We start from the raw sequence: 72,089 nt of genomic DNA on the forward strand, positions 1-72,089 counted from the left end.
AGACTTTCTTAAGAATTTTTATGTCATCTTCCCAGGACAATTGGGCTGCCTTGCTGCCGTGGGCTGAGTTTGCACATAATGCTTCCTACCACTCGTCAACTAACCAAACGCCATTTCAGGTTGTATATTGCCTTCATCCTCGTGTTCCCGAATTTCGAAGCCTGCCTGTTTTCGATGTTCCGGCCATGGAGGACACGGTGCGGAATTTTGCTGCCATCTGGACTCAAGTACGGTCTGATTTGTTGAAGGCATCCTATCGCTATAAGACCCAGGCCGATAAGAAGCGTAGAATAGTTCCACGCATGCAAGTTGGAAGCCAGGTCTGGTTATCCACCCGGAATCTTCGTCTGAGGGTTCCTTCTATGAAATTTGCACCACGCTTCATCGGTCCCTTCTCCATAACAGAAGTCATTAATCCAGTGGCCTATCGTCTACAGTTACCCCCATACCTAAAAATCCCTAATTCCTTCCATATTTCCTTATTGAAGCCCCTGGTCCTGAATAAATTCCATAGTGCTCTACCTGCTTCTCCTCGAGTCCAGACGGAGAGAGGAGTTGAGTTTGAGGTCGCCCAGATCTTGGACTCTCATCTACGCAGAGGTCATCTACAGTATTTGCTGGACTGGAAAGGTTACGGTCCAGAGGAATGTTGCTGGACCGATGCTCGTGATGTCCACACTCCCACGCTCATCAGGAGATTCCATTCTGCCCATCCGGAGAAGCCTGGTGAGTGTCCTGAGGCCACCCCAAAAGGGGGGGTACTGTCACGGCCAGGGTATTTCAGCATGGCCCTAGGCGAGTGTTACCTGTGAGGTCATTGTGGCGCGGGCTGTCTGGTGGCGGAGCTGGTGTCTGGCAGGAGGCTTTGGCTGCGCGCGTTGTTGTGCGGGCCTGTTGTCACTCTGCGCTGGTAAGGCCTGGCGGCGTCTCCGTTCCATTTGGCATGGGCGCCGCCATCTTGCCTTCTGGCCATGTGATGCGGCTGACCAATCCTGGTGAGTCACATGTTCCCTCCGGCCAGTAACAGCACGGCATGGGGTATTTAGGAAGGGTCAGTGCCTTCCTTCTTTGCCAGTGCAACGTGTATCTCAGCCTAGCTGAGAGGGAGTTCTCTGTGCTTTCCTGTTCCTGTGAATTCGCTGTCTGCCAGTCTGCCTGTCAGCTCCTAGCTCCCACTGGACTACCCCGCTTCCTCCATCACCCTTGCCCATACCTGAGTGCCTGAGCCTGCCGACATCCTGCGCTTCAGTTCACTACCTGCAAACCTGGCTTGTTTATTTTCAGTTCACTATCTGCAAACCTGGCTTGATTATTTTCAGTTTCACTACCTGCACACCTGGACAGCTCTAATTGTTTCTACTTGGACATTAACCCTTTTGCTCCCACCACAGAACTCTTGTGCACATTTATATATTCCTGGACTTTTATTTACTGCCACATTATATGTCTACTCAAGCACTTATTAAAGATCCTAGTTTTATTTTCAAATCTGCTTCTGTGATCGCTCCTGCTACCACCCCGGGTCCACAAACAACCCAGAACATAACAGCTTTAAGTTAGGTTCTTGAGGAACCTGTGTTTGGCCGGGTTCAGAAAGGCTGGTGTCTTGATGGAGTTTTCCTGTAGTATCCCTGGGATGTGACTCTTACCCTGGCGAAGGTTAGGCATGGACACCAGAGGGAAGGGCACCACCTTTGCCGGGGTTTGGAGTCACATCTCAAGTTGGAGCCGATGGCGGCTTTCCCCGCAGGAGGGGGGGGGACTTTGGCCTTTACTCCTGCGAGTTGTCTGACAGAGAGGTTGGGTGAGTAGCTTTCCTCCTTGTCAGTGCTTTAATGTTCTTTGTATATACATTATGTTATTTGCAAGTATTTAGCTTGTTATGCTATCCCGTTCTTTACCCGCAGCATACATTAGATTTAAAATGAGTGCTAAATAGGAATAGAGTAATAAGATTTCTCCACTCTATTAAAAAGCTGTTCCGGTTTCACCTGCATTTCCTGTTGTCAGTGGGCCTACTGACCGCAATCCTGCGTACGCACGCAGTTCAACTGCGATAGCAAGCCAAACTACTGCGATTGCAATGGAATTTCAGCACCACATAAGGACGCCGACTTTACCATACGCACATCCATAATGCTTAGCAGAATAGCAAAACTATCGGTACAGTCGAGTACCATCGGACCCATACGCACACTTGCACAAGCCCTGACCTTACTCAGGAATTCAGGCCTCAGGCTGTGCATGGTATTGCAGTGGATAATTTATGCACGCCCCTGCAACGGCGTGCGAACGCACAGGCACGCCTGCATTCGGCGACCACCACCCCGTTAATTCCTGTCAATCATTCTACCATGGGTTTTGCATAGCCTCCGCGATCGCTGTCCCGATCACAATAGCTATTTTGCGCACTGCGATGCATGCATAGAACGCAACAATCGGTTGATTGCATGCGTATTAGCAACTGCGATCCAAGCTGAATCAGGCACCGTGTGTTTATTTTATTCAGTAAGTTACTGTAAGTTGGTGTGTGTGGGTACGGAGTGTTTTCGGCCGATAGAGAGTTTAATGCTTCTGTATGCAGGATAGAAGTAGAGAGATGAAATTAAGACTTTGCTGTAGAATAGATTTTGCAGAGTCACCTAGACACCCTGTAAAACCATATTTTGGCATTAGCAAGGCCTTTAGATTCATATTTAAAAACTCAGTCAAATATGATTTTAGCATAGGCTTCTAGTCTGACTAAATAATATTACATGGTCAAATAGTGGCTTATTCTAAGCTGGGAGCAAAGTAAAGAAAAAAGCAAATTAGTGTGCATCAGGAACAAACCATTCTGCAATGCAATGAGTGCAAATCATACTCGCCTACCCCCCCCCCGATTCGGCCGGGAACCTCCCGGCCCCCGCCAACCCCCCCCGCGATTACAATATGAACCTTGCAGCGTGGGGGGCGGTGATGCGATTCCCACTGAACCGAGTCATCTCGGCACTGTGATGAGGGGGCGGGGCCCCGATGACGCGATCACACTATCGCACCCCATGCTCTGCCCCCAATGATGAGTCATTGCCGCATCATGCCCCCTTTTGCCACAACACACCCCCCTGCCGTGAAAGCCCGACAGCTCCCTCCCGGAAGGAGGGAACTAAAAGTCGGTAAGTATGGTGCAAATACATGGTAAATACTAGAGATGTGCGCGCACCCCTGTGTTTTGATTTTGGCGCCGGATTCATCTTCATGTTTTGGTTTTGCAATACCACCCTCAGGTGTTTTGGTTTTGGATTCGGATAAAAAAATCAATAAAAACAGCTAAAATGTCCGAATCCAAAACCTTAGGGCAGCTTTATTATTAGGGAAAGATTCCTGGACTGCACACCCTGAATATATATATAATGGGAGGTGCTACCTGATGAGACTAATTACAGGCACAGGATCAGACAAATCACAGGTGCACAACTCCAAATTACTGATTATATATAAATGCAATTACATTTTGCAATCAATAGAGGTTTTTAGCATAATCATGGCCATATATTATTAATAACTTGGAGTTGTGCACCTGAGATTTGTCTGTTTCTGTGCCTGTAGTTAGTCTCATCAGGTAGCACCTCCCATTATATATATTCAGGGTGTGCTGTCCAGGAATCTTTCCTATACGCTCCATTTAATGTGCTTTATTGCACACCTGAGGGAAAGGAGACGCCCTCAGTCTGGATTAGCACCCTTCCTTATTGGTTTAAAAGCATGGAGTCTTGTAATGTATATGCACACTGGTATTAGGCACAATTCTAGGTAAGTCCTACAAGTTATATACTGTAGTGCAACTTTGGTTCATTTTTGGGGCGTGGGTCCCCCTGGATTGCTTTGGTTGATCTGTTTCAGGGCACCGCATTATAACACACTATTCTTTTATAACACATTTTAACCCTTCACTGTTTGTTTATTATACATGTAGTTCACTTTATTATTTTCATTCTTTATATGCAGCTGTGGCTGCTTTTAACTATCTCTTTTACACTGCACTTTTCTTACTGTGGCGGTGCCCTGGGCAACTTCACTGGGCCATTTTGGGGGGGTCCTGTGCTCTGGATTTGAACCCTAGTATGTTAGGGCCTACCCTAAAGAGGTTACCTGGATATGGTGGGTAGGCCCATAACCTTGGCCATGATTATGCTAAAAACCTCTATTGATTGCAAAATTTTATTGCAGCTTTATTATTACGCTGCAATATAGATTGAATTTGGACACCTCCCTCCCACATCTAACTCCCTCTGCATCTCTCTTTTATATCTGCCCCCAGCAGCGCAACATTGGTTTGTGTTGGAGATGATGTGTGTACAGGTGTAGATATTGCAGAGTTATATAGGGACACACCAGCGGAAGACTCACACTATTGTAATGTGGTGGAGCATGAGCAAAGCAGGGTTTTACGCAGCTCACCAGCTGCTGAGTGTATGCTACAAACAGGTAGCAGTGCAGGGATGCTTGAACAGCTTTAAATGTAAGTGTAAAGGTGGGTACTCACCTGACAGATATATCTGTAGATGATGGTGGTTCATACACACTGAACGACCATCATCTATCCAGTAGCCGCGGGTCCCGCTGGCCAGGGGGTGGGTCAGGGGTGGGTCTGCCCCCCTCCTCGGGGCTGCCACTGCATGTGTATGGGTGGTCTGCAGACATGTCCGTCCATTGGCTGTGCAACACAGCCAATACAATATGTCTGTGAACGACATCATTCACAGACATATCGTCAGTACATACTGGCCGACAGGCAGCAGATATATTGGTCAATCAATTGATCGGCCAATATATCGGCCAGTGTGTACCCAGCATTAACCAGGTTCTGTTTAGGAGCTAAGTAGGAGACTTCTGTCTTCCATCATTTCACTCTTACACAGTAAAAAAAAACATGGCCCCCTTCACACGTTTGCAGGTCCGTATGGAGGGGGCGTGGCTAAATGGATTTTTTTGCAACAACGGGGAACCGCCATGGGTTTGAATATGGCCCCAACGTATGCTAATTTATATATGCAAAGTTATGAGATAAAACATATATTGGCACATCCATTATCCAAACACATTTTGTTTTATATTTCTTTTATTGATGACCTGTTTGTGGTGTGGACTGGAGGTGAAGTGGACCTCCTAAAGTTTTTTAATGACTTGAATTCCATCAAGAGTACCATCAGATTAACCCTGAATTTTAGTTCATCAATGATACACTATTTAGATGTGATGATAAATATTGAAGATGGTCATTTTGACACTTTGGTTTACAATAAAGCCACAGACAAAAATACATTACTTGCAGCAGATAGTTTTCACCCCCTCCCATTAATGAAAGGACTTCCTTATTCTCAGCTCGTACGGGTAGCCAGGATAACATCGGATCAAACCAAATTGAAAGGTGAATTGAAAAAAAATGGGTGACATATTTGTCCAGAGGGGTTAGGCTTTGACAGAGGTACAAGAGGCAATTAAGAGATGTTTGGAAGTAGATCGATCTACGCTATTGAGATCTGACATTAGAGAAAAATCTGAAAGCATCAAATTCCCAACCACATATTCAATCAGTTCCACTATTTTAAAATGTGCAATATTACGCCATTTGCACATAATGCGAGCTGACCCAATTCTGGGGGACTCATGTAAAGAACCTCCATTGTTTTGCTATAGACATAGTAACAATTTGAAGTATTTAATTACCAGATCCGATGTAAGTTTGAGAAATCCCACAAATTGGTCGACAACAAAAAAAATTGAGTATTTCGTTGTCCAGGGTGCATCAATTGTAGGTTTTTGATCACAGGTGATGCCTTTGAAGATCCTGTGACAAAGAGAGTGTATAAAATCAAGCACCAACTCACATGTGAGAGCAAATTAGTTGTTTATGCGATTAAATGTCTATGCAATGACATATATATTGGTAAAACTATCAGAATGCTTAAAGAGCGGATGGCATTACACCGCTCTTCGATTAAGAAAGCGTTTATGAACCTGGATGGCAATACTCTCCCAGTGGTGAAACACTTTGTCGAGATGAAACATAACCCGATGGATTTTAAGGTTATGCCTATAGATCATATTCCACCGATGAAAAGAGGGGGTGATCGTAATAGAAATTTGCTGCAATGTGAAAGTAGATGGATCTACAATTTAAAATCTACATCTCCGATTGGTTTAAATTAGGAGATTAGTTTGTCTAGTTTCTTATAACCAGTGATATGTCATGTGTGGGTTTTCTTTTTCTTTTGTTTGTTTCTTTTCATTAGTGTACAATATGTATATGTTATACGATGCCTGTTCACCTAGCTACCTCCCTTTTCTCCTATGACATCATGCGCTCTAACTGTGTTATGTATAGCGATTGCCTTATAGGTGACCAATACTTAAAGTAGGACCTACAGTATACGAATTGTCCTTTTAGCAATGCAAGGTTTGGCTTGCGCTCACTAGCTTGATGTTGCTTAGCAACACTGGGTGTGGCTTGCGTTCCAGTCTAGAGAGGAAGTCCGGGAGCATGTCACTTCTGGTTTCGGAGTGTGGATGCGATGCAGCCTGTATTAGGCTCCCCTTGCTTGATTGCATTCTTCACAGGTGAACGCATGTTGGAGGAATGTTGAGGGAGGAGACAGGTGGCCAGGTAAGTATATTAGGTTGTGAGGGCTTATTGTTCAGCATGCTGCCCCAGGAAGAAGGTGCCTGTGTGCACCGATAGGCCATCGGGCATTGGGCTGTCTAAGGGCCTGATTCAGAGCCGGTCACTCTGACAGAGCGCTTGCTCTGAATCAGGGCCGGTCTTTTTATTTTTAAGAACGGCCTCCTGGCCGCTCGCATAGCTGTGGGTGACCACCCACAGCTATAGCGAGCGGCCATGTTGATGGTCGCGATGGTCAAGACCATCAACCATCGTTGAGACCCTTGTGGTAGGGTCTCATTGCCACAAGCCCCAGAGAGCTTTCGGCTCTCACAGAGCCACTGACATTACTTGTGATGTCAGTGGGGCTGGCCCCAGATGGTAGGCGTTCTTATGGGAATGCCTCCATTTGGGTAGCCACCCCCTGGCCCACCCACCAAAGGGGGCGTGCTGTCACTCAACATCGACAGCACGCCCCCTTTGGTGCGAGACCGGGGGCTACGGATTGCCCGTCGCTATCCAGGTCTCACGCATGCGCACGACGGAGCCGGCTCCGTCGTGCGCATGTGCTCTGGGCCACCATCGACCCGGTTGCAAGCGCCCAGCGCTTGCGATCGGGTCTGAATCAGGCTCTAACCCCGATCTTTGTTCCTGTCATTGAGTCATAGAGTGCTGAGTATTATGTCCCTGATTACAATATGAAGAATCTTTTTTGAAATTGCACTTTATGCAGTATTTGCACTTTTGTGGAACTGATTGTGGTACATATGCCTTGTACAATATGTAACCCTCTCTCCCGTACCTTATAAAGAGACCCTAGGTTACCAGATAGTATACTTTATAATATATGTGCCTCCACCTAGGCTGGGGTTATAGGGCTAGCCTAGGAATGCCCTGCCTGAGTTATATGGTGTAATATGATGAATTTAATGTGACATGTAATTCATACAATACTGGTGCGTTAACACTTTACTACAATGAATTGACCACCTGTTACTTTTCTCCACAGGCTTCCCTCAATGACGCTCCTCCAATTCCTAGAGGTAAGTATTGCACACTGCTTATAGTAGGTTAACACTTTTAGGGGTATTCAATGTGGGTGCGATAACCTCGTTTTTTGCGTTAATATCGCACTTTTTAACTTTTTTGCGTTAATATCACTGGTTTTAGTTTTACACCGTATTCAATTTCAAAGACTTATCGCAGTTTTGAAAAGTCTTTGATAAAAAACGGGGATAACTTTTCACCATTGAATAGGTGTCGAAAAAAAGTGCAGAATTGGGGTTTAGGGGTGCAGGCTTAAAAACAATAGCCTGCAACCCTGAGATTGACATATGAAAAAGACGTGTCAAAAAAAGTTTTTTAAAAAAATAGGGACACCCCAAAAAATTTATGTAAAAATTGGGGTGCAAAAAAAAAAATGGGAAAAAATTGTTAAACAATAGGGAAATAGGTTCAGGGCTATTCTGCAAGTATGCGGCACGTGTTTTCTAGAATAGAATTATAACGGCAGGTGCACAAATGCAGAATTTTTAAAAACTGACTTTAGGGACATCAAAATATGCTAGTACCCATTTTCATGTACCCCAAATTTGATGGGACCACTTAAAAAAATTAAAAAAATAACCTAAGTGCTCTTCTGCAACACTTCTTCAATGTTGTAAAAAAAACACAACTGCTGCGGCTATTTAAATCCCCGACTTTCAATTAAAGGCTAAGACGGGGGTACCCATAGTGTTCCCCCATGTTTTTACAACTTTAGGGGGTTCTTACAATTATTTTAAGGAAAAATTCGTAACTTTACGCAAATCCAACTTCGGAGTTTCCCGTTTTCGTTAATTTTATTTTTAATACGGGGATAAGCGGGAGCGCGCACCATACCTTTACGCAGAAAAAAACTCTGATATGAAACGTTAACTTCGCCAGGGAAGTTAACCTTTCATATTGAATACCCCTCTTTGTATTTACATATGTCATAAATTCAGAGGACAAACATATTGATACAAGATTCACTACATATATATAACACCAATTTTACTTCCATATGCAAATGGAATACCTTTTACACTAATATAAACTATTATGAAGTTTAATACCTTTACACATAAAATGTTGAGCATAAATCCTAGTATCACTTGGCAGCACAAAAGGAAGTTCAAAGTCCATTAAAGTTCAACACGGTCTTCCTTTGGTCATATTGCTGCAAATGTATATCCACATACACTGACAAATTTAGAAGAATGACATATAAGCCAGTACGGGTAAGGCCAGCGCTGTTTATACAGGTATATTATACTGTCTTTCTTATATAAGCTGGCTCAGAGCCAAAAGCATTCCTGAAGTGATTCTTCCTCACACTACCTCCCCCCCAAATCCTTTATAAATGATAATGTAAGACCAATAATTAGCTTCTGTCTCCATACAACAACTGCATTGGTCTTATAGTCTCATCCTTTCCTTCTCAGTATGGGTGTCAGCTTCTATACTATATATATTTCTCTCTGAGTTCAGAGCAATTAGTGGACTACTGTGGCTACTTAATGCTGTTTGCAGGGCAGTGTACTTTTCTTTATCTACTCACTCGCTCCGTCCTGCGCTGCGACTCAGCTGATCATGAAGGGTGGGCTAGGGCTGTAACTGCCTGTAACTGCCACTCTGTTACACTACAGGGAGACCGAATGGAGGCCGCGCCCACTGCCTCTGTAGCTGCCAGTCACAGCTCTCCGCCTCTAACTGCCTGTCAGGCGACTCTCCGCTTCTTCACCCTTCTGATACGGCAGCCTGCTTACGACCAGCATGCGGATCTTCCGGAATAGCCGCCGCCCCTTTTCACTGCCGCACTTCTGCAGATACAAAGTCTGAGACCCGCCGGAGCTCAGCAGGTTGTGCGGTGACTTCTCCCAGCTCACGGTAAGAGCCCTCACTGGCTTCAGTGCCGTAGGCTCTCCGGCGCCACCACCAACCGTCGCTAATAGCCAAGCGATAGCAGAGAGCATATCTGACCTGAGCGCTCAAGGGGGAACTGCAGACCAACTTATCTGTCACCCCAGCGCCTATATCCCCACCCTACAGCCGTGCGACCAGTCCCTAACTGTCACCCCAGCACCTATATATCCCCACCCTACAGCCGTGCGACCAGTCCCTAACTGTTACCCCAGTGCCTATATCCCCACCATACAGCCGTGCGACCAGTCCCTAACTGCCAGCAGCACAGACCCTTCTCTCCTGTCCCTGCATTACTAATAGACTACCCAGCTGCTCATGCCATTTCTAGCACTTGCCTAGGTAGTCTCATGCCACTGCTACCGGCTCTACCTCCAGAACCCAATATGCTTATAGTGTTATTATACACAATACATATAATGCCTTCCATTACATAGATTTTATCTTATGCAGTTATATATTCTTATATATTCAATATATATATTTCCTACCTACATTACAGTGACAATCCTTTCTGAATAAATAACATCTTAACACAAGAGTTTATCCATCTATACCTAAAGTATACACCAAACATACAGATATTTTCACATACACTTCCCTAAATATAAGCCATATATGAAATATGGCTACAAATATATCTATTCTTTTGACATTATATACATTAATAATACATAGTTGCCATAGTGACAGTAGAATGGGTTAGGTGTTTAAACATTTTACTGTCCCTTGTCATTTTTTTCCTTGGAAAATGTCTCTATTTTGAAAAACACTTGGAGAATGTTACAGCACTGTCATCCTGTACAGAATACTGTATCTTGGTGCCGGCTCTTACTCATGTCTATGGCTTTTGTAATTAAATATCAACTAAATATAAATGGGAAGTAATGAGACGCTAACTTTCAGGCATTGTCAGGATGGAGTTTGTAGTCCACAATGGTCATTATAGCTTTAATTGTGCATAACACACTGAGGTGAATCTGCTTAGCAGCAATGTGACCCTGGAAAGTATTTGCTAATGTTGGTAACTATAAATAATTAGTAAGCCATACCCTCCAACCGCAGGCAGAGGGGGCGTGACCTGCTGGGAAAGAGGTGTGGTTTCACTGAACAACGCTTTCTGATCCCAGGGCACGGGGGGGAACCTCTACTGGGGCCTACTACTGGGGGGGGCTACTACTGGGGCCACTGCATCGAGGGCGGACCACTACTGGGTAGGGGGCACTACTTGGGGGGACTACTACACACATCGCCGCCACGATGTGTGTGTAAATATACCAGCCTGAACCCGCCTCCCACCCTCCACCTGGCGCTATTGGGTAAGCGCTCAGGGGGAGGGAAGGGGCTCGGCTGTGCAGCACAGGACCGGCGCTGGGCGGAGGAAAACCTAGTGCCGGTCCTGAGTAAATGTGTAGTGCTGACCGCACTTACTGCGGTCGGCACTACACTGGCTAACTAGGACTTGCCGGTACTGTGGCCGGCGGCACCCCCCACGTGCCGCCGGTCCCACGGCGCCCAGGGCACGAGCACTGGCGGCCCTGCCCTAGTTACCCCACTGCCCCTGGTTACAGGACCTTTAGCAGTTTAGGTGAATATTATACTGTTACCTTTTTTTCATAGCACTGTTCTGGTTTTCCTTAGAAGGGCTGCAAGATATGGGCATGGCATGGACATATTGGGGGGGGTATTCAATTAGGCGCGAGAATAGCAAAAATCCCGCACCTGTGTGGTTTTTCCTGCAGGGCTGGCATTTTTACAATTGAATCAGGTGCAGGGTCTTGATGTTTTTGAGTGACTGGAGGCTCTTTTTTGAGCACTTCCAGAGCACGACCAATTATTCCTAAATTCCATATTTTCATGAAAATGGTCGGGAAATGTCCTGGCACCCTGGCGGCGCTTCCAATTAGCTTAATTAATCATGAATTACTTCACCTTCCGAAGTGGTGTCTTCTTCCTCCAGAGTCAGGAGCCAGGTCTTCTGCAGCAGGGTGAGTATCGGTGAGTGTTTGTAAGTGTGTATGAGTGAGTGTGAATGTGTCCATGAGTTTGTGTGTGAGTGCCCCCCGGTGTGTGTGACCCTCCCTTGTGTGTGTGTTTCCCCCCCCCCTTTAGCCGGCGCTGGGAGAACTACATCTCACAGAAGCCCTTTCGTCTCCCTGCAGCCCCCGGAGCCTCCCAGCAGCCCCCTTCCCAGTGACAAGATGGAGGGGAGGCCACCGGGAGCTGTGGAGACCCCCGGACAGGTGAGTTTTCTGGGGGGGTTTTACACACCAAAGTGTTTTCAGCTCTGAAAACCATGCAACCACTTTTTTCTTATTGGATACCGCAGGTATCGGTAGCGCGCATACCTGCGGTAATCCAAAATTGGGAGCGAGAGGTGCGAGGTTTTTTAACCTCGCTAAACCTTGCCCCCAATTATATATGCCTCATTGGGGAGTGGTTGGGTAGAAGCCTGGCCTCATTTGTTCCTTTCTCACAATCTGAGTACTGGAAGGTATATACACACATCTTCCGTCAGACATAGGCCCCATAGGATTACCAAGGCCCAAAGTCACCCTTTTGTTAAGAAGAAATCTGCCATGTGGGGTAGATAACTGTGAACCCTAATCATAACCAGTGAAGACTTCTTAAAGAAGCATAATGCTCTACAAGTTTGCATCAACCTCCATTAGGAAAATGTACAGTAGTCTCCTCCAACAACAAATCTTTTTAGCATCATTTGTTGTAAAAATAAAGTTATAGCAACATATAGATGTATCTCGTGCCTCATGCGAACCTCGTCTTCCGTGTCCACTCTGTAGGTTCACATAACATAATAAGCTGCTTTATCCATAATGCATATTACTGTACATTATAGTTACACAGACACTGCTGAATATTCTTTTGTGTGTAAAAAGTCTGAAATCCCCATATGAGGTTTTGACTGAGAGGCAGTTCTTACAGTGTATGAGATTTCGGCTTCCGCCAGGGGGTTTTCTATAAATGAGTTTTGTTGTAGGCTGAAAGCCACTTCCTTTTCTGAAATGTCACAGGAGACGTGGTGGGCTGCTCATCAGTGTTATACTCATGTCACACATAAGATGTTATCTGTCATTCTGGAAAAAAGTCCTCGGCAGACTCTGGGTATGAGTTAGTTACATGAGATTTTCTCATTCATGTCTCAAACTTTAGCGAACAAACAGCTTTATCCCTCAAACCACATGTAGTCTCAATGATGCTCAAACCACATGTAGACTCAATGATGCTCAAACCACATGTAGACTCAATGATACTCAAACCAAATGTGGACTGAATGAAGCTCAAACCACAGGCAATATTTATATCCATGTGTTCTCCTTTCAGGACACCTATATCTCACACTCGTAGCTTTTTAATTTTTTTAACTCTTTGGTTTATTCTTTCTTCCTAACCATTCACACATATCCATGTAAGTAGAGTCCAGAGACTTCAGTAGAGTTAGGCAGCTGGCCACATATGGGTCAACGCTACTGTCCGGCCCATACGTTTAACCTCTAAGAGGACTCCTAGCATAGCCCAGTTGAAAATAGGCCTGAGAGCATACAGTTGCTTCAACCATGACCCCTGATAGCATCACTGCCTCTCTCACAAACAGTACAGTAGCTCTTCTTCTGCCGTTCTCTATCCAAGAAGGCCAGAACCAGATAACTCTTCCTCCTGGCATCTCTGCCACAGACGTGTGCTGATGGCTCAGAGAGGAACCAGCCACTTCTGGGGAATGAGGAATCGGGGTGCTGAGAAATCAATTTGAGATGAAGTAAATTGCAGGTCTCCCTTTCTCCAGCAAAGGCACTGGGGGGCTAAAAATAAGTTGCCAGAGTGACAATATTTTGGTCTTTGCAGCATTTGCTGTGTCTGGTTTCATGTTACGTGTTGCGTCCTCTGGACCCTGGAGATTATATTTTCCATGTTATTCATTCTGTCCCTATCACCAGAAACCTCTACAATCTGGCGGAACCGATCTACAATAGGTAGCACTTATCCTGAAGTCACATTCCTATCTCCCTATAGTGTGTGTCTGTTATCAACTAGTCTCCTTCATTTACTGTTTTGTTCCAAAGTGTAAAAACTAGAGATGTGCGCCGACCCCCGTGTTTTGGTTTTGGATCTGGGGCGGATTGGAATGGAAAACCAGCCCGGGAAATTTCTGGAAGCAGCCCTTCTGGGGGCGGGTCTGTTGAGGGGGCAGAGTCTGTGGCTGAGACACCTAGGGGCTGGGGGAATGAGGCTGACACTTACACATTGGGGCTGTGGCACATGGACTGAGACACCTAGGGGCTGAGGGAAATGAGGCTGACACTTACACATTGGGGCTGGAGCACATGGGTTGAGACTCTCAGTCCATGTGCCCCACCCCCAATGTGTGAGTCTCAGCCTCATTCCCACCAGCCCCTGTGTTTGTCTCAACCTCGCCTCCCCATCCGGCCCCCCCATGCAGCCGCCACCACTTACTTGCAGATCCTCAGTTTGTCTGCCTGCTGCTTGTCTCTCTAGGCCGCGGCATCACTTTGCAGGCTGGCTGCTGTCCTGGAGGTGGGGAGTCATGCCGGCTGCAGAGGGGCTGGACAGAGGCGGTGCTGTCAGTGGTGACTGACAGGCTCCTCAAAGGCTTGTGGGAAGAGCTGGTGCAGCGTTTGCACATGCGCATCTGAAATTGTGGAGATGCCCGATCGGGGCTCAGCTCCGATTGTGGCAGTGGGGGTGGGAAAGTGCGGGCCAGCCACCAGCCACTGAGGGGACCGGCCCAGCGGGAAACGGCCCGGTTTCACGACAGCCCAATCTGCCCCTGGATCTGGGTCTCCCCTGGTTTTGGATCTGGATTGGTTTTGCCAAAACCTCACCCCCATGTTTTGTTTTTCGGTTTTGGTTTTGGATCTGGATTTTTTCTTAAAAATATCATAGAAACAGCTAAAATCACATACAATGGGCCTGTTTTTGTTCCTACAGTATTATTAACCTCAATAACATTTATTTCCACTCGTTTCCAGTCAATTTGACCACCTCACAGCTCACAATATTGTTTTCATCCAGTTTAGGCCCAAAATTTGCACCAAGCTAGCTGGCTAACTAAGCTGAGCGGCAGTAGTGGGCGGCACAAACAAGTGGAAGTTCAACGTCCAACATAGCACATCAGGAAGCAAATGTTTTTATCATTCAAGAGAGGCCTGAGGGAGTTGGAGTATGTATGTAGTTGAAGGCAGGGCAGGTACAGTGTCCTTATGATGCTCCAGACCGGCTGTACAGATTGCATGGTGTCTATCTAGAGCATCTAAAGGACGCTCCACCGGCACCGCAGCAGTGATCCCGGCTGCAGGGGTGCCATTCAACGGCAATGTTGGGAGGCTCTCTGTGGGTAGCACCGGTCCCACGTCCCTAGTTGTGGCCCTAACTTGGATCGTTATTAGTAAATACAGTTAGGAAAATAATGTTAGCTTGATTGTCTCCTGAATATTGATGCGCTGTTTTCATTTCCTATCCCGGCCCTCTAAAAATAGATTTCCTAGAAGTCTGCATCCGGACACGAGAATGTCGACATGTTGTGAATGTCGACAGTCAGAATATCTACAGTACATTTTAGTGTTATACTTAGGGTTACGGTTAGGATTACTTATTTTAAAAAATGGTATGTCGACATTCTGGCTGTTATAAACATATGAAATTTGAGAATGTCAACAGTTTTTAAATGTTGAAATTTTGAACATGTAGACATTCTGACTGTTGACAAATCATACCGCACCCTGTATTTCATGTATTACATATTTGATGCTATTTCTTATCAATAATTTCAAATCAATCATTTTAAATAATTTTAATAATTTAAAATAGGATTCAGTTTTCTTTATTTACTGTTATTATTGAGTATTTCAGGCTGCTCTAACTATCAGTTCATCTGCTGGACCCGTAGAGTACAACTCCACCCTTTAGAATGTAAGCTCTCACGAGCAGGACCCTCTTCCCTCATGTGCTCCTCTTTACACTTTCTTCTACTCCTTACTTCCCATTAGGGCACCTAACACGGGACTGCCAACTCCCGGCAGCTTATTGTGAGTGTTTAATCGCTATTGCAGCAATGTATATAAATCGTGTCCTTGTCCTGCACTGTAATGTACTGTAAGTTACTTGTTTCTTGTTCATCTATTAGTTCTATGTACTATGTAAGGCGCTGCGGAACACTTGTGGTGCCATATAAATAAAGGATAATAATAATAATAACTGGCACTGCTGTTACCATCTCAGGACTTCCATCGATGATGTTACCGTCAGCAGCTCCCACCGCACGGGAAGCAAGTGCCCTGGCTCTGCTCTGCGTCCAGCAATGAGACACATATATAGACCAGGGGCACAGCTACCCCCAGGTGACGGATAACCACACAAGAGGTAGGAGAAGAGAGGGAGGTTCTGTCGAAAAATATGGTGAAGGAAATTCATGGCTATAAGCACCTGAAGTGTCTTGACATTTCTACATTGTTAAATTCCGGCTACTGGCGTATCTAACATGGGCCCCCGAGTCATGGGGGCCACACTGCCCATCCCTGCGCCCAGAATGGTATGTCTGTAGCACCCTTACCCTCTCCTTACTATATGCAGCTGTAGCTGCTCTTATCTATCTAACACCTTACACTTCACCTTTCCTCATTAGAGTGATGCCCTGGGGTGGCTCAGCTGGGCCTGTTTGGGGGTGTCCTGCGCTCTGGATTTCAACCCCAGTATATTAGGGACCTAACCTCAGAGGTTACCTGGGTGCGGTGGGTAGGCCCATAACCATTGCCATGATTATGCCGAAACCTCAATTTATTTATTGTAAATTCTATTGTAAAATGTATTATATATAATTAGTAATGTTGGAGTTGTGCACTTGTAATTCTTCTTTTTATGTCTGTAGCACCCCTCAATATTAACCTTTACACGTTTCCTGCTGGTGTAATCTTCCTAACAATATATTCAGAATTAATTGTTTCCCATTCTGCAGACACACCTGGCTAGTCTATAATTATCTGGATACTGGATATTGCAGACATTTCTAACATTGTAGAATATTTATCTACACTACTACTGGGTGATAAATCGGCAATCTATGCCATATATAACAATAGTTTCAGCTTCAAGGTTTTCCTTTATAGAGTTTTACTTACAGTATTATAACAATAAAGTGCCTTATGTCTTACCCAGGGTATCTGAATAAGATTACTTCTACAAATGCCAGCGCGTCTCACAGAAGAGATAGCAGGAGCTGTATGGGATATCATTAGTGACGCACAGAGGCTTTGTACTGCGGAGCAGGAATTTTCACTCAAGTAAAAGCAATTTTACATTTTATTCCAAAGAACGAAAGAAGAAGGCAGCTCTTACGCTAAAGCTTTTCCTTTGAAGTGAAAGAATGAAAATCTGGGATCCAAGGTCACATTTCATTTTTTAAAACACATTATTTTAAAAAGTTTGCTTCCATTTTTTTATTTTTGAAACAAAATTTTGCTGACTGAAACCCGAATAGTAAAAATTGTAACTTGTGCAGGTAGCTTCTATGTATATAACACAGTATACTGTATAAAGTGAGATCACAAAGATAGGAATAACATTTGTATTGTGTATATATATATATATATATATATATATATATATATATATAAAGCACTAATCCACGGCACTCACCATTCCTAGATTTGGGGTGCAACATGGTATGTGACCACATTGTTTAAATAGAAATCACAGGGGCTCTGCACTCACCATAATAACTAACAATAATAATAATAAACATAATAAACAGTGGGGTTTTGGTTCATGAATTGATCAATGCATTTAAGCTTGCAGCCCATCGTCACGGGACCCCACTTTACTGCAAGTCCCTACTCTATTGCTCAGAATTATAACATGGACATCACATTAGTGTTAAACTAGTTATCTAACTTGTGTCAGCTGTTTTCCTAGGTGCTTTGCAACAGGTGTGCTTGGTGACTGTCTCACATTTAAAAGCAAAGTTGCTGTGAGTTTAAACCTTGATAGCATACCCTGAGTATAACACTAATGTGATGGCTATGTCCATGTTATAATTCTGAGCACTAGAGTAGGGACTTGCAGTAAAGTGGGGTCCTGTGATGAGGGCTGCAAGCTTAAATGCATCGATCAATTCATGAACCAAAACCCCACTGTTTATTATGTTTATTATTATTATTATTATTATTATTATTATTATTATTATTAGTTATTATGGTGACTGCAGAGCCCCTGTGATTTCTCTCTCTCTCTCTCTCTCTCTCTCTCTCTCTCTCTCTCTCTCTCTATATATATATATATATATTATTACCCTGTTTTGTTCTATAAATGTTTCCAATTGTAAAGCGCAACGGAATATACTGCGCTATGTAAGAAACTGTTAAGAAATAAATATTACTGAAAGTTACAGATCACTGAAAATGTGGGGAAGGTGTGCACATATGAACTTTTTGTGGGGTAACAGGAGATTTTACAGAGGCACAAACTACCTGTAATATAGGCGTAGAATATTTTGCTCATGTTCCAATCAGGGTCATACCGCTCCTTACTTTTATTATATTAGCAGTTGAATATAAAGCCAACATAGATGGTCAATTCAGTATAAATTGGCAAACATGTAAACAGTCTATGGCCAAATGTGTAATCAGGCAAATATTTTGTTGGACCATATTCAAAAAAATTTCAGTCATCTCCTTCTAAAATTAGTTTTTTTTAATAGAAATACTTTTGTTTGCAGAATACCAGTGCAGCCAGATACCTGGCTTTGTGCTCTGTCTTTCCATGCCTAGTGATTTATAACTCACAGAACTGCATTCCTCTTTGCTGGGAAATAACACACCGACTGCTAGGTGGACAAGTCGTGCGGAGTGGTCATTTATTACAATGCAGTCTCGCCCTGTGCGCCAGCCCTTACTTGCAGAAGTAGTTACCTGCTAGCCCAGATTTATGTATTCTTCTACCCCACACCAACCTTCAGAGTTCTCCACGGTTTCCCCCTTTACAATTAATTCAGCTGTAATCGAGCATTTTGTCTATGGAGATGTCAGTATTATTTAGCATTGAGAGAGTAAAATATATATTAAATAATATAAATTATATCAGTGGTTTACAAACTTGGGCCCTCATTCAGACCCACTCGCAAGCGGACGCACGTACGTTAGGCGTACGTACAAAAATATTTAAATTCAATGGCTCGCTCGTATTTTCGTTCGCATCTAAAATTCCTCCCTAAACTCTGACGACCCCTCCTCTAACTAACGAGCGTATGAAATAGCGAGCGTACATCCCCGAAATGGCTTGAAAGGAACGCACGCACAAGTATAAACAGGAAGTGGCCTTGTCAGATGTCGATTACCTGCTCCTTTATTCTGCCTACCTCCCTCAATCGTATCATGCCAATCAATGTATCAATTAGCTTAATTGTTTTTTTTTTTTCAACACAATGCAAGAAACTTTACTCTTGTCCGTGTTTGTGTTTACCCGCAGAATACGTACGGATGAAACATTCGCTTTTATTGTTCAAAAAACATGTGAACCACAATTAAACAATTGTTCTATTGCTGTGGATCCCCGCATATTTCCCTGGGTTCATTTCTTTATTTAAATTTGCTTACGCATGTCACTGCATCAAGCCTATCATAACTCTCCAGAGATTTCTGGCCCTGTCGAACACATGACTCATACACTAACCAATAAAATTGCTCCTGTTAATTTCCAAAATACATTAGCCAATCAGAAAATTTTTACACACTTTATCAAAAATGATTTTTAAGAAAAACACCATTGCCATCATGAGAGCCTCCGCATTCACCAGGCGTGAGCTGCTGGTGCTTACGGAGGTCATGGATCGCCGGATCACCAGCCAACCTCAACCCATCACCAACCGGCAGAAGCGCTCCGCGTATGCGGAGGCACGGTCCCGCCTGCGGTCCTTCGGCTCACGCCGCAACATCGGGCAGCTGGAGCGCAGGTGGTCCGACCTGCAACGGCGAACGCCCCGCTTGCTGGCATGCTTTCGCATGCAGATCCTGGAAAGTAAGTGTTATGTATTGTGGTTTTAATGTTTGTGTTTGTGGGGCAAACTGCGTGTGCATGTTTTCCTGTCTGTCCTATTTATTATTTGTACTCATATCTGCGTGTGCATGTTTTCCTGTCTGTCCTATTTATTATTTGTACTCATATCTGCGTGTGCATGTTTTCCCTCTATTTCTGATTTATTCATTCTACTCCTATTTGGCTTATTTTTTGGGTTTTTTTTTTTTTTTAGTATTGGTCCCCGGATTTGTCCATAAACTAACCGCAATTTCTTTGACATATTTTAGGGGGACAGCCAAGACTCCGCCGTCACCGTCCGTCCAGACGGCGTTCCCGGCCACTATCCCCAACCCCCAGCCAACACTCCACCCCAAATCTTTCCCCTATTCCCCACTCCTCCCCATCCTTCCCAGACCCTCTCCCGGAAATGTCGGGCCTCCTTCCCCTCCGTCCCACTTCCCCCTCTCCTCCACCCACCCCTCTTCCAATTACCCCCTCCCCGGAGTCCATCATAACTCCTCCCCATTCTTTGGGGAATGACGGAGCCTCCGAGGAGGATCATGGAGGCATTTCCGGAGCTCCCGTTTTGGCTCCCGGTATGTTTTTATTTTGTTTTTTTTTAAAGCACAAACTGTTTGTATGTACTCATGTGTCGTGCCTTTCTTTGTGTTTTTGTGGCTTGACTTTTGGTGATTTTGCAGTTTGCCTTTACCTCTTCCTGGTGATTTCAACATACACATATCACACCTGTGGGAATTTGTACATAGGCCTTGTATTTTTGGCAGCACCCCCTTTTTTTTTTTTTTTTTAGGTTTAGGAGTGATTTCGTTGTGTTTTTGTTTTTTTAATGTGGATTCCCTATTGTTGTATTAACCCACACACTTTTCTCACCCACAGAGGAACAGAGGCGTCGGCAAGAGGTGGCGGATTGTGTTGGCCAGATGCGCCAACATGTAATTGGCATTCTGGTGGCCCTCGACCGGCTGTCTGGCCTCCTTCGCCAGTAGTTTTTTTTTTTTTGTTAACGTTTCAAAATAAATTTATTCAGACAAATATACGTTCTGGCTCATTTTTTAAATCCAAAACCAAGATAGTTTAGCATGACATAAGTAGACTGTTCCTGCAAGGATTTCCCTTTTTTAAAAGTTAGATTGTGTTTTGTCTTTGTATGTCAAACAGACACAAGAAACACATAACAGTAACAATGTCATTTCCCTTTTTGGGTGTAGTGTCAATTACATATTTCTACATTTTACAGGTTCCTAGTTGGTGCGCAAGCTGCTTAGGCCAATCTTACAAATCCCAAGGTTGGGCCAGGCTTCCTTTTGGTGTGGGTTGGGAAGCTAAAATCATATTTCAGTTTAGCTCAACTGGCGTCAGTACTGGATTACCCCTTAGTCAAATGTAACTTGTGTTAACCTGGTTACACTTGCTGTTAACGTCCCAAAAAAGGAAGACCATTTCACTCTCCAAACATTTATTCACCACATAACAGAGAAAACAAAGTGGTCACTCCCAAAAAAAGAACACAGTGATAAATTCAAATACAACACATACCAAGAAATAATTAAATAAAAACAAAAAATCAAGAACTGGTTGACGAAGGACCATGCCAACATGATTCCACAAACATGGCGTTGCGATATGGGTTCCAGAATATATGCCCAAAAGGACCAGATCCAGGTTTGGTAAGGGTAGCAGGAAGTAGTGAGCGTTGGAGTGCCAAAGATTATGTGAACAAACAGAAGATGGTGAGAAAAAAAACACAAAATTAGATGTTCGCAAACAAACACAAACACATTAGGTATAAACACTGTAGTTTTGTTACAACTTACCTAAAAAATCTGGCCACCACATCATCGCGTATGGCCCCCCCACATACTGACCTCCGACCAACCTCGGGGGGGCCATCCTCAGGTAAGGCATCCTCTGGCTGCATTGGGACACCACTCCTTATGGCAATGTTGTGAAATATCCCACACAGGACCACAATTTTAGACACCATATCTGGCACATACATGAGCTCGCCACCAGAGCGGTGGAGGCATCTGAATCGGCCTTTTAAAAGGCCGATACAGCGCTCCACCACTTGCCTGGTGGCTGTAAGTGCGGAATTATACGCACTTTGTGGCCCTGGTGTGGGAGCCAAATAAGGAGTGAGCAGCCAGGACATGCAAGGGTATCCACTGTCTCCTGTGAAAAAAAATAGACAACATCAGGAACACTGTGTATGAAGCTTAACATTGTTATGTACTAAAGGTCTCCACTTATCCAGAAGCCACGCATCACCAGCTTGTAGGTTGGTTAATTTCTGCCATATCCCTGATTGCCGGATGACGAAGGAGTCATGAGCACTTCCTGGTAATTTAGCATTCAGGGACAGGATCTGGAGGGAGGCATCACATACCACCATTACATTCAGGGAGTGATAGTGTTTACGGTTTCTAAATATTGCCTCCAGCCGTGCTGGAGGCTGAAGTGGTATGTGATTACCATCCACAACCCCTATGATGTGTGGGAAGCCAGCTATTTGGTAAAAATTGGCCTTGGCCACACTAAGGGCACCCATATCCAAAGGCATTTTAATAAAATGATGGAGGTGCTTGAAAAGTGCCTCCATCACTGCCCTCAGGATCCGGGAAAAGGAGGATTGGGAGATGCCCGCCACTATTCCCACCGTTGTTTGAAACGATCCTGAGGCACAGAAATGTAACACAGTGGTGGTATTGCTGTTGGACTGTCAATTTGCCGCTCAAGATCACTTTCTATTAATGAGAGAGTGTCTATGATGATTTTGGGAGGTAGACGGTAGCGTCTTAAAACCTCATCATCGGGCATTCCAAAAAGGGTGACACGTGTTTGAAATATCTGGGGCCTTGCATGCCTACGATGCCTACGCCTGGGACGAGTTTGAGGTTGGTCGTCTTCCGGGAGCAGGGCCAGAACAATTCGCCCCAGATCTACCTGAAATTCCAAGTTTACAATGTAAGGCTTTTGAGCCACCCCAAAAGTAACATAAAACAACTTAGCTTTATGATACCATCCATAGCTGCTTACATGCCGGGGTATTGTCATGAAACGTATAAACTGTAAAAAAGCCAAAAATGAGACATCAAAAATTTAGAGGGTGATTTTATGTTTGTCAAATTGGTGCAAGCCAACACATAAAATAGGCGAAACACACATTTGGCCATCGATGAAAACGACATTGCACACCGTACGTCAAATAGGGGTCAAATGGACCCCAAAAATGGAAAAGGGAAAAGCAAAACTGGTTTACATGATGAATAAGCCTCGAAAAATGCGTTAATTATTTCGCAAATGCAAGTCACTACACCAACAGTCAAAAATGCGTTAATTAGTTCGCAAATGCAAGTCACTACACCAACAGTCAAAAATGCGTTAATTAGTTCGCAAATGCAAGTCACTACACCAACAGTCAAAAATGCGTTAATTATTTTGCAAATGCAAGTCACTACACCAACAGTCAAAAATGCGTTAATTAGTTCGCAAATGCAAGTCACTACACCAACAGTCAAAAATGCGTTAATTAGTTCGCAAATGCAAGTCACTACACCAACAGTCAAAAATGCGTTAATTAGTTCGCAAATGCAAGTCACTACACCAACAGTCAAAAATGCGTTAATTAGTTCGCAAATGCAAGTCACTACACCAACAGTCAAAAATGCGTTAATTAGTTCGCAAATGCAAGAAAAATAATGGACTTACCAAAATCGAATATATAAGATTTCCCTCAAAAAGGTCTTTGGGTCCGAAAGCCAAAACAAACTAAAATAGATGAAATTAGTGTTAATAAAAAAAAAACCAGAAGTAGACACCAATTGGCCACAAATTAGACTGCACAAAACTTACCAAATCAGGAAACGATGGCAAAAAATAAACCAAAAAAATGCGAACGGAAAACCAAAACAACTGTAGCAAACCAAAAAAAATACAAACACCGCCAAATCCTCCAACCGCAAACAACCAAATCCAACCAACTTAACCGCCAACAATCCAACAACGCAACCTCGACTTCACACACACCAAGCCATAAATAGTGTTTATTTTCCCGCACAAATTAAGGATGAATCATAGGGACGCACAATCAATGATGCGGCCGCAAACCAAGGACGCATGTATAAATACGTCACAAAATCACATTTAATTTCTGGTTGATTTCATTCTGGAAGCAGAGACATGGCTTCAGACCAGGGAAACAATGGCCAAAATTCCGGCGGTAAGGCCTTCATGCATTTTGTCTCAATGATTCTTTTAAAACATAATATTGTGCAAGTTGTGAAGTGGCTAAATCTGCATATTTACCCAAATAGGTGAGGAGGATGACATGGAAGAGACTGCTGGCCCCAGTCAACCCGCCAAAGCTGCCAAAAAAAAAAGGCAGCCACATTTCACAAGCAAGGAGATGGAGGTTTTGATCCAGAAGTGCGTTGACATCCTGCCCCAGGCAGCCAGGAATATGAGCCAAAGCCAGAAGTGGAGAATGTGGGAGGAGGTCGCCGTTGCTGTCAATAGGGTGGGTGATTATGTCCGTCTAGCCCGGGATGTCAAACGGCGGTAAGTAAACACTTTCCCATCCTATAAACAAACCCCATTGTAAAACAAAGGATAATGGTTCCAATTTCATTCCACAGATGGGCAGACTTCAAATATCGTCTCAAACAAAAACTTGCCGACAGGGCTAGGCATGCAAGGGGGACAGGTGGGGGTCCCACCCCTGTGTCATTGGAGTTGACAGACTTAGAAGAGCTGGCACAGGGGTGTGTGCAGGCTGTGGAGGTGTTTGGCGTGTCCAACATGGATACGGACATGCCAGACTTTGCGGCTCCTCATGTTGGCCAAGGTAAGTCTTGTGATGTCACCAACTCTGAAATGCTATTGTGCCAATATGTAGATTCTAATGTGAGTCTTTTCGCATTTTTCCTAACAGAGACAGAGGCGGATGAGTCTGCTCCAGAGGGGAGCCTTGGCCGCAGAATTTCTGCTGGCTCTGCAGGGGAGGAACCAGTACATCCGGCTGAGGACCCTGCAGAAGCCAGTCCAGGGCGTGCCCCCTCGCAGGCAGTGGGCCTCCTCACAGAACTCAATTTTAAATCGGATTTCCATACGGAGATTCTGCAGAGGATGGACGCCAGTCTGATACGGGTGGCTGAGGCCCTGGAGCAAAATGCTGCGGCCAACGTGACCATTGCTCAGGCCCTGGCGGAAAATACCAGGGCCAACATCCGCATCGCCGATGCCCTGGAGCAGCTCGTTCGCCAGCACATGGTGGAGCCGACCTCCCTTCCTGCCGGAACATCCGGATCCTCCACCTCTGGCACAACATCAGCCAATCCTCCAAATGTGCCTAGCCCTGTGCCTAGTCCAGAGGCCACAACATCTGCCTCTGGATAGGCCAGCCCGATGGCATCCCGGACCCGGTCTGGCGCCCACCCTCACCCAGCCAAACGGCCGAGAAAACGGTGACAGCAATGGCGACTTTTCCCACACTCCTTCTGTGCTTGGCTCATATTCCTTTCTGGTCAAAACTTCCCTCTCCTTTCTTGTGAAATGTTTTTAATTTTGGTATTTACGTTTATGTTACCAGTTATGGCTTTTTTTTTTTTTTTAACAAATATCTTTGCCACAAAAAAAAGGCAACAAAATATTAGGCCAATTTGTTTGTGTTTAAACAATAAATTTAAAACAAAAAACTGACATTGTATTGTGACATTATTGTACAAATGGGTTACATTTAATCCTGGCCCTAAAGGCAAAAACTGACCCTCTTAAAAAAAAAAAAAGGCCTCTTTAAGGAACGTTTAAAAAATCACATAGCGATGCAAATTCCACAGTAAACCAAAAAAAAGGGGAGCTAATTAAAACATGATGACATTATTGTTACAATAGGCCATAACCAACAAATTGTGGCCAAAATAAAACACCAAAAATGTACGCTAATTGATTGTGTAATCATGACATTAGCAGCTCTGATTTCCACCTGCGTACGCTTTTGTGCTATCCCAATAAACTGCTTTCCAAACACATACCAAGCCGGATTTCAATCCAACACTAATTACTTTACTGACCAGCCGCGATTAATCGCAGCACCATCGTTGAGTCCCGGGACGGAGGAGAAGGCCATCGCCAATGTGGTCGAGTAATCCTGACCCTAAGCTGTGCGAGCATTTTGAAGGGAAAGCGGATGTTCCAGTGACGTATGAGACGGTCCGAACACATTTGACGTTCGCATCTGCTAATGTATGTACACCCCAAAAACGCATCGCCACGCCTGCGTTTTTTCATCTCCACCCCCGTCAACACCCAAAAACGCCCTGTTCTGTCAATCACATTTGACATGTCACTTCCTGTACGCTATTTTAGGAACGAGAGGAAAAAAGCTCGCAATCTGCCGTACGCACATGCGCAGTGTAACACCGACGCATGCGCGGTTAGTCAACATCGGAACGCAACGAGCGTACTGTTGTTAACGTGCGGCTCTGAATGAGGGCCTTGGTTCTCAAGGCACCATTACAGTCCAGGATTACAGGAAATCAATGATTGAGCACAGGTGGCTTTATTAAAACCTCAGTTAATTTAATTTAACCATCTGTGCTCAAGCATGGATATCATGAAAATCTGGAATGTTAAGGTTCCTTGAGATGTGGAATCCACTGGTTTATATTATTCTGTGTATAAAATGTTATTGCATCATTCTTATTAGTCTATTCATTATCACTTAATTTCTACAGCTGCTTTTGTAGAATTTAAGTTTTGGGGCCATTCATCAAAAAGGTAAAACAGAATATATCACAGATATCTCCTGCTTACCTTTCTCTCCCAGAATGGTCCGCTGTCCCTATACACTAGTATCACAGATATCTCCTGCTTACCTTCCTCTCCCGGATGGCCCGCTGTCCCCATACACTAGTATCACAGATATCTCCTGCTTACCTTTCTCTCCCGGAATGGCCCGCTGTCCCCATACACTAGTATCACAGATATCTCCTGCTTACCTTTCTCTCCCAGAATGGTCCGCTGTCCCTATACACTAGTATCACAGATATCTCCTGCTTACCTTTCTCTCCCAGTATGGCCCTCTGTCCCCATACACTAGTATCACAGATATCTCCTACTTACCTTCCTCTCCCGGTATGGCCCTCTGTCCCCATACACTAGTATGACAGATATCTCCTACTTACCTTCCTCTCCCAGAATGGCCGCTGTCCCCATACACTAGTATCACAGATATCTCCTGCTTACCTTTCTCTCCCGGAATGGCACGCTGTCCTCTTACACTAGTATCACAGATATCTCCTGCTTACCTTCCTCTCCCGGTATGGCCCTCTGTCCCCATACACTAGTATGACAGATATCTCCTACTTACCTTCCTCTCCCAGAATGGCCGCTGTCCCCATACACTAGTATCACAGATATCTCCTGCTTACCTTTCTCTCCCGGAATGGTCCTCTGTCCCCATACACTGGTATCACAGATATCTTCTGTTTACTTTTGTCTCCCGGAATGGCCCTTTGTCTCCATACACTAGTATGGAGACCTACATTTATTAAGCTCCATAAATACCTTCCCTTTGGGAAGGAGTCCTGGATTGTGAAGAGAGGTTGGAATCAGGCCCCTTATGTCCTTACAAGGCAATTTCATGCAGTTAAAATTTATACTAATCTAAGGTCTAATATACTATATTTGTATAAAGATGTAATATATTATAGGAGAACATCTACTGGAAGAAAGAGGATTCACCATAAGCAGAGAAATGACGATAGAGGTACAGTAGCCATACTAGATAATATCTCACCGCTGAAAACAGTTGAGGGACAATTCATTGATTGGTACTGTAGCTATAATTAGGAAATGATCCAGATACTTATTCTGATTGACATTTATGGGACCGGACAGAGTTTTGATACCGACTGCTCATATATCTGGGGACTATTTTGCCTTTTTCTGGATCATCACAATTAGGATTTTGTAATGTCAATGTTTTATCTTTCCAGCTACTGAGCAATATAGTATGTTATCTTTATCTTGTTATTAGTGGAAATACTCTACAATGGACGTCAATAAGGAAATAATGGCGATGAGGAGTATAGGTTACATTATATGTGCATTCATTGTGACATCTCAAAGGTCACCACTTCAACAAACAACATATATCATCAAATGGTAGTAAAGGGGACTTGTTATACATTAACCAAGAACTCTGGCAGATGGCCATGAAACGCGTTGTGCGCTCTGCACCTTGAGCTTCAGTGTAACATCATAAAAGGCATGTCTTCTTTCAGACCCCTATGTTTTCCCTATTTCATGGTTCCATTATTGAACCCTTTGTTACAATAACTTTCAAAGAATAGAACTTTCAGTGAGCTTGTTGGCAACATGTCAGTTGACTGTTCCAATATTCATAGGTGCAGTCTGCCTACTGGGGACTGGCAGAAAATGGGTTACCCTAACCAGTGCCGCCCCGGAGAAAAAAAAACACCGGATAATGGGGTATCTAGGAGTAATGATTGCAAGACTTCTCAGCAGTCTCAGTTTGAACTGTATTCTGGGAGAGAGAGGCATAAACAGGGTGTCACCCCTGAGCGTTGGTTTGGGCTGGAGGGAGGGAAGAGGATGAAGAGGAGACGGGAGGTGTGACTAAACCCGGGTGGCTGGAGCCATGTATTGCTGTGAGGAGCTGCGAGGAGCTGCGAGGATAATGGGTCTGAGGACCTCATTTACAGTCGGTTGAAGTGGCCGCACGGTCGTACGGGAAAAGGGGCCGGATATGCGAATGATTCCCTCGCAAGTTGCGTCCCTAAGTTCGGATCGGTAGTTGGCCGACCAAGGGGAGGAAGAGGTCGGAATTCAATAAAATACGCCCCCTTCTCGTACGCATTGCACGTCATCTCCGGGCATATAAGGATTAATCGCGACCATCGGGAACCATCGGAACTGGTCGTAGAGCTTAAGGTTGACCATACCCTCTCTTAAGCTCTACGATCATGTCATTGTAAAAACCTCCCATGTCACGTGTGCCATGACGCTACTTTGTTAATTATGCACTCCCATAAAATGTATGCACTCCCATAAACAGTATGCACTCCCATAACGCCGTTCGCATAATTAGGCACGCCTGCGTTAGAATCTCCACTCCCCCATCCTGTCACTCAAACTACCGACCTGGCTGTGTTCAAGGAGAGAGAAATTTCTGATCGTAGCGGCTAGTTTGCGCACGCGCATTGCGAACTTTACACATGCACAGTATAGCAAACATCGGTGACGTACGACCGTGCGGCAGCTTCGACCGACTCTGAATGAGGTCCTGAATGTGATAACAAGGGTGGAAATGTCTTTATTATACAGCAGGTTAGAATGAGAACTGGAGATGATAATACTAAATGATTGAGCAGAATCAGATTGGGACAGATGGTGCTGATTGAGGGCTGGATCGGGTTGAGACCGATGTTGATGAATGGAGGAACTTAATTGATGAGCCCGATGTTGATAAACTTGATCGGTTGGGACCGATGTTAATGAATTGAAGAACTTTATTGTTGGAAGCATTGGATGAGACTGATGGTTGGAGGTATCGGCTGGAACCGATGGTGGTTGTAAGAACAAGTCTCAGTGGTAAAAACCAGACTGGTGTGCAAGATGGTATAGGAGACTTGTTTATAAGATCTAAGAACTGAATATAACTGACAGGGTGCCTGATTCAGCAAGGAAGGCAGATGCTAATACACACGCAATCGGTTGATGTTTGCACTCTGCGCAATGCATCGCAGACTGTCATGCTCCTTAGTAAAGGGGTATCACATTTACATCATTATTATTAAGTGCCATTTTACCTTTTGTTATATTATTGTCACGTTAACAAGGGGTGTTTCCCTTTGTTCATAGACTCTCACATTACACTATTAATATACCTCGGTGCAGACCACACCCCCACAACACTGGTCACACCTCCCACATCACTAAATAACATCCCTGTGGTGCTGGACACACCCCCTGTGGCAACACACAATAGGCCCTTTACACATTTTAGCTCCAGGCCCACGTGGACCTTTGGGCCTGATTCAGAGCCGCTCGTAAGGGCCGCTCGTTCGCTCCGAGCGATGTTTGCAAAAATGCGCATGCGTACGGATCGTAATACGCATGCGCGAACCAGTCAATGCGGCCGAAAATCGTTTGTTCGCTAAATACCGAATGCCTGCTATTTTGAGTGACAGAATGAGGCGTATGTGGGTGGTAACAGGGGAAGATGCTTGAAAACGGGGAGTGGAGATCCGAACGCAGGCGTGCTTAAAGGTCAAAACGGGCGTTTTAAGGGTGTGCATAATTAATACAGCAGCGTCATTGTCCACGTCATTGGGTTATTTTATAGCCAGAACTGCTCGCAAGATTGTGGTAGCAAAAACCAACCCCAAGAATAGCGAGCAGCTCATACGCTGGTCGATGTACTCGATTAATCTAATAAATAGCGGACATGACGTAGGATGCGAGCAGCCAAGGGGGCGTATTTTTTAAAAAAACGATTGCATGTTTGGTTTGCTTGTTCAGACCTAGAGGCGTGAACAGACCGCAAAGAGCGAACGGTTCATTTGAATAGCCACCCCTATTTTCTGGACGAGCGAACGCAAATAGCGTCCGGCTCTGAATCAGGCCCTTTATCTGGCACGGCAGAGAGGGCATGGATGCTGTTGTTGGAGTTGCTGATGAAGGAAGGAGCTGAGAAAGAGAGGAGCAAGAGAGACAAACCTGGGGAGCAGAGAAGTGTTTATACTGCATGACACGGCCATCAGCTTTAGGGGAGATTTATCAAACCTTCTTAAGAGATACAGGCCGGGATAAACTAACACCCACCAGTCACCGCAAAGTTACTAATCACATATGTACTAATATATTAGATTAGTATCGCAAAGGACAGCTCTTGCGATAAGTTGCCCTTTGCAAAGCTGCCGTCGCCGGGTGAGGGGTCTCCGCGAGTCTCCTCCCCCTCCTAGCTCCGGGAGCTTCCTGCTGGTGACCTCTGCAGGAAGTCTTGGGCTCCTCCTCCTTCTCCTCCCTGCACCCGGAAGAATAGGAGGAGAAGGAGGCGCCCGCAGGAGGCTGAGGTGAGTGTGGTCGGCAGCGAGGGGCGCTGGGCGACTGCGGGGCGGTGAGGCGGCAACGAAGCAGCGGGGAGCGGGATGCGGTAAGAAGCCCATAGGCTTCTATAGGCTAACACCAGAAAAACCTGGCGTTACCCTCCACATCGAAAATCGGTCGGCCAGGGTTTTCACTGCATTTTTCCTTTAGTACATCCCGGCCGAAGTAGAGAAGTTACCTGTTGCTTCTGTTATTTTATAGACTGTGCTAGATACTGCAAATGATAGCTAGCAGCTATGGGCAATGACTCCGCTTTATCTCTCGCAAAGGTTTGATACATCTCCCCATAGTCAGTTAAGTAAGGTAGATTACCAGTGCTGAATGCACAGTGTAAGAGTCAGGGGATGATTCACTACGGATCGCAATATTATTATTATTATTATTATTATTATTATTATTATTATCATTTATTTATATGGCGCCACAAGTGTTCCGCAGCGCCTTACAAAGTACAAAAACAAATTGTATACAAGTGACTTACAGAACAATACAATACAGGACATGGATAATATATATTGCTACATTAGCGACCATATCACCCAGATAAGCAACAGAGCATAAGCAACCAAGTGTTAGGTGCCCTAGTGGTGAGTACGAAGTAAATTACACTATAGTAAGGAGAAGCACAAGAGGGTAGATGGCCCTGCTCGTGAGAGCTTACATTCAAAAAAGGTGGGGGAAGACAAACTGGGTTGACACAGATGGGGACGAAGGAGCATGTAGCAAGGAGTTAGAATGATAGCTGGAAGGCTTTGATGAAGTAGTGGGTCTTGAGAGCCCGTTTGAAGGATTGCAAACAGGTGGAGAGTCTGATGGGGAGTGGGAGAGAGTTCCAGAGGTGGGGAGCAGTGCGGGCAAAATCTTGGAGGCATGAGTGGGAGGAAGTAATCAGCTGGCATGAAAGGCGGCGTGCATTAGTTGAGCGAAGAGGACGGAGAGGAGCGTGAAGGGAGATGAGATCAGAGATGTATATGGGAGAGGAATGGGTGAGGGCTTTGTGAGTGAGCGTGAGAACCTTAAATTGGGTTCTAAAAGGGAAGGGGAGCCAGTGGAGAGCTTGTAGGAGAGGGGAGGCAGATGTAGAGCGCTTGGAGAGGAAGATAAGCCATGCAGCAGCATTAAGGATAGACTGGAGAGGAGAGAGATGGGATTTGGGGAGGCCAGATAGGAGGAGGTTACAATAGTCCAATCTGGAGATGACCAGTGAGTGTATGAGGGTTTTAGTAGCATGCTGTGTGAGATAGGGTCTGATCTTAGAAATATTTTTGAGATGGAAACGACAGGACTGTGAAAGGTTCTGGATATGTGGTTTGAAGGAGAGGGATGAGTCCAGGGTAACTCCAAGACTGGACACCTTGGGACTAGATGAGATAGTTATTCCATCAATTGATAAAGAAATAGTGGGAAGTGAGGAGATGTGGGAGGGTGGGAAGATGATCAGCTCTGTCTTAGACATATTAAGTTTAAGAAACCGCTGGGACATCCAGGAAGAGACAGCAGAGAGACAGTTGGAGATACGAGTCAGAAGAGAGGGGGAGAGATCAGGGGAGGAAAGGAAGATTTGAGTATCATCAGCATAGAGATGATAATGGAGGTCAAAAGAGCTGATGAGTTCACCTAGAGAGGAAGTATAGAGGGAGAATAGGAGAAGACCAAGAACAGAACCTTGGGGAACACCTACTGTAAGAGGCTGTGGGGGGGAAGAGGAGTCGTGAGAGGAAACTGAGAAAGATCGGTCAGAGAGGTAGGATGACAGCCAGGAGAGGGCAGTTTCATGTAGACCAAGGGAGTGAAGGATATTCAGCAGGAGAGGGTGGTCCACAGTGTCAAAAGCAGCAGAGAGATCAAGGAGAATGAGAAGAGAGTAGTGGCCTTGGGATTTGGCAGCAAGGAGGTCATTGCTGACTTTTGTGAGGGCAGTTTCAGTGGAGTGGAGAGAACGGAAGCCAGACTGAAAAGGGTCAAGGAGGGAGTGGGAGGAAAGAAAGGTGGTGAGGCGGTTGTAGACAATCCGCTCAAGGAGTTTGGAGGCAAAAGGGAGGAGAGAGATGGGTCGGTAGTTAGAAAGAAGGTTAGGATACTGCGGGTGCATGCAGTACAACTGTCATAGCAAGCCAAACCACTGCATTCGCAATGCAAACTTAGCACCACATAAGGACGCACACTTTACCATACGCACATCCGTAATTCTTAGCAGAATAGCTAAACCATCGGTACTATCGAGTACCATCGGACCCATACGCACACTTGCACAAGCTCTGACCTTGCTCAGAAATTGCTAATAGCCATGCACGCCATGAGATCTCACACTGCGTATGGCTTCACAGTGGATAATCTATGCACGTTCATGTTCCTGAAATGGCGTGCGATTGCACTGACGCGCCTGTGTTCGGCTGACCACCCACAAATGGCACTTCCTGTCAATCACTCTGCGATGGGTCTGCATCGCCACTGCAATCGCAGTTCCGATTGCATCAGCTGGTTCACGCATGCGCACTGCGAAACAATCGAGCGATTGCGCGCATTTTAGCAACTGCTATCCAAGCTGAATCAGGCCCTAAGTTGCTGATAGATATGGAATGAGTTAGCAAACCTGTAAGATAAACATTTACATAAGTGAATAGGAACATTTATTTGTTTTGCATTTTATTTGTATTGTTTGCCAAATCCCCAAAACCTTCTTCTGAGTAATTATTTAAGCAATGTGCCCCTTTTTAGCATTTATGGTGAAATCCGTAGTAATAAATACTTTATTGTACTTTATATTGGTACAAATTAAGGTCTGACTATTGTCTGTCTCTGGGGGAGGAATCCTTGCCTTTCTGGTGTGAAAGGGGCAAGTAATGAGAGTCTTGTTGTAAAGATGAATTTGGACAAGAGCCACCCCTCCCAGATGCACCATCAGAAGGTTATATTATTGCCTGTGATAATAATCCATATTCCACAACATCATACAAAAATAATTGTATTTGGTGTATTGCATTAGCACATATTATTATGTTTTCTAATTTATACTTTTCAACCCTTACCATCTTGTATAACTTTTTTCATGGTGACAATTTTGTATATATTCACATATTGCTCCATTAGAAAAGTCGTTATAGTGTTACAAATATCAGCATGAGATCTAAAATACTGTTCTTCATCAGTCTTATAATTTCCCATTAATTGGTTACTAAATGCACCGTACTGGTTTGCCCCTGTTTATACTTTTGACGTTCCTTTGTGTTGGACAGGAATTCTCCTGGGTCAACTCGAGGAGTGTGACACCCTCATTCATTGCAGCCGCAAACCTACATCATGAAAGCTTAAATACTGTGTATTTGGAATATATCATTTGATTTAAGGGGTTTTCCATTCAAGCTGACTTCAGTTTGATGATGTACAGCAGTAGTGTTCAACATGTGGCCTTCCAGCTGCTGTGGAACTACACACTCAAGCTTGCCCTGCCAAAGTTCCAGCATACCCTAAGGCTGGACATGCTGGGATGTGTAGTTCCACAGCAGCTGGAAGGCCAGTACAATATACGTACCCTACTGCAACTTTTGCAAATATATTGCTACATCTTTCATGCCCTTATGCTGTGCTTTGCTGCAATGTGATTATAAAAGGAGACAGGATTAAAAAAAAAAAAAAAAAAAGCAGAATGTACCAATCATGCAATACAGACAGCAAGGCAGAAAAACCCCACTGTGACTGGATTACGCAAAGTAACTGTTTAAGGTCCAGAGAGGGGAAGCTACAAAGATAAAGCAAATCCATAGATTGCAGGAGTGCATGTACCAGCGAGGGAACTAAAGTCGTCTGAAGGCTCCTTAAAACTGAAATATGAAACGTACTGTAAGATGTGTCCTATGTGCACGGTTATGGTTATATATACTCTACATTTCACAACCTAAATATCTTAATAATGTCTGAACTTCTGTATTAGAAACGAAATAAAATAAATCCTTCTCATCTTTCAGTCGGATTAGACCTGACGTGAAGTCGGCTTGCAGTATTTTCGTCCTTTCAACAGATATACTGCAACATAATACTGTATTCCAAGTGTCTGATGGCTATTAAATGTGCACATAGCGAAGATCAGGCGTGGGCTATTTCAGTGATTACCCTGAGAATGATCATGTGGTTTGTGCCACTTCCAGCAGCCCGTCCAGCTGTTGAAGTACGATGAGGGATGTTGTATTACGAAATGACATCACCTTAAGCCACAGCAGTAAAAACACCGGAACCCAGCCCACACATCCAGCTTGTAATTGGCAATGAAGCTGTGAGTAACACGAGTAAGACACTACATAAGTTTCCTATTTTAGGATGATATATTTCATATGCCGCTGTCTGTCTTATAAACTCCGCAAACTGAAATGGGCAAAGTCCCACGCACACATAGAATTATAAACTAGGGATGAGCGGGTTCAGTTCCCTGAGAACCGAACCCACCTGAACTTCGGGGATCTGGGGCGATCCGAGCCCAAGCTCTGATCTCCCTGTCTGCCCCGGATCGCTCTCCCGAGGAAAAACCTCGAGATCTGCTGTCGGATCTCGAGGTTTTGCCTCGAGCAGCCATTTAATAAAAATGCCTTTGCCTTTAATGGGCAAAGTGCTGATTGGCTGACAGAGCCGTCTGTCACGGCTCTCAGCCAATCAGCATTATGGTGGTCATTTGCATGTAGCACGGACCCGGGAAATCCGTGCTACATGCATCTGTGTGATTGACAGTGACACAGTGCACGGACAGGCCAGTGAGCCCGTCTGTGCTGCTGTGTATTTCAATGACACAGATGCACGCATGGACCAGGAGATCCGTACTACATGCATCTGTGTGATTGACACAGAGCAATGACGGGTCCATGAGACCCGTCTGTGCTGCTGTGGTAAAAAGAAAAAAAAAAAACCTGTGTAAAAAAAAATAAAAAAATGGCGTGTCCCCCCCCCCAAAAAAAGAGCAACCAGTCCCGAGCATTAGTGACCCAGTGCTGGGTGTGCTTAAATACAGGGGACAAATGACGTAGGGGTCCCCTGTACTTAAGCACAACCAGCACCGGGCTAGTCAGAACCAGCGCTGGTTGCCAAAATACGGGGACAAACGACATAGGGTTCCCCTGTATTCTGCGCAACCAGCTCTGGGCTCTGATCCGGTCCTGGTTCTGGAAATACGGGGGAAAAAATGAGTAGAGTTCCCCTGTATGTTCCAGAACCAGCACTGGACTTTTTCTAGCGGGGGGCTGATGCCACAGCCAGGGGAGCCCTTTCACCAGGCCCCCCAGCCGCAGCATCAGCTCTGTATCCCCTGTATTTCCAGAACCAGGACCGGATCAGAGCCCAGAGCTGGTTGGGCAGAATACGGGGGACCCCTATGTCGTTTGTCCCCCGTATTTTGGCAACCAGCGCTGGTTCTGACTATCCCGGTGCTGGTTGTGCTTAAGTACAGGGGACCCCTACGTCGTTTGTCCCCTATATTTAAGCACACCCAGCACTGGGTCACTAATGCCTGGGGCTGGTTGCTCTTTTTTTGGGGGGGGCACGCCATTTTTTTCTTTTTTTACACAGGTTTTTTTTATTTTTTACCACAGCAGCACAGACGGGTCTCATGGACCCGTCATTGCTCTGTGCCAATCACACAGATGCCTGTAGCACGGATCTCCAAGGTCCGTGCTACATGCAAATGGGCACCATAACGCTGATTGGCTTCCTGTCTGCCACTGCAGTGCCACTCCTAGATGGGCCACGTGTTTGTGATGCCCACTTGTGTCGCTTAGCATAGTCATCCAGCTACCTCGGTGCAACCTTTTGGCCTAAAAACAATATTGTGAGGTGTGAGGTGTTCAGAATAGAGTGGAAATGAGTGGAAATTAATGTTATTGGGGTTACTAATAGCGTAGGAACAAAAAAAGGCCCATTTTATGTGATTTTAGCTGTTTTTTTTTATTTTTTTAAGAAAAAATCCAGATCCAAAACACAAAACCCAGAACCCAAAACACGGAAGGGTGGTTTTGGCAAAACCAATCCAGATCCAAAACACAAAGAAAGATCCAGATCCGAAACCAAAACACGAAAAGTGGCCGGTGCACACCCCTATTATAAACCAAAATAAGTTTTAAGATGTATTTTATTTTTATTTATATTTGGTTGTGGGGAGGGGGAGTCCTTTTATCAGGTGGGGAGGGGGGTCCCTTTATCAGGTGGGGAGGGGGGGTCCCTTTATCAGGTGGGGAAGGGGGGTCCCTTTATCAGGTATGGAGGGGGGGTTCCTTTATCAGGTGGGCAGGTGGGTCCCTTTATCAGGTGGGGAGGGGGGTCCCTTTATCAGGTGGGGAGGGGGGGGTCCCTTTATCAGGTGGGGAGGGGGGGTCCCTTTATCAGGTGAATCAATTTGCTTATGTACCTGAACTACTTGAGAAATCCCAGCAAGTTTGTGAAACTCTTTTCGCTTTCACTGGAAATTAGTGATAATTAAATGACAAAGAAGGTACACAAATGTGCAATAAAGGCACTAGTGAGTGTAACTCAGATGAGTGTGGATATATCTAAAATAGAACAAGTACACCTTAAATATACAACGTGTATAGACACAAATATGCAAAAACAGGAATTGCTGCCGCTATTAAGGGGTAGTCACCCCCAAATAGTACTAGTGAAAACTTCTATAAATATACAGTCAGGTGCATAAATATTGGGACATTGACAGAATTTTCATATTTTGGCCACTATTCACCACCACAATGGCTTTGAAATAAAACAAACAAGATGTGCTTTAACTGCAGACTTTCAGAATTAATTTGAGAGTAATTACATCCAAATTAGGTGAACGGTGTAGGAATTGCAATGGTTTCTATATGTGCCTCCCACTTTTTAAGGGGCTAAAAGTAATGGGACTATCAACTCAAAAGCTATTTCATGGACAGGTGTGGGCTATTCCCTCATTATTTCATTATCAATTAAGCAGGTAAAAGGTCTGGAGTTGATTCTAGGTGTGACATTTGCATTTGGAATCAGTTGCTGTCGACTCTCAATATGAGATCCAAAGAGCTGTCACTATCAGTGAAGCAAGCCATCATTAGGCTGAAAAATCAAAACAAACCCATCAGAGAGATAGCAAAAACATTAGGTGTGGCCAAATCAACTGTTTGGAACATTCTTAAAAAGAAAGAATGCACCAGAGAGCTCAGCAACACCAAAAGACCCGGAAGACCACGGAAAACAACTGTGGTGGATGACAGAAGAATTATTTCCCTGGTGAAGAAAAACCCCTTCACAACAGTTGGCTAAATCAAGAACACTCTCCAGGAAATAGGTGTATATGTGTCAAAGTCAACAATCAAGAGAAGACTTCACAAGAGTGAATATAGAGGGTTCACCACAAGATGTAAACCATTGGTTAGACTCAAAAACAGGAAGACCAGATTAGAGTTTGCCAAACAACATCTAAAAAAGCCATTACAGTTCTGGAACAAAGATCAACTTGTACCAGAGTGATGGGAAGAGAAGAGTATGGAGAAGGAAAGGAACTGCTCATGATCCAAAACATACCACCTCATCAATGAAGCATGGTGGTAGTAGTGTCATGGTGTGGGCATGTATGGTTGCCAATGGAACTGGTTCCCTTGTATTTATTGATGATGTGACTGCTGACAAAAGCAGCAGAATGAATTCTGAAGTGTTTCGGGCAATATTATATGCTCATATTCAGTCAAATGTTTCTGAACTCATTGGACGGCGCTTCACAGTGCAGATGGACAATGACCCGAAGCATACTGCAAAAGCAACCAAAGAGTTTTTTAAGGCTAAAAAGTTGAATATTATGCAATGGCCAAGTCAATCCCCTGACCTGAATCCGATTGAGCATGCATTTCACTTGATGAAGACAAAACTGAAGGGAAAATGCCCCAAGATCAAGCAGGAACTGAAGACATTTGCAGTAGAGGCCTGGCAGAGCATCACCAGGGATGAAACCCAGCATCTGGTGATGTCTATGCGTTCCAGACTTCAGGCTGTAATTGCCTGCAAAGGATTTGCAACAAAGTATTAAAAAGTGAAAGTTAGATTTAGGATTGTTTAGTTTGTCCCATTACTTTTGGCCCCTTAAAAAGTGGGAGGCACATATAGAAACCGTTGTAATTCCTACACCATTCAATTGATTTGGATGTAATTACCCTGAAATTAAATCTGAAAGTCTGCAGTTAAAGCACATCTTGTTTGTTTCATTTCAAAGCAATTGTGGTGGTGAATAGAGGCCAAAATATGAAAACTCTGTCAATGTCCCAATATTTATGCACCTGACTGTATACTGTTAAGCATAGAGCAGGTGATATATAAAGGAAAAGACTGCGTGAGTGACCTTCTGACAATAAAATACTGATTTATTAAAATAATACAACTGACTATCCGCTAAAAAAGTGGTGCATGCATAGTAATCATATATCATATGATAAATAGAATAATCAGCATATGCTCAAATAACATCTTATGATGTGCATCGAATATATATATATATATATATATATATATATATACGGTAGTTTTGATAAAGTCCACCATGGAGCGAACGTATTCCCCAACAGAAAAGTGCTTGATATATCAGGTAGGGTAGTATACAGTAATGGATGCCACTGGATGTGGAAGGAGAACAGGTCCCGAAATTCAGCATGATTGCAGCCTGTACAATCCCTTAGCTGTGGTCAAGTCCCTTTAGCAGATGTCCCAAAATGTGGCTTGTACTTGTAGTCCTCCGGTTTAAATCCCATGCAAATCTCTCCCTTGTATAGTCACTTGAATATTGAGCACTCCAATAACAATGGATAGGGGAAAGGTCCTATGGTGGGAGGCTGACGCGTTTCCCTGTCACAGACAGCTTCTTCAAAGGCAGTGTAGGGTCTGATCCCCATTTATCCCATATAAATACCCAGTCTCATTAAGACTGATGTCATGCACCTGTACACATTAATGACGTGAAAAATACATTACATTACATAAATCGGATACCTTTTTAGTACTGGTGTTGATAATTAGTTGGCCGATCACGTGGGTACAGGTCTAGAAACTCGGAACATCATATGGCCACGTGTTCTCCTCTACGGAGGCCTCGCAGCTCAGGACAGCATCTCCCATAGTCGCGTCTATTTGGGTCACGTGAGAGGGAGTCTAAAACATCATGTGTTCTCACACTCATGTGATCTACTATCCCGCATCACTCGCTCACTTGACCAAAAACCCACCAATCACGCTGTTCCACAGCAGAGTCAGTAGAGATCCAACTGCCTGACGTAGTTTCTGTATCACTGTATCAGAATTCAATTCCTTGGTGATTCTCCTATAGGGGGGATCCTGGATAACGCCACCTCCAGGAGGCGTTATTATCACGGGGCTTTCCCTGGTATTTTTTCACAATTTAATTTTAGTTACTATGGTCAGATCACATTTCCCATTACAGTTATGGGAAATATAATCTGCTTACTAAAAATAAGTGATACTTAGGGGTTGGAGTAGAATTTGACAAATTCTACTTCAATTGCCCTTTAGTAACTTTAGGTGATACTAACATAATGTGAAAAGGGTGTGACAACACAAACCAGCCTTTATCACTTTATTTTAGTAAAAAGAAATGTTAATAAATAGAGCCCATGTTGAATGCAGATTGTAGTGTGATATTACTGAGTGAATTCGCATTGCATTGCGAAAGAAAGAAATGTTAATAAATAGAGCCCATATTGAATGCAGATTGTAGTGTGATATTACTGAGTGAATTTGCATTGCGAATTCAGGCAATATCACAGGGATTTACTACAAATCCCTTACAGGGACAGAGCTTGCGATAAAGCTCTGTCCCTGCAAATCCCCTTCGGAGCCTTATCACGGTATTTTCGCAAAAAATACCATTATTAAGTGTCCGCGCATGCGCCGACTGGTCGCCGCTGCTACCCCCCGGCGCTAAGCTCCGCCCCTGGCACTAAGCCCCGCCCCCGCAAACTCGGACCCCCCGCGACCCCCCTCTCCCTTAATTACACTTACCTGCATGTTCCGGGCCTCCGGAGATGTTCTCCATTCCTCCAGTCAGGTGATCTCACATACTGCACTGGGGCCCGACCACCTGATGACCGGGCAGCAGTGCTCTATGGGAGACCAGCTGACCAGAGGGAGGACATCACCCAGAGCCCTGATCACCGGTCCCTGGAGTCAGGTAAGTCAATTTTTTTTTTACTATTTTTTTTTCTTTTTTTTGCAGTAAATCAACTTGCGGTCTGTTTAGACCACACAGCTGATTACAGGCACCAACTCCCGGCTCTGCTCTCCCCGTTAGAGCAGGGCAGGAGTCCGGTAACCGGGGGAGACCCTGGATAACGCCACCTCCCAGGTGGCGTTATTATCACAGGGCTTTCCCCGAAATTTTTCACATTTTATTTTTAGTAACTCTGGTCGGATCACAATTCCCATTACAGTTATGGGAAATGCGATCTGATTACTAAAAATAAGTGATACTTAGGGGTTGGAGTAGAATTTTACGAATTTTACTCCAATTGCCCTGTAATAACTATAGGTGATACTAACATAAGGTGAAAAGGGTGTGAAAACACAAAACAGCCTTTATCACTTTATTTTAGTCAAAATAATGTTAATAAATAGAGCCCATAATGAGATAAACTACGGTGTATATTCAGACAGCAGAAAAAGCACAGAATGGGGAGAAATAAATGTGCTATGTTTTCATTTCCTGCAGGAGCAACTATCCAAGGTACTGCTGGAATCTATTCAGAGGACTCAGCCAAGTGATGAGTAAGTGTACACTTCTCGCAGCAATGCCAGTGGCGTGTACCGGACATCGCCAGAATGTAACATACCAAGCCTAAAGTCTGTTACTGCGGGCAGACATCACTGAGCTGCGGGGAAGTGGTCCAGTCTTGTCCTAAGAAGTGAAACATGAAGTTGTTTAAGAAGAACCGTGATTACGACATTACTTAAAGACTTTAACGGGCCTATGTAACAATAATCATATTAGTATCAAGATTATTAACAATTATGATGGCGAGCAGTACTGTATGTGTTACAAATATCTGTCATGTTGGCAAATACTTTAATCTTATGGCTGCACTAAGGACTGACGGACACAGAATTACCGCAGCTGTAATCAGTGCTGCGCATGTGTCACTTTTGTGAATGTAACAGCGCATGCGCAGCACTGATTACAGCTGCGGTAAGTTAGTGTAGAGAGGGATAACTGTCTATTTCCCGAAAAGCTGTCATCGCAAAAATGACAGCTACCGGAATAGATAGTTATGGGGAGGAGGAACGATGAATTCCTCCGGTAATTAGGTAGAACTCCATGCCAGCTCTAAACCTAATTACCTCCAGGGAAAGTTTAGTTATGCTGAATAGGTCCCAGAACCACAACATAGATTTAGACCAATTTGAAATCGATTAAAATGAATTGAAATCGACCTTCAGTAAATTTACGCCCTACTGTTGGTATGCAGTCGGGAAACCGGCAGACCTAATCCCGACAGCCGGCTTCCCGACTGCTTAATCCCGGCGAGGGTTAAATGACAGGCGTCTAAATCTAGACGCCTGTCATTTTACCAACGCCGGGAGACCGGCGCCCCGATCGAAGGGACGCCAGGCGCTGAGCGTGGATAGCCAAGGGGGGAAGGGTTAGGTTTAGGGTTCCCAGGGGGGACTTAGGGTAAGGCACCCTCCAGGAGGTTAAGTTTAGGCTAGGGGAAGGGGGGGTTAGTGTTAGGCACCCCAAGGGGGGACTTAGGGTTAGGTGGCGGGGAGGGGAGGGTTAGGGTTAGGTACCCCCCAGGGGACAGGTTTAGGCGGCGGGGAAGGGAGGTTAAGTTTAGGCTAGGGGAAGGGGGGTTAGTGTTAGGCACCCCAAGGGGGGACTTAGGGTTAGGTGGCGGGGAGGGGAGGGTTAGGTACCCCCCAGGGGACAGGTTTAGGCGGCGGGGAAGGGAGGTTATGGTTAGGCTAGGGGAAGGGGGGGTTAGTGTTAGGTACCCCCCAGGGGACAGGTTTAGGCGGCGGGGAAGGGGGGTTAGGTTTAGGCACTTAGAGGGGGTTTAGGGTTAGGCACTGGGGGGAAGGTTAGGGTTAGGCTCCCCTAAGGGAGGGTTAGGGGGTAGAATTAGGTTAGATAATACTTACCTTAGGATGATCAGGATTTCCTCCTCTGCCGGGATGCCGCTGTTGGGATTCCAACCGCCGGGCATGGGTCCGGCGGTAAATCATAACGGTTCCCTACTGTTAAATGTGTTGAAGGATGAATGAATGGAGAAATTTCCTATAAATGGGCATAGATAAAACCTCACACCTCACGCACTATGAATGTCTCAGAAACTCTCATTTGAATTGTTTTTGGGAGTTCACAGAACTAAGTAAAAAATAATCTTTTATTTTTGTTTGTTTGTTTGTTTGTGGCTTCCTTGTACAGCAGCTGGTGTAAAATAAAAATGAAAACATAAAACGGTACCATTACATTACTACTACCATGAGAAATCTGCAGAAAGAATAACTTGAATGAAAAATAAATGACCGTTGTGCATTCTCATACCCGCAAATCTGTATAATAAGCGCATCATGTACAGTTCTGTCACCTTTAGGGCGGAATGCAGCAACCTGAGAAATGCGATCAAACCCTGAAAATGCGGATTTGACCACATATCTCATTATAAATGCGCAGAAGGACGCCGGAGGGACTTCTGGGTCATAGACAAAGGACCGCTCTTACCGAGAGAGCTGTCCTTTTCCATTTCTTCTGTATGCATAACGGCGTAATCAGCGCTGGCCGGCGGGATGCATCGACTGTCATGTGTCATGCATTCCGCCCATAGAGTTATTATAAACCACGAATTCTTTAAGAACACAAAGGGGGAATTGTCATAGGTTATTCGATTCGCAAAAATGCAGATTTTTAAACCTAGTTCTCCCCCTAACCCACCTTCTTTATGTCACGGCAATTTGTATTCTGCTAATTGTTTTACAACCATTTTATTGTCCTTTGTCCATGTCTAACAATGGGTTCTAGAAACATAACTCTCTTCTGGAACACAACAGAAAAATGGCATTAAGTCACATTACATGCAGGGTTTTCTGCACATACAGTATGTATAAAAAATTAATCATGAATATGCAATATGAATTCCTTGGGAAGACATACAGTATTTTTACTATATGGTTGTTATGGGTCATGTATATAACCTTAACACAATGTCTATTGTTACAATGATTACAAATGTACACAGAGGTTTTCATAAACATGTATTATGTGGAGTATAGCCTTGTTCTATCAGGTTTAGTACATACCTACCTTTGCTGTCTCTTCCCAGAGAGAAGTCCTGGGAGGAGAGGCAGGTGGGTGGCGATGGGGGCGATGCCTGATGATTCACATAATTAAGCCCCGCCCCCTCATGGTAAAATGCCCGCAATTGGCTTAAATTTAAGTAGGGGGAGAATCACATCATTAAGCCCTGCCCCCTCCACAGACACCCGCGATCGCCACAGAAATCCTCCTAATGCGGGAGAAATGCCTACCCTTCCGGGGGTGCAGGGGGTTGCCCGAAAAATCGGGAGCCTCCCTCGAAAACCGGGAGGGTAGGTATGTATGGTTTAGTATAAGGAATATACACTGCATTTGGGGGGCCAGCCCTGACCAATTTAGTGCCTTAGCTGATGCTCCCCTTCACAGGAATAATGCCTGCCTATCTGGTCCCCATGGGCCTAAATCCTGGGTATGGCTCATGGGCCTAGTGCCCAACAGCCTGGTGGTCTAGGGTGGCAATAGGACGAAAGGGTGATTCACTGGGACCTTACCCGCTTGGCAGCGCATAATACTCTCTCTTGCCTCTCAGAACTGGTTTGACCCCCACCAGCTACTTGTCTCTCACCGGACTTCACCTGAACAGCAAGGGGACAGTAAGAACTCTTCTGCAAGAACACTATGCTGCCAGGGCAGGCCTGGAGTCTTCTGGCTTAACCCGGAGTCTCCTGTCTTCCTTCTGCCTCCTCTTCCTGTCTTCTGATTTCCTGCTGTGAGGTTCTGGTTTTGTTGTGGACCCGGGGGGGGGGGGGGGGGTGACAGGAGCAGACACAGAAGCAGATTTAAATGAAAATGTGGAACTTTTAATGAGTGACTTAGTAGAAATGGACAGTGTCGGACTGGGGCATGAAGGGCCCACCGGGGGAATGCAGTCATAGGGGCCCATACTTAGTGGTGAGGCCAGCCTCCAGAGAGGGTGTGGCCAGTCTCAACAAAGGTTTGGCTAACCATTAGAGAGTGCATGATCTGGGTCCCTTTAAAAATACATTTAGTAAAAATACTACTAGTGAATGTATGATAATGTACCAGATTAATAACAGCAATGCATTGTTGAAAATAGTCCTGTGCAGTATAATGTAACATATGTATAATGTAAATTTCAAGTGCACAGTCTGGAACCTGATCCCTAGAGTAGTGAGGCCCACCGGGGGTTTCCCCTGTACCCCTATGGGCCAGTCCAACCCTGGACATGGATATGGCAATAGAAATAGTCCAGGTATAGCACTGCAAATGGGAGAATGTCCAGATAGTGACAGGCAGGAACAGTCCAGTATGCAGGTGTGGTCAGGCTGAAGTGAGTCCAGAAGAGTGTAAGTGGAGGCAAGGTGCAAGGTGACAGCAGACTCAGGTACTCAGGCAGGAGGAGGGTAAGTTGAGGGTACAGGGAAAGTCCAGCAGTTGGAGCAGGCAGGGTAACGGGCTAGGTAGCGTTTCCAAGGAGGCAGGTAACAAGCTCAGGAACTCTCTCTCAGCTGTCGCTGAGAAACACATTGCATGGCAATGAAGGGAGGCTCTGGACCTTCCTAAATACCAAATGCCATGCCATGACTGGCTGGAGAGAGCACATGACCCACCAGGTTTGGACAACTGAATCACATGGCCGGAGGCGCCCATGCCGAGTGAAACGGAAGCACCGCTAGGTGACACTACTGTACGTCAGCGTTGTGATGTCAGCCGTGTTGCAGAACTAGTTCCAGGTGCCGATGGCGAATGAGGAGACATCCCCAATGTTATTGTCACCAGGGGCGTTTCTAGAGAGGAGGGGGCACGTGTGCAGTCTCCGACACAGGCCCCCTCCTCTCTGTCCGGCGGCCGGCAGCCGGCAGCGCACTGAGCTGTGTGCGGCCAGCGTCGGAGTTATAGACTCTGGGCACTAGAGTGCGCCCAGAGTCTATGGCTGTGGCTGCCATTTTCCCTTTACTGCGCATGTACAAACAACGGAAAAATGGCCACGGCGGCCATTTTCCAGTAGTTTTTACAGCACCGGACCCCCTTGCTGACATGGGACTCCGGAGAGGTAAGTAATACTATAGGTGCAGGGTGTACGGTGCAGTGCACCATACTTGCCTACCCTCTCGATTTGGTCGGGTGCCTCCCGAAAATCGGGTGCCGCTCCCGACCTCCTGGGAAGGCAGGCAAGTCTCCCAGCAGCTGCCGACCCCTCCTGCCCCCCACCGCAATTACAAGAAAATCCCCGGCTGCGGGGGAGCCTGTGACGCGATTCACGCAGAATCGCGTCATTTTGGCCCCGCCCCCTGCTTCACACTGCCTGTAATATCGGCAGCGTGTAGCAGGGGCGGGGCCAAAATTGATGCGATCGCATGGCTCCGCCCCCGCCCCACCCGGAAACTATTGACGTCTGGCCGGCCCTGCCACCGTTTGCTGGGCACGCCCCCCAGTCAAGCCGATCTGGCTGCTCCCTCCCGGAAGGGGCAGCCAGATAGTTGGCAAGTATGCCCTGCACCCATTATAGATACGCCCTTAATTGTCACCGAGGGAGGCTGCTTGCATTTATTACCCTTCTGACTCCCAGCCCTCAGCTGCATATACACGTCTCTTAATAACTTACATCCCTCTTTTTGTAATAAATATGTACAGCACGTTTCCTTAAACTTTTAACATTTGCAAATTTGTATTATCACTTCCATTGTCAGGCAATGCTCCAACTCACCATTCAGGCCAGCCCGGGGCAGACAGCCAGGTTATTCAGGGCAGGAATGGCGAGCGCCTCCAATCTCCTGCCATTATGAGTCATCAGCCATATATATTTGCTCGCACCGTGTAATTCAGCAGAAATGTAGCATGTAAGTACAGATGATGGACGATTAAAGCCCCTTCATGTCATCGTACAGATGGAAATGGAATTTATTTCAGGCGCAATTGAAAAAAAATAAATAAATAAAAACTGGGCTCAGCACCTTTTGCTTCCAGTCTTTGCCGCTGAAGGTCGCAGGTGCTCGGCCTCTGAAGGACGCGCGAATGGCAGCCAAAATAATAAATTCGTGTCCACAATGACATTTTTTTTTTAATTTGTATTACAGCGGGGTTTACAAAAAAAAAGCTGCTGGTACTTGAGTACGGTTTTAACCCTTTCAGCCACTTGAGTAAAGATTTTTTTGTAAGGTCGTGCCGCGCGCTCGGAAGGCCAGTGACGTAGCCTTACATTCCACCGCACTCGCTCCCTCACCGTTCCAAGTTGTGGCCAATGGAAGGCGCCCGGCTTCCATGTATATTATAGTTATTATGGGGCTGATACTGAGGACCTCATTCAGAGTCGGTCGTTGCGGCCGCACGGTCGCACGCCACCGATGTTCTCTAAACTGCGCATGCGTAAAATTCGCAATGCGCGTGCACAAACTAGTGATTACGATCAGAAATTGCTCTCTCCTTCAACTTGGCCAGGTCGTTAGTTTGAGTGACAGGATGAGGCGTTTGTGGGTGGTAACAGGGGAAGGAGCTTGTGAACGGGGGAGTGGAGATCCGAACGCAGGCGTGCCTGACTATGCAAACGGCGTTTTATGGGAGTGCATACGGTTTATGGGAGTGCATAATTAACTAAGTCGTGTCATGGCACATGTGACATGGGAGGTTTTTACACTGACCTGATCGTAGTGCTTAAGAGAGGGTATGGTCAACCTTAAGCTCTACGACCAGCTCCGATGGTTCCCGATGGTCTCAATTAATCCTTATATGCCCGGAGATGACGTGTAATGGGAACGAGAAGGGGGCATTTTTTTAGTCTTACGGCCGCATCCTCCCCTCGCTCGTCCAGCTAACGATCCCATCTTAACGACGCAACTTGCGAGCGCATCATTTGCATATCCGGCCCCTTTTACCTTACGACCGTGCAGCCGCAACGACTGACTCTGAATGAGGTCCTGAGTCTCATCAAAAGCGGTCATGGCTGCTTCTTTGTGATAATGCCGCAGCCAATTTTACGAATACGGAGACGCTCACTGACAGCGACTTGGACGCGCCATTTAAACTTGCACCAGCCCTTTGGAAGAAGCAGTTTCTCTGTCTTAGGGCCTCATTTATCACTGTGTTTTATCATTCGCAACGAGTTATAAAACTCGCTGTGTGTGATAAACGTGCTCCTGCCGATCAGCTCCCAACTGTATCTGTTTAATAAATGACAGTTGGGAGCTGATTGGCTGGAGCACCATTATCATACACAGCAAGTTTTATAACTCGTTGCGAATGATAACACTCGGTGATAAATGAGGCCTCTAGTATGGCGTTCTGTGTGAGCGATTGTGCATCTTTTTACGCAGCCGCTTACAGAAACACACCAGCGACACGCCCCCGCATCTGCTTAGACACCCCCATGTAACCTTCCAGGAACGGCCACTGTATTCACAAACACTGTGCATCTGATTCTGCTCTGCGTCTCTAGGCACTAACAATCAGGACTCATGCGCAGTGCGACCCAGACGCACGCACAGACTTCACAGTTTAGACATCTCTGAATGAGGCCCACTGAACGCATAAGTACAAAATCCAGCGGTCGGGATGCGGACGATCGAATGGGTACAACGGGCTGAGTGATTTTAATGATTTAGCAGCGCCGTTATACACTGAATGATGTACGGCCACAATGCTAATTACACTGAATGAAGTCGGCAGAACAACGGTCAGTACGAATGAATGTGTTTGAGAGTCCAACGATCGCGACCGTTTCTCTGCTATTTACAGCTTTGAGCGATTATCATTTACTGTGCGACCCTAAGAAACATGTCATGCACTGTGTCCTGTAAGTCACAATGGCATATATCATACTTTATTTATTAAATATAAGTGTAATACTATATAGTAGAGTGAGCCATAGCCAAATACAAAGGTTGATCATCAGATGACTGTAACTGAGTACCATGTTGTAACTTACTAAAGCATAGGTCCCAAAATGCAGAAAATCAAATTCTGGGCTTCAAGCGAGCGCCAAAGTGCCCATGCAAAAATGGGGGTGACATTTTAGGGGCGTGGCCATTTGTCACGCCCAGTTTCTCGTCATGCTGGGGGCGAGCTCAGCGCTCCAGCAGCTGCTGGGCTGCCCCAGCCTCCTCCCAGCACTAAATGGACGCCATGCGCATGCTGAGTATCCCCCAAATTCCTGACCGCGGGACACTGCGGCCCGCAGGACAGTGCCCAAAAAGCGGAACTGTCCCACTGAAATTGGGATGGTTGTCTACCCTCCAACATGACCCCTTCCACCCGGTACAAATTGCTCTGCTCCTGGACTTCCCACCTAATTAATGATTGCAGACACCTGTGTTGAACTAGTTAATAGATGAGACAGGTGTTTGCATTCATCAATTAAGAAGGAAATCCAGGAGCAGAACAATTAGTACAGAATGGAAGGGGTCATGTTGGAGGGTCTGCGGTTGGGAGATATGCTAAACCAGAAGTTCCAAAACTCTGCCATTACAGTCCAGGTTTTAAGGATATCGATGCTCGAGCAGAAACAACTTAATTAGCACCTCGGTCAATTTGATTAGACCATCTGGGCTCAAGTATGGGTATCCTTAAAACCTGGACTGTAATGGCAGAGTTTGGGAACCTCTGTGCTAAACGCATTCATTTTGTTTCTAGCTGTCCTCTGTGCTCTTCAGCCAGGTTTTTAGTTACTTTTTATATGATCAGATAGTCACAGATGTATTTGCCCTGATTACAGCTGCACTCCGGATACAATTGCACCCAATACAGAGAGAGATAAATGCATGCGTAGAAGGTACAGGCTAAGCAGAGACAGGGTGAGGAAACGTGATTAGTGACAGCTGCGATAGTACATGGGGAGGAATCTGTATAAGTAATCTGATTGTGAACAGCCGCATTCTCCTCATTGATGTAAGACAGGGTTTATAGCTTTGTAAATAGCAGAGCAGAGAGAAGGACGAGCTGGTAACTCTGGTTCCCTATTATTATAAATATTATGGAGTTGCCAAGCGTAAGAACCATAATCGTATTAACGTGTTTGGAAAACCCTTACAGAGCTCAGTGTGCGAATATAGAACCTAGGACATGTTTATAAAAGACCAATAAAGGGGCTGTATCTATTGTGTATCTATTGTCTATCTATTGTGTATCTATTGTCTATCTATTGTGTATCTATTGTCAATCTATTGTCTATCTATTGTCTATCTATTGTCAATCTATTGTCTATCTATTGTGTATCTATTGTGTATCTATTGTGTATCTATTGTCAATCTGTTGTCTATCTATTGTCAATCTATTGTGTATCTATTGTGTATCTATTGTCAATCTATTGTCTATCTATTGTTAATCTATTGTGTATCTATTGTCAATCTGTTGTCTATCTATTGTCAATCTATTGTGTATCTATTGTGTATCTATTGTCTATCTATTGTCAATCTATTGTCTATCTATTGTGTATCTATTGTCTATTGTGTATCTATTGTGTATCTATTGTCAATCTATTGTCAATCTATTGTGTATCTATTGTGTATCTATTGTGTATCTATTGTCAATCTATTGTGTATCTATTGTGTATCTATTGTCTATCTATTGTCAATCTATTGTGTATCTATTGTGTATCTGTTGTCTATCTATTGTGTATCTATTGTGTAACTATTGTCTATCTATTGTCTATCTATTGTGTATCTATTGTCTATCTATTGTTTATCTATTGTGTATCTATTGTGCTCTTTGCGGTTTATTGAAGACTCTTCACATTTTCTCCCTGAATAGTATAATCACTTGTCAATACGTATAGCCATGATAAGCAATGATTTTTGGAGGCTATTTATCCCAACTACTTGCCAATAATTTGGCGCTGGCTACTGGGGCCAAGCTCAGAAACCTGGCCCAGACCGCAGCACCAATAAAGAATGTTGGGGGCCGTGGTCTTCTGGCACATGATCTGCTCTTCATAAATAGGCCCCTATACAGTAGGTAGGCTTACCATACTATACGGGACACTCATGAATTACACAGGTTCTATGGCTGGCTGACTTCTAGCCTGGATTTCACCTGGCTTTAATGAGCCACAGAACCTGTGTAATCCATGAGTGTCCCGGTTTAAAAGGGATGATATGGTAAGCATTTATATATATATATTTTTTTTTTATTATTATTTATTAACAGTTTGTTATTGAGCGCAGCATATGCCGTTGCGCTTTACAATTGTAAGCATTAATAGAACAAAACTGGGTAATAACAGACAGATATACAGGTAGGAAGGCCCTGCTCGCAAGCTTACAATCTATAGATACGGAAAAAAGAGTTGCCTTTTAGATTGCGCTCTCAAACTATAATTCTGCTAAAATTAGTAATCACACTAACAGCTGCTCCCCTCACAGAACCCATTGTTAGGAGGGTTAGGTTTAAACACACAAAAAATATATGAGAGAGGGCGCTAAGAGAAATCTTAAGTTTATAGAATTTTTCAGCACCAGAACATTGTCCTTTTTGTAAGTAACTTATGAAGAACAAACAGTTCCTATTCGGTGAAACACAGTGATATCTCCCAGATCCTGATTTCTTTCTTTAAGGGAGTGGAACTTCATGTGGTCACTTTTCAATTGAAGGAAGAACTTCCAAATGTATGCAAATTCTTCACAGACAATATTGGAAACTTCAGATGTAGGTCAATAATTTTAACCCAAAGTTCTCTGTGGATAAACCCTCGCACCAAAAAGACACCCAAGAAATGAATCAATCGATCATATAAAATATATAACAATGTATTAAAACATAAAAAATCTTTTCATATAAAAAACTCTAGGAATTGATTACAGGTATATACGATCATATTTCATATAACATTTTGATAAAAAGCAGCTTTGTTTGTGGGTATAATATATAAATCTCCCCCAACTTAGATTTCTGTACTCCACATCAGTGGGGACCCAACAAACGTGCCCAGTAAGTACCCAACGCGTTTCATCCTTATAAGGACTTCTTCAGGGATAGCTTCTACACACAAAGAATGAATGGGATTCTCTGGAATTTTACACAACACTTTTAAAATAGTACAGATTATGCCACGAGAATAAAACCACCTTTCACTGATAGTGGAGCTATCAAGGCACATATAAACCGATAAGAGTCCCTGGACAGGAAATTCAGTCCACCAACAGCAACAGCAGATGTGTGTAGAAGCTACCCCTTCAATTGAAAAGTGACCACATGAAGTTCCACTCCCTTAAAGAAAGAAATCAGGATCTGGGAGATATCACTGTGTTTCCCCGAATAGGAACTGTTTGTTCTTCATAAGTCACTTACAAAAAGGACATTGTTCTGGTGTTGAAAAATTGTATAAACTCAAGATTTCTGTTAGCACCCACTCTCATATATTTTTTGTATATATATATATATATATATATAAAGAGATGATATGGTAAGCTTACCTATAGGTATTAGCTGTGGGTTTAATAATACAAACTAGGGGTGAGCGGGTTCGGATTTCTGAAATCCGAACCCCCCCGAGCCCCCCAGATCCGAGTCCGATCCGAGTCAGGCTCGACTTTTCCCGCCTGACTCGGATCTGAAATCGAGGCAAAACGTCATCATCCCGCCTTCCGAGTCTCGCGGGTTTTGGCTCCTATATAAGGTACCCGCGTCGGCGCCATTTTCTCACTCGGCTGTGGACAGTGAAGAGGGAGGGTGGGAGTTAGGGCTGTGTAGTGTAGTGTAGTGTAGTGTAGTGCTGCTGTTGTCCACTACTTCAAAGTCCATAGGGGCTGGCTGTGTTGTGCTGTGCTGCTGTTGTTAATAGGGGCTGTGTCCACTACTTCAAAGTCCATAGGGGCTGGCTGGACTGTGTTGTGCAGTCAGTTCTCCATAGGGGCTGTGTCCACTCCAAAGTCCTGTGCAGTGTCCCAGTCCTAAAGGGGTGCTGTAGTGTTGTCCAGGGGGTGCTCTGTCCATCAGGGGTGCTCCCCCCAAGTGCTAAAAAAATAATATATTTTCTGTGTTTGTGAATTGTGTGCGCAGTAGCCGCACGTACATCAACAAAGTAGTGCCAAGCGTGCGCCTGTGTCATAAGTAAAGGGCCGGCTGGCTTGACCGTTAAAGGGTGCTGTAACCCCCGAAAGTACACTCCAGTCCAAACCAAAAAAAAATTATTTTCTGTGTTTGTGAATTGTGTGCGCAGTAGCCGCACGTGCATCAACAAAGTAGTGCCAAGCGTGCGCCTGTGTCATAAGTAAAGGGCCGGCTGGCTTGACCGTTAAGGGTGCTGTAACCCCCGAAAGTACACTCCAGTCCAAACCAAAAAAAAAATTATTTTCTGTGTTTGTGAATTGTGTGCGCAGTAGCCGCACGTGCATCAACAAAGTAGTGCCAAGCGTGCGCCTGTGTCATAAGTAAAGGGCCGGCTGGCTTGACCGTTAAGGGTGCTGTAACCCCCGAAAGTACACTCCAGTCCAAACCAAAAAAAAAAATATTTTCTGTGTTTGTGAATTGTGTGCGCAGTAGCCGCACGTGCATCAACAAAGTAGTGCCAAGCGTGCACCTGTGTCATAAGTAAAGGGCCGGCTGGCTTGACCGTTAAGGGTGCTGTAACCCCCAAAGTACACTCCAGTCCAAACCAAAAAAAAAATTATTTTCTGTGTTTGTGAATTGTGTGCGCAGTAGCCGCACGTGCATCAACAAAGTAGTGCCAAGCGTGCGCCTGTGTCATAAGTAAAGGGCCGGCTGGCTTGACCGTTAAAGGGTGCTGTAACCCCCAAAGTACACTCCAGTCCAAACCAAAAAAAAAATTATTTTCTGTGTTTGTGAATTGTGTGCGCAGTAGCCGCACGTGCATCAACAAAGTAGTGCCAAGCGTGCGCCTGTGTCATAAGTAAAGGGCCGGCTGGCTTGACCGTTAAAGGGTGCTGTAACCCCCGAAAGTACACTCCAGTCCAAACCAAAAAAAAATTATTTTCTGTGTTTGTGAATTGTGTGCGCAGTAGCCGCACGTGCATCAACAAAGTGGTGCCAAGCGTGCGCCTGTGTCATAAGTAAAGGGCCGGCTGGCTTGACCGTTAAGGGTGCTGTAACCCCCGAAAGTACACTCCAGTCCAAACCAAAAAAAAAATTATTTTCTGTGTTTGTGAATTGTGTGCGCAGTAGCCGCACGTGCATCAACAAAGTAGTGCCAAGCGTGCACCTGTGTCATAAGTAAAGGGCCGGCTGGCTTGACCGTTAAGGGTGCTGTAACCCCCGAAAGTACACTCCAGTCCAAACCAAAAAAAAAATTATTTTCTGTGTTTGTGAATTGTGTGCGCAGTAGCCGCACGTGCATCAACAAAGTAGTGCCAAGCGTGCGCCTGTGTCATAAGTAAAGGGCCGGCTGGCTTGACCGTTAAAGGGTGCTGTAACCCCCAAAGTACACTCCAGTCCAAACCAAAAAAAAAATTATTTTCTGTGTTTGTGAATTGTGTGCGCAGTAGCCGCACGTGCATCAACAAAGTAGTGCCAAGCGTGCGCCTGTGTCATAAGTAAAGGGCCGGCTGGCTTGACCGTTAAAGGGTGCTGTAACCCCCGAAAGTACACTCCAGTCCAAACCAAAAAAAAATTATTTTCTGTGTTTGTGAATTGTGTGCGCAGTAGCCGCACGTGCATCAACAAAGTAGTGCCAAGCGTGCGCCTGTGTCATAAGTAAAGGGCCGGCTGGCTTGACCGTTAAGGGTGCTGTAACCCCCGAGAGTACACTCCAGTCCAAACCAAAAAAAAAATTATTTTCTGTGTTTGTGAATTGTGTGCGCAGTAGCCGCACGTGCATCAACAAAGTAGTGCCAAGCGTGCGCCTGTGTCATAAGTAAAGGGCCGGCTGGCTTGACCGTTAAGGGTGCTGTAACCCCCGAAAGTACACTCCAGTCCAAACCAAAAAAAAAATTATTTTCTGTGTTTGTGAATTGTGTGCGCAGTAGCCGCACGTGCATCAACAAAGTAGTGCCAAGCGTGCGCCTGTGTCATAAGTAAAGGGCCGGCTGGCTTGACCGTTAAGGGTGCTGTAACCCCCGAAAGTACACTCCAGTCCAAACCAAAAAAAAAATTATTTTCTGTGTTTGTGAATTGTGTGCGCAGTAGCCGCACGTGCATCAACAAAGTAGTGCCAAGCGTGCGCCTGTGTCATAAGTAAAGGGCCGGCTGGCTTGACCGTTAAGGGTGCTGTAACCCCCGAAAGTACACTCCAGTCCAAACCAAAAAAAAAATTATTTTCTGTGTTTGTGAATTGTGTGCGCAGTAGCCGCACGTGCATCAACAAAGTAGTGCCAAGCGTGCGCCTGTGTCATAAGTAAAGGGCCGGCTGGCTTGACCGTTAAGGGTGCTGTAACCCCCGAAAGTACACTCCAGTCCAAACCAAAAAAAAAATTATTTTCTGTGTTTGTGAATTGTGTGCGCAGTAGCCGCACGTGCATCAACAAAGTAGTGCCAAGCGTGCGCCTGTGTCATAAGTAAAGGGCCGGCTGGCTTGACCGTTAAAGGGTGCTGTAACCCCCAAAGTACACTCCAGTCCAAACCAAAAAAAAAATAATTTTCTGTGTTTGTGAATTGTGTGCGCAGTAGCCGCACGTGCATCAACAAAGTAGTGCCAAGTGTGCGCCTGTGTCATAAGTAAAGGGCCGGCTGGCTTGACCGTTAAAGGGTGCTGTAACCCCCGAAAGTACACTCCAGTCCAAACCAAAAAAAAATTATTTTCTGTGTTTGTGAATTGTGTGCGCAGTAGCCGCACGTGCATCAACAAAGTAGTGCCAAGAGTGCGCCTGTGTCATAAGGGCCGGCTGGCTTGACCGTTAAAGGGTGCTGTAACCCCCAAAGTACACTCCAGTCCAAACCAAAAAAAAAATTATTTTCTGTGTTTAGCCGCACGTATATATCAAATCGATATAACATAAATGGAGGACCAAACTTTCTCCGATAAAAATAAAATAGAGAAAGATCAAGAACCACTTCCTCCTAGTGCTGAAGCTGCTGCCACTAGTCATGACATAGACGATAACATGCCATCAACGTCGTCTGCCAAGGCCGATGCCCAATGTCATAGTAGAGGGCACATACAATCCCAAATGGCAAAGTTCAGGAAAATGAACTTGAAAAAGACATTTAAATCAGCTGAAGAGAAACGTAAACTTGCCAATATGCCATTTACGACACGGAGTGGCAAGGAACGGCTAAGGTCGATCCCTAGTATGTTCATGACTAGTGGTTCAGCTTCACATGACGATGGAAGCCCTCCTCCCACTAAAAAAATCAAAAGAGTTAAGCTGGCAAAAGCACAGCGAAGAACTGTGCTTTCTAAGAAGATATCACAAATCCCCAAGGAGAGTCCAAGTGTGGTGGTGGTTGCGATGCCTGACCTTCCCAGCACTGGACGGGAAGAGGTGGCTCTTTCCACCATTTGCACGCCCCCTGCAAGTGCTGAAAGGAGCACCCACAGTCCACTTGCTGATATGCAAATTGAAGATGTCACTGTTGAAGTACAACAGGATGAGGATACTGGTGTAGCTGGCGCTGAGGAGGAAGTTGGCGAGGAGGATTCTGATGGTGATGTGGTTTGTTTAAATCAGGCTTCGGGGGAGACAGTTGTTGTCCGTGGGATGAAAAAGCCCATCACGGTCATGCCTGGGCAGAAGACCAAACATTCCACCTCTTTGGTCTGGCAATATTTCTATCCAAATCCGGACAACAACTGTCTTGCCATATGTACCATATGTAAAGGTGAAATAAGTAGGGGTAGGGACGTCAACCACCTAGGAACATCCTCCCTTATACGGCACCTGCAGCGCGTTCATAAAAAGTTACTGTCAAGTTCAGAAACTTTGGCTAAGACCGTAAGCAGTCCAGGGACACCTAAATCCCGTTGTCCTGTTGTATCCAAGCGCCTGCAAACCACACCGTCAACTCCCTCCTCGTCAATTTCCTCCTTAGTCAGGATCGGAAGTAGTCCTGCAGGCCATGTCACTGGCATGACTGACTCTCCTATCCGGGATTCCTCTGGAGGATCCTGCATTGCTACGCCTACTGCTGCCGCTGCTGCTGTTGCTGCTGCTGGGAGTCGTTCATCATCCCAGAGAGGAAGTAGGAACACCACTACTTTTACTAAACAATTGACCCTCCAACAGTCCTTAGCGAGGAGGATGAAGTACGACAGCAGTCATCCTGAAGCAAAACGTATAACTGAGGCCTTGACTGCTATGTTGGTGTTAGACGTGCGTCCGGTATCCGCCATTAGTGCAGTGGGATTTAGACAATTGATGGAGGTAGTGTGTCCCCGGTTCCAAATCCCGTCTAGATTCCACTTCACTAGGCAGGCGATACCGAGACTGTACAGAAACGTCAGAAAAAGTGTCCTCAGTGTCCTGAAAAATGCCGTTGTACACAATGTCCACTTAACCACGGACATGTGGACAAGTGGAACAGGGCAGACTAAGGACTATATGACTGTGACAGCCCACTGGGTAGATGTATCACCTTACGGCAGCAACAGCAGCAGCGTCACCAGTAGCAGCATCTCAGAAACGCCAGCTCGTTACAAGGCAGGCTACGCTGTGTATCACCGGTTTCAGTAAGAGGCACACCGCTGACAACCTCTTAGAGAAACTGAGGGAAATCATCGCCCAGTGGCTTACCCCACTTAGACTCTCCTGGGGATTTGTGATATCTGACAACGCCACCAATATTGTGCGGGCATTACATCTGGGCAAATTCCAGCACGTCCCATGTTTTGCTCACACAATAAACTTGGTGGTGCAGAATTTTCTGAAAAGCGACAGGGGCGTGCAGGAGACGCTTTGGGTGGCCCGAAAAATTTCTGGCCACTTTCGCCATTCAGCGACTGCGTGCCGAAGACTGGAGCGCCAGCAAACACTCTTGAACCTGCCCCGCCATCACCTGAAGCAAGAGGTTGTGACGCGGTGGAACTCAACCCTCTATATGCTTCAGAGGATGGAGGAGCAGCAAAAGGCCATACAAGCCTATACATCCACCTATGACATAGGCAAAGGAGGGGGTATGCACCTGACTCAAGCGCAGTGGAGAATGATTTCCGTGTTGTGCAAGGTTCTCCAGCCCTTCGAACTTGCCACACGTGAAGTCAGTTCAGACACAGCCAGCTTGAGTCAGGTCATTCCCCTCATCAGGCTTTTGCAGAAGCAGCTGGAGAAAGTGAAGGAGGAGCTAAGACGGAGCGATTCCGCTCGGCATGTGGGACTTGTGGATGAAGCCCTTCATTCGCTTTGCCAGGATTCCAGGGTGGTCAATCTGTTGAAATCAGACCACTACATTTTGGCCACCGTGCTTGATCCTAGGTTTAAAGCCTATGTGGTGTCTCTCTTTCCGGCCGACACAAGCCTGCAGAGGTGCAAAGACCTGCTGGTGAACACACTGTCAGCTGAAGCGGAACGTGACACGTCAACGGCTCCTTCTTCATTTTCTCCCGCAACTGGGGCTGCCAGGAAAAAACTTAGGTATCCTAAGCAACCCGCTGGCGGTGATGCAGGGCAGGCAGGACCAAGTTTGGACATCTGGTCCGGACTGAAGGACCTGGCAACAATTTCTGACATGTCTACTGTCACTGCATATGATACTGTCACCATTGACAGAATGGTGGAGGATTACATCGGTGACAGCATCCAAGTAGGCATGGCAGACAGTCCATACCTGTACTGGCAGGAAAAAGAGGCAATTTGGAGGCCCCTGTATAAACTGGCTCTATTTTACCTGAGTTGCCCCCCCTCCAGTGTGTACTCCGAAAGAGTGTTTAGTGCAGCCGGGAACCTTGTCAGCGAAAGGCGTAGGAGGTTGCTTCCACAGAATGTGGAGAAGATGATGTTCATCAAAATGAATTATCAGCTCTTCCAGGGAGACCAGCCTCCAGAAGGTACAGAGGGACCTGTGGTGGTGGATTCAAGTGGGGACGAGTTAATACTTTGTGAGGATGAGGATGTACACACTGAAGAGGGTGAGGAATCGGTGGATGAGGAGGATGAGGATGACATCTTGCCTCCATAGAGCCAGTTTGTGCAGGGACACATTAATTGCCAGCTTGTTTTGTGGGGGCCCAAACGAACCAATCATTTCAGCCACAGTTGTGTGGCAGACCCTGGCGCTGAAATGATTGGTTTGTTAAAGTGTGCATGTCCTGTTTATACAACATAAGGGTGGGTGGGAGGGTGGGTGGGAGTGGGTGGGAGGGTGGGTGGGAGGGCCCAAGGACAATTCCATCTTGCACCTCTTTTTTTTCTTTGCATTATGTACAGTTTGGGGCCTAGTTTTTCAAACTGCCATCCTGTCTGCCACTGCAGTTTCACGCCTAGATGGGTCACGTGTTTGTGCCGCCCACTCGTGTCGCTTAGCATAGTCATCCAGCTACCTCGGTGCAACGTTTTGGACATAAAAACACTATTGTGAGGTGTGAGGTGTTCAGAATAGACTGGAAATGAGTGGAAATTAAGGTTATTGAGGTTAATAATAGCATAGGAGCAGAAAAACCTACAAATTCTGTGATTTTAGCTGTTTTTATGCTTTTTTTAAAAAAAATACAGATCCAAAACACAAAACCCAGAACCCAAAACACGGAAGGGTGGTTTTGGCAAAACCAATCCAGATCCAAAACACGAAGAAAGATCCAGATCCAAAACCAAAACACAAAACACGAAAAGTGGCCGGTGCACACCCCTAATACAAACTAGTGTGGCTGACTTCCACTGTAACACAAAGGTCTGTCCTGCTTTCCCCAATTTCTGATTCAAGCAATCTGGACTCATTTAGATAACTATGATTTAAAACAAGTTATAAAATGGTGGCACAAACAGTGTCGGGGAAATCTTGAGTCCTTTACCAGGGATAATCTCCACAAGGTATGCAAAGATATATATACGTAATCTGCACAAGACAATGGGGGAGATGTATCACACCTTGGGGGTCTATGTACTAAAGCTTGATGAGAGATACAATTGTGAGAGAAAACACAGCTTGTAAAATGTAAGATAGAAGCTGATTGGTTAGTGCTTTATCTCTCACACTTGTTTTTCTCTCAAGCACTCAATAAATAACCCCCTTATCTGGGAGAGCTCTGCTCTCCATTCACAAAGAATTCTATTCACAGAGTATCCAAACTGAACAGTTAAAAAAAAGTTTCCATTTATCTGGACCTAACCATCTCCCTTTTCTCATGTCTCAGGTATGTGATAATCACCCGCTCGCAATCTTCATACTGCAGTCAAACTCATATACTGTAAATGTATGTCATATCTTAAAATGTTGCAATAGTCATTATCTGTTCTTAAGATGTTCTCAGTGAAGCATAGCTTATGATAGCATACAGGGCTGTTGTTTACAAACACAGGGCAATTTAACACCTTAAGCTGGGTACACACTGACAGATACATCGGCCGATCAATTGATCGGCCAATGTATCTGCTGCCCGTCGGGCGGTGTGTACCCGCGATATGTCGGTGAATGTCGGCATTCACCGACATATCGCATTGGCTGTGCTGCACAGCCGATGGACAGATATGTCTGCAGACATATCTGTCCATCGGCAGGTGTGTACGGGTAGTCGGCAGTCTGCCCGTACACACACAGCGGCAGAGCGCGAGGAGGGGGGCAGGACAAGCCCCCCGCCCGCCGGGACATGCCCCCTGGTCGCAGGGACCTGCGGGCAGGCACAGATGATGGTTGTTCAGTGTGTACGAACAACCATCATCTGCAGATATATCTGTATAGTGTGTACCCACCTTTAGATCAGCTGGGCATGTCTCAGATGTAGCCAGTGTTAATCAGCCACAGTATATCCTAATAGACAGATCTAAGAGCTGTGCTTTCCAGTCACAAAGTATCCAAACTGAACAGTTAAAAAAATACAGCTGAACAAACATTGAACAACATCTAAGAGCAGGTAATTTCTAAATGACAATTATATTTCTGTAGTATTGTAAGAATTTCATTTTTTTATTAAAATCACCATGTACCAAATATTAATCATTCTTATTTCACTCCATGGTATCTTCTCTAAAGCTATTACATAATTCACTCCCCCTGCAGCTCACCCCTCTGTACACATTGCAGCCTCAATAATATACTCCCCTCTTATGAACACATATGAGCTTTTTACTTATCTATATAAATTGACAATGACGTCCACAAACTGTCACCATAAAAAACTTTCATACAAAACCCAGAACTATATTTATATCTCTCTCCTTCTAATTCTATTAGCTGGTGACATATCACCAAATCCAGGCCCTACCCAAATTCCCCACCAACAACGTAATATGAATCCAGCAAACCTCAGACACATCACATGCCTCCCATCACCCTCCAAGCCACTAACATGTGCCTTATGGAATGCACGCTCTGTCTGCAACAAACTATCATCCATCCATGACCTCTTTTTTCAAATAACATCAACCTTCTGGCAATAACAGAAACATGGCTCACACAATCAGACACTGCCTCCCCTGCAGCACTCTCACACGTCACACACACCTCCAAGCCTGGTAATAGTAAAGGAGGTGGAGTAGAAATATTACTGTCCCAATCTTTTACATACACAGGTCTCCCACAGGTACCATCACTCACATGTGAAGTACATTTTATTAGTACTTTCACCCCTTTCTCTGCATGCATTGTTGCAATCTATCGTCCACCTGGGCCACCCCAACAATTTCTGGAACATTTTTCTGCCTTGCTCCCTCATTTCCTATCCTTAGACATCTCCACCATCATCATGGGTGATTTCAATATCCCCATTGACAGTCCACAATCTTCTCATGCCTCCAAACTACTCTCTTTAACATCCTCTCTTGGCCTCTCCCAATGGACTGACTCCTTTACTCATAAGCAGGGCCACTGCCTTGATCTTGTATTTACCAGATTATGCTCAGTTTCTGATTTCACTAACGCTCCTTTCCCTCTCTCAGATCACAACCTTATCACCTGCATAATCTCCTCCATTATGTCAACCTCAATGTCATTCAAATCAACCAAGCCTCCTCAAACCCGCAGAGCAGAGATTAATGCTCATAAATTTCAACTAGCCACCTCTCTGCAACAATTACTCTTACTAATTTCTAAGTTAACTTCTCCTGAGACTACTGTATCACACCTGAACCAGACCCTAGAAAAAGCTCTCGATGAAGTAGCTCCAGCTACCCATCACACTCCACATAGACTTAGACATCAACCGTGGCACTCCAACACCTATAAAAACTGTCACATAAAGTAGAACGTCAGTGGCAAAAGTCTTGTACTCCAAGTGACTATCTACCACTCTTATCGTAATGCACTGGATACTGCCAAGCAAACATATTTCCAATCTGTCATCTCTGCCCAAGCCTCTAACCCCAAGCAACTTTTTAATACATTTAAATCACTTCTTACCCCTCCGTCACCCAACCCATCTGCTACTATCAGTGCACAAGATCTTGCTTCCTATTTCAAGGACAAGATTGATAATATACGAAATTAAATGGTGGGCTGACATTCTTCCTATCCTCCTACTCTATTACCTCTCCTCTAGATCCTATACCCTCACAAATCAGTAAAGCTCTGTCTCCTGTGCTCATCCCAACCCTAACTAAAATCTGTAATCTCTCTTTCTCTACTGGCAACATTCCATCACTGCTCAAGCATGCAATGATTACTCCCATTCTGAAAAAACTAAATTCTGACCTTAACTCTCTCTCAAATTACCGTCCTATCTCTCAGCTCCCATGCCTCACCAAGCTACTGGAGAGACTTGCCTCCACTCGCCTCACACACTTTCTTAACACCCACATCTTAATGGACCCACTTCAGTCCGGCTTTCATTCCCAACACTCCACAGAGACAGCACTGACTAAGATAGTAAATTATCTGGTCACTGCCAAGGCTAAAGGCCATTATTCACTTCTAATTTTTCTAGATCTCTCTGCTGCCTTTGACACTGTTGACCACTCTCTTCTCATAGAAACAATACAATCCCTAGGTCTTCAAGACACAGCCCTTTCTTGGTTCTCATCCTACCTATCTAATTGCTCTTTCGCTGTTCGCTTTTCTGATTCTACCTCCTCTTTGCTACCTCTATCAGTTGGCGTCCTCAATCTTAGGTCTTCTACTTTTCTCAATCTATACCACCTCTCTTAGCAAACTAATCAGCTCTTTTGGTTTTCAGTATCATCTGTATGTGGGGGATGCTCAAATCTACCTATCCTCCCCAGATTTATTACCATCTGTATTGGTCTGTGTCACTGAATGTTTCTCTGCCATTTCATCTTGGATGGCATCTCGCCACCTCAAACTTAATATATCGAAAACAGAATTAATTATATTTCCACTGGCCAACAGTAGTTACCTACCTGATATATCTATTACTGTTGACAACTCGACAATCAACCCCACCCCACAAGCTCGCTGCCTAGGTGTCATCCTTGACTCTGAACTGTCCTTTGTTCCCCACATTCAATCTGTCTCTATATCCTGTTACATACATCTAAAAAACATATCCAAAATTCGACCATATCTTACACAAGACACTGCAAAAACTCTAATCCATGCACTCATTATTTCCCGCATTGACTATTGCAATAGTCTACTTACTGGTCTTCCCAAAGACAGACTTTTGCCGCTACAATCCATTTTGAATGCAGCTGCGAGGCTGATCTTTCTCACCAAACGTTCAGTGTCTGCTGATCCACTCTATCAGTCCCTCCATTGGCTGCCGGTCTTCTACCGTATTCAATATAAAATACTTACAATCACACATAAAGCTATTAACCAAACCACACCAACATACATCTCTTCACTTATCTCAAAATCTCTTCCAACCCGACATCTCCGCACTGCACAAGATCTGCGTCTCTCCTCCTTACGCATTACTTGTTCTCATGCACGGTTACAGGTCTTTTTTCGGGCTGCACCCACCCTGTGGAATGCCCTCCTACGCACAATAAGACTTTCCTCTAGTCTCCAAACATTCAAGCGTTCTCTGAAAACTCACCTCTTTAGACAAGCTTATCAGATTCCATTATCGCCTACATAACCTTTATAGCTTCCCTATCTAACTCCCTTCAAGTTCTTATAGTATTGTATACACATAATCTTCATAGCGTCTCTATCTAACTCCCTTATTATAGTATAAACATAACCTTCATAGCTTCCCTATCTAACTCTCTTCTTATAGTATACAGATTTCTCACTTTCTCTGTCTCGATTCACATCCTCCTAACCCTAGGCCAACTTTCCACTGTGACTGGATCATACAGGTCACCAATAACATCTGCTATCGTACTGGACCAATTTGCAATATGTAGCACCTCTCCTTGTTTATCAACACCTATTTCCCTATAGATTGTAAGCTTGCGAGCAGGGCCCTCTTACCTATATGTCTGTCTCTTACAACCTAGTTTTGTTCTATTAATGTTGTTTCAAATTGTAAAGCGTAACGGAATAATCTGCGCTATATAAGAAACTGTTAATAAATATATAATAGATAAGCCTTGGAGAGAGGTGAAGTGGAGAAATCACCCAAAGCAACCGATTGGCTGCTTCTGTCATTTATCTAGCTCAGTCTATGGATTGACAGAAGCTGATTGGTTGATTTGGGCAACGTTTTCAGTTTATCTCTGCTGTGTGAATATATACAAATATCACAGTCATTGGTACAGTATATGTATTGAGACACCCACCTGTAGTTTCACAAATCCAAGCGACTGCGTACAGACATGAAGCCGCCGTCGCAGATCCTAGTCGGACATCTGTTTAGCCCTATGTTCGCGCAGAATGTCCGCGTGTACTGAGACTGCAGAGCAGTGTTATCTGCGTACTGGATATCGGGCACAGTCTGCGAACCACTCTGAAAACAGTCACGACGCGCTTGCATTTTGGCCGCCGCTCCCATTACTTCCCCAAAACAGTGCCCGACTGTCAATCGCCCTGCGTGAAAATAGTCGCTGTGAGCAACTACTAAAATATATATAAACCACAGTGCTAGTGATACCCAAATGAAACTGAGTATTCAAAAATATACTACGCTAATGGATTCTGACACATGGGCCGTGTGACACAGATGCTTGCGCAGATTAACGATTATCGCTCAACTGCGTAAACATCGGAATAGTGCACATCTCTGAATCAGGAGCATCGAATCTTTCACCAGCTGGGTGCAGTCTAGAAATACCTTGGCAACGGATAAATAAACAATATTCCACAGTGAGGTGCACTTTACAGTATATCACAGATATTATAGTATATCACAGTGAGGTGCACTTTACAGTATATCACAGATATTATAGTATATCACAGACATTACAGTACATCACAGATATTACAGTGCATCACAGACATTACAGTATATCACAGATATTACAGTACATCACAGACATTACAGTACATCACAGATATTACAGTACATCACAGACATTACAGTATATCACAGATATTACAGTATATAACAGATATTACAGTATATCACAGACATTACAGCATATCACAGACTTTACAGTATATCACAGATATTACAGTATATCACAGTGAGGTGCACTATTACAGTACATCACAGATATTACAGTACATCACAGACATTACAGTATATCACAGATATTACAGTATATCACAGACATTACAGCATATCACAGACTTTACAGTATATCACAGATATTACAGTATATCACAGTGAGGTGCACTATTACAGTACATCACAGATATTACAGTACATCACAGACATTACAGTATATCACAGATATTACAGTATATAACAGACATTACAGTATATAACAGATATTACAGTACATCACAGATATTACAGTACATCACAGACATTACAGTATATCACAGATATTACAGTATATCACCGACATTACAGTACATCACAGACATTACAGTATATCACAGATATTACAGTATATAACAGATATTACAGTACATCACAGACATTACAGTACATCACAGATATTACAGTATATCACAGACATTACAGCATACTTACCTACTTTTGAAAATGCATTTCAGGGAGATTGTCAAAGCACCACCTATGAACGCGGCGGTAAAGTGGACGTGCGCTGCTACATCTGATAGACGTGCCATAAAAATGACTTGCAGTACAGCCAAATGTCCCAAAGTAGTTAGTAAGATCTATTTGTTGATGGAAACACTCTGATACTTTTTAGAAAATGCATGTAGCCATAGGGATCATTGTGCCTTATAAGTTAACCAATGCAGGGAAATTATACTAATGATCCCATTTGAATTTATATACTGTATCTCTTTTTTTTTTTATATAACAGCTTCATAATGGGAGTAAGGTGCAATGAGGGAGTTTGGTAGACTCTTCAGGGAGTCAGGGAGATTGCTATTATTTGAGGGAGTCTCCCTGACAATGAGGGAGAGTTGGCAAGTATGCATTACAGTACATCACCGATATTACAGTATATCACAGACATTACAGTACATCACAGATATTACAGTATATCACAGATATTACAGTATATAACAGATATTACAGTACATCACAGATATTACATTATATCACAGACATCGAAAGCTAAATTTTTAGTTTTGCTAGTTAAAGTTATTTGAGGAGGTTGTGATCAGCGCTCAACAAGGGGTATCCCAAAGGGAGGGAGCGGTCCAGTACTGGAGATGTCCTGTCTGCAAAAAACGTATAGTCTTAAACAAGGAAAATGTACTTAGCGCTCACCTGGAATAGTGGATGATAGGTGCATAGATATTTGTCAATATTATAGATGTGTTGCAGGCTTGCCTACCCTCCCGATTTGGCCGGGAGCCTCCCGATTTTCGGGTGCCGCACCAGGCCCCCCGGAAAGGCAGGCAAGCCTCCCGGACGCCTCCGACCCTCCCGTCCTCCCCCCTGAAAAGACTAGAAACCGCCGCAGCGGGGGAGCCGGTGACGTGATTCGTGCTGAATCGCGTCATCGTGGCCCCACCCCCTGCTTCACACTGCCGAATATAACGGCATTGTGAAGAGGGGCGGAGCCACGATGATGCGATCGTGTGGCTCCACCCCCGGCTCCACCCCCAATGTACCACTAACTGGCTGGCCCGCCCCCGGTTCCGCCCCCAATGACCGCCCCCGCTGTTAGCCGACAATCAGCTCCCTCCCGGAAGGCTGGAGCTGATTGTCGGCAAGTATGATGTGATGCTAACCAATGTTGTATATTTTTGTTGCACACCAAGATAATGGTCTGGTGGGTCAGCTCACAGTGAGCTACAGGAATGCTCCCAAAACCTTTGGTAACGTGGGTAACAAAAAATGAATAAAATAAGATATGGTGTTGAATAACTTATAATATAGTGTGTATATCGCTTGGTCTGTAGTGACCGTTATGGCAATCGGATGTCACAATATTTTGCAGTATGTAAACCATAAGCACAGAAATGCTACACAGAGATAATAATGGCAGGAAATGAATCAATGGTAACGAAAAATGAATTGTTTTACTTCAATAGCAGGCCAAAATATACACTGCAGTGACGTCATCCGGTCTTAGTGAATTGGTAGGCTGCATTTCCTGTATAGTGGTTCAGCCCACACAATGGCTGGATCCTGCCCGGGTCCTCCTTAAGACCAATTCCACGATCCGGCCCAAACACGGCATTTATAATATTTACACCTCGTGATGGTCTGGTTTGCGTTTCCTAAGCTGCATCATTCCTCTCCTAAGGCAAATGGATCAGCGGTTTAGTTGGCTACAGACTCTGCATGATGTCATTGTGTAATAAGTCATTGTTTTCCTCTCTGTTTGATCTACATTGGCCACAGCTCAAGATCTCCCATAGTCTTAGTAAATGAGAGCGTATATTGCAACCAGGAACCAGGTCTTCTTAATTGACCTAATGTTTAAGCAAACATTCTTAAACTAACAATATGCCAAGAACACTCATGTTCTGCGACTACCTGACAAGGTCCTGATGAACCTGGCAGAACATCAAGTCCTGTATGTAGGAGAATGAACACATCACGTCCATCTAAGTCACAAGGGTAGGCAATGGGTAGTTCCTTGCCTGGTGAGGAGATTTTCATCCATTGTCTTTGCTGCTGTGAATAAAAGGCACGAGATTTGCAGGGCACAGTTATTTAGCATTTTCTCATTCATCCCACATTATTATTATCAGAATGGTTTTGGAGTATGATGCAGGGTTGGGGCGCAAAATGAGCGTATTCTATGATTGAGTCGAAAATGCATTCCGGTTGGCAACATTAGCCTAGAAGCAGTGGTGGCGAGCCCTGTCACTCCAGCTGCTGTGGGACTACATATCCCAGCATGCCCTGCCATAGTTTTAGCATTCCCTAATAGCAAAACTCTGGCAGTGCATGCTGGGAGATGTAGTCCCACAGCAGCTGGAGTGCCAGGGCTCGCCACTACTGTATGCGCCATGCAGGGCTGCCACCATAAATTGTGGGGCCCGGTACTAATAAAATAGGCAGGGCCCCCCTGGGGGAGAGCATAGGGCAGGGAAGGCTGAACCTTTTTTTGGGGGGGGCAGGTTAGGAAAGGCTGGAGTAGGGGGGAGGCACAGGGAAGGGACGGCATGGTACATGGGCAAAGTGGTGACAAAGGGTTAAGTTGGTCTTATACTGTGCAAGGATTTGGAACACTTGTGCACTTGTGAGCAAACGGTAGAGGCAGAGGGCAGGGGAGGCTGTCCTGACTTGGGGGGCGGACGTACAGTGAAAGGCTACTACATTAGGAGGACTTACCTATGGACTGACTTCATCTGGTCCGGAGAGAGCGGGAGCAGCAGTGCAGTTATGCAGCGGCAGGCAGCCGGAAAGCGTCGGTGTCACTTCAAATATGGCACTGACCGGCAGCCAATCAGGAGCAGCCGGTCAGTGCCATATTTGAAGTGACACCGGTCGCTCCTGATTGGCTGCTTGTAGAATGACAACCCATCAGGAGCTGCCGCTCCTAATTGGCTGCCGTTCCGCAAGCTCTAATTGGATCGCGGCTGTCTATTTATTTGGAATACTGCCTGCGCTGTGCAGCGCTGAGTCTTCTCCCTGGATGCAGCTATAATCCTTTAATGCTGACATCCGGGCCCCCTCTCTCTCCAGGCCCGGGACTACAGGCCCAGCAGTCCCCCCTTGATGGCAGCCCTGGCACCATGTTACAGACACATTACGTCCTGCTTGCGCCCATGTTTGAAACAGCGTGTGTGCAACAAGCACTTTAGTTATTAAAAAGTCAATAAATCGACAAAAGCCTCTGTAATACATCAGGAACAACCCCTGTGTGCAACCCTCCATCCAAAACACATGTAGCTAAAATACACTCACAAAGTATGATATATGCCCCATCTATAAAGGGACAACCAATCAGTGTCAGCAGAGCATTTTCAAGCTGCCAATCACATGAATTCGCCAGTGCTGGTGGCTGTCATAATCTGCTATTTGCACCTTCACCTGACCTGACATGGGTAAGGGTATGCCATAACACCAACCCCTCCTGAATATAGACCATCCACCTCCATGGGACATAGGGCCTGATTAAGCAATCATGACCTTTAACTCAGCGACGTGGCGGCGTGACGTCATAGGTCATGTCAACGCACATGTTCCTTGCCTGGGTGGAAGTGTATAGCTCCCCGGCCGGCTGGCAGTCATGCTGAGCTGCTGCGCTACTGTTGGCTGCGCCGTTGCAGTAGTAAGGACTGGAGCTCAGGTTGCCATTAGGGATGAGGCTGGGGTTGGAAGAAGGTGAAGGGAACAGAGGAAGGTGACAAGGGCTGGGGCAGAAGGTGGGCTATACACAGAGTAGAGTGAAGGAGGCTGCGGGCAGAGGAACGTGATGGGGGCTGGGGCAGAAGGTGGCAGGGGCTAGAAGCAGAGGAAAGTGAATGGGGCAGAGGAGATGAAGGAGGCTGGGGGCAGATGAAGGTGATAGGGGCTGTGGGCAAAAGGTGGCAGGGCCTGGGGCAGAGGAAGGTGATGGTGCCTGGGGATGGAGGAAGGTGAAGAGGGCAGAGGAGATGAAGGAGGCTGGGGGCAGATGAAGGTGATGGGGGCTGGGGGCAGAGGAAGGTGATGGTGCCTGGGGATGGAGGAAGGTGAAGATGGCAGAGGAGATGAAGGAGGTTGGGGGCAGATGAAGGTGATGGGGGCTGAGGGCAGAGGAAGGTGATGAACCAGGGCTGCTCCGTTGCACCTGCTGCTCCTCACTCACAGTTCCTCTTCCTGGGGCCGGTCCATGGTGTGGCAGTGCTGGATTGCAGAGTCACCGGCAGCCTCACCCATGCTACACTCTCGGGATCGTTATCTGCAGATATTGGGGCTTGGTGACTGTATCAGCACGGTACGGGTGGCATAAAGGGTGTGTGAGCACACACCTACCCCTGACCACCCACAAATAACATGGGCTTTCTCAGACGTAAATGTGTCTTTTCCCTCAGGCTGTATCTGATTGCAGGTAGCAGTTGGAGAGAGACACCTATTATCCTTTAATTCTTATTTAACAATAAACCATTGGGGTCAATCGTGTGTCCCCGGCATGACCCATGTCTTGGATAAGACTCCCTCCCACCCCTAACTGGCTCTGCAATGTGTCCCCTGCAAGGTTGGGGGTAGCCCGTCAGGGTAGTGTTTCACCCTCAGCCGCACTACAATGTAGAGTGCTGTCACACCACCCCTAGCTTCACCTAGGACTGGCATCTTCTCCCAATTAGTATAATGATATTCTCTGCTAGACACCTACAGTAATGTACAGCGAATAAAGCTTGCAGCAGAGAGAGGCATTATCATGGCGACCAAGTCACGGGCAATAAAAAGTCAATCTATTTAAAGCACTATCGCCCCCCTTATTATTATACTTTTCCAAACATCTGCCCTTCTTGGACAGCTCTCAAATGACCCAGGGAGACCTCTGGGGGCAGTCGGTACGGAGAAATCCGTACTACTCTGCATACTGTTGAATATGCGCATTTATTTTCATGTGCGCAAAGTAGAAGCTTCTATAGTGGAGATTAGTTCAACTCTGCACCAGGCACAAATTGCTGTTTTCAGCCACAAAAATCAGAAACAAAGGACAGATGTGTCCTCATGTATTTTTGCTGCTCCTTGCAGCAAATCACGCCACGTATGGCGCGAGTCGCATGCCCGCGACCAGGTACAGGCACAACGTTCTCTCCTACGAAAAATAGGATAGCATGGTGCGAACGCTGCCGTGGCTGGCGTACTGTGGTGCCTGAGTGCGCGGCAAGTCGCATTGCTCGATGAGTGCACACGTTTTCCGTCAAAGCGGCAAAGATGGAAGAGGGCACATCTGTAGAACTATTTATCACTTACTGACTGATTTATGCACGATCATTGAACAAATCAATGCAGTTTACTTTTAGCTCCAGCTGTTTCTTTGCCCCATCAATGGTGAATCTTGCAGCGCGCCTTTGAGGCGTATATCAGTGCACGCTTCTGTCTTGGAAGATGCCATAATGGATCCAGCCATGTGGAAACGGAAACAGTATGTAATTGTGAGGTCCTGAATTTGTTGTGGACCCGGGGTGGTGATAGAAGCAGACACAGGAGCAGACTTAAATGAAAAAGTGGAGTTTTTAATAAGTGACTGAGAAGACATGGGAATGGCAAATAAAAAGTCCAGGTATAGCGCTAAGGTGCACTTGATAACTGTAGTGGGGGTTAATGGGAGAATGTCCAGATAGTAACAGGCAGGAACAGTCCAGTATACAAATATGATGAGCTGTAACTGAATGCAGGAATGATGAGCTGTAACTGATTGCAGGTATGATGAGCTGTAACAGAATGCAGGTATGATGAGCTGTAACAGAATGCAGGTATGATGAGCTGTAACGAGTGCAGGTATGATGAGCTGTAACTGAATGCAGGAGTGATGAGCTGTAACTGAATGCAGGAATGATGAGCTGTAACAGAATGCAGGTATGATGAGCTGTAACAGAATGCAGGAATGATGAGCTGTAACAGAATGCAGGTATGATGAGCTGTAACAGAATGCAGGTATGATGAGCTGTAACAGAATGCAGGTACGGTGAGCTGTAACGAGTGCAGGTATGATGAGCTGTAACTAAATGCAGGAATGATGAGCT

The 72,089-nt window shown here is 45.1% G+C and overlaps 1 long non-coding RNA gene across 1 annotated transcript; it reads left to right on the top strand.

Annotated features, from left to right (window-relative positions):
* Window positions 1–7,649: 7,649 nt before the first annotated feature.
* Window positions 7,650–27,399, top strand: LOC148442267 (uncharacterized). The gene is made up of 3 exons (XR_015875833.1): window positions 7,650–7,683; window positions 16,772–16,999; window positions 27,358–27,399. It is a non-coding gene; the product is annotated as an uncharacterized LOC148442267 (long non-coding RNA).
* Window positions 27,400–72,089: the final 44,690 nt, after the last annotated feature.

Source organism: Taudactylus pleione, unplaced genomic scaffold (genome assembly GCF_031769625.1).
Source record: "Taudactylus pleione unplaced genomic scaffold, aTauple2 ptg001579l, whole genome shotgun sequence".
NCBI classification, from domain to species: domain Eukaryota; kingdom Metazoa; phylum Chordata; class Amphibia; order Anura; family Myobatrachidae; genus Taudactylus; species Taudactylus pleione.